This window comes from Triticum urartu, chromosome 7, assembly GCF_003073215.2.
Source record: "Triticum urartu cultivar G1812 chromosome 7, Tu2.1, whole genome shotgun sequence".
NCBI lineage: Eukaryota > Viridiplantae > Streptophyta > Magnoliopsida > Poales > Poaceae > Triticum > Triticum urartu.
Genome location: NC_053028.1, coordinates 602,819,374 through 602,890,485, shown reverse-complemented (window position 1 = coordinate 602,890,485; position 71,112 = coordinate 602,819,374). Strand labels below are relative to the sequence as shown.

At 46.1% G+C, this 71,112-nt stretch overlaps 4 protein-coding genes and 1 pseudogene across 12 annotated transcripts; 2 read left to right on the top strand and 3 right to left on the bottom strand.

The window, feature by feature from the left end:
- Positions 1-10,449: 10,449 nt before the first annotated feature.
- On the bottom strand, positions 10,450-12,133 carry LOC125522577 (putative UDP-rhamnose:rhamnosyltransferase 1). Its single transcript, XM_048687628.1, has one exon. The coding sequence runs from the start codon at positions 12,021-12,023 to the stop codon at positions 10,764-10,766; it is 1,260 nt and encodes a 419-aa protein (XP_048543585.1). The 5' UTR covers positions 12,024-12,133; the 3' UTR covers positions 10,450-10,763.
- Positions 12,134-14,862: 2,729 nt separating this feature from the next.
- LOC125520130 (peptidyl-prolyl cis-trans isomerase CYP28, chloroplastic-like) lies at positions 14,863-20,635 on the top strand. 2 transcript variants are annotated; one of them, XM_048684958.1, is made up of 4 exons: positions 14,936-15,165; positions 16,119-16,252; positions 16,898-17,710; positions 20,334-20,635. In XM_048684958.1, the coding sequence occupies exons 3-4, from the start codon at positions 16,945-16,947 to the stop codon at positions 20,543-20,545; spliced, it is 978 nt and encodes a 325-aa protein (XP_048540915.1). In that variant the 5' UTR covers positions 14,936-15,165; positions 16,119-16,252; positions 16,898-16,944; the 3' UTR covers positions 20,546-20,635. The 2 variants fall into 2 exon arrangements, with proteins under 2 accessions (XP_048540914.1, XP_048540915.1); XM_048684957.1 differs by lacking the exon at positions 16,119-16,252 and having other exon boundaries at positions 14,863-15,165.
- A 1,735-nt stretch (positions 20,636-22,370) lies between these two features.
- LOC125520131 (cadmium/zinc-transporting ATPase HMA2-like) lies at positions 22,371-26,704 on the bottom strand. Its single transcript, XM_048684959.1, has 7 exons — positions 26,568-26,704; positions 25,774-26,029; positions 25,534-25,671; positions 25,103-25,430; positions 24,805-25,007; positions 24,345-24,544; positions 22,371-24,222 (listed from the first exon to the last, which is right to left on the bottom strand). The coding sequence occupies exons 2-7, from the start codon at positions 26,015-26,017 to the stop codon at positions 22,834-22,836; spliced, it is 2,502 nt and encodes an 833-aa protein (XP_048540916.1). The 5' UTR covers positions 26,018-26,029; positions 26,568-26,704; the 3' UTR covers positions 22,371-22,833.
- Positions 26,705-33,621: 6,917 nt separating this feature from the next.
- LOC125519145 lies at positions 33,622-43,134 on the top strand (annotated as a pseudogene).
- Positions 43,135-46,109: 2,975 nt separating this feature from the next.
- On the bottom strand, positions 46,110-48,375 carry LOC125525204. Of its 8 annotated transcripts, none has more exons than XR_007291199.1 (3): positions 47,347-48,360; positions 46,781-46,836; positions 46,110-46,705 (listed from the first exon to the last, which is right to left on the bottom strand). XR_007291199.1 is itself a non-coding variant. In XM_048690214.1 (3 exons), exons 1-3 carry the CDS (start codon positions 47,985-47,987, stop codon positions 46,564-46,566), a joined length of 348 nt encoding a protein of 115 aa, XP_048546171.1. In that variant the 5' UTR covers positions 47,988-48,362; the 3' UTR covers positions 46,110-46,563. The 8 variants fall into 8 exon arrangements, 1 of the variants encoding a protein (XP_048546171.1); XR_007291200.1 differs by having other exon boundaries at positions 46,110-46,462; XR_007291203.1 differs by having other exon boundaries at positions 46,110-46,458.
- Between the last annotated feature and the right edge of the window lie 22,737 nt (positions 48,376-71,112).

The following is a 71,112-nucleotide window of genomic DNA, read 5'->3' as shown; positions in this document are numbered from 1 at the left end:
AAGTTCACCTTTGACATTAGCCATATAATCACCCAAGTGCTCAAGCATATTTGAATTGTATTTCAATTGTCTACCAGAATAAGCATTAAAATCTTCTTGCTTAGCCATAAATTTATCAAACTCATCTAAGCATGGGCTAGCAAACTTAGTAAATGGGATTTCAGCTTTATCATATCTATAGAGAGAATTTACCTTTACTACCTGTGTCGGGTTATCAAGACCATGAGTTTCTTCAATAGGTAATGGATTAGAATCATATGTTTCTTCAATAGGCGGTAAATTAAGACCATGTATTTCTTCAATAGGAGGTAAATTCTTAACATCTTCAGCTTTAATACCTTTTTCTTTCATAGATTTCTTTGCCTCTTGCATATCTTCAGGACTGAGAAATAGAATACCCCTCTTCTTCGGAGTTGGTTTAGGAATAGGCTCAGGAACTGGCTCAGGAGGTGTCCAATTATTTTCATTTGTCAATATATTATTCAATAAAATTTCAGCTTCATCCGGCGTTCTTTTCCTAAAAACAGAACCAGCACAACTATCCAGGTAATCTCTGGAAGCATCGGTTAGTCCATTATAAAAGATATCAAGTATTTCATTTTTCTTAAGAGGATGATCAGGCAAAGCATTAAGTAATTTGAGAAGCCTCCCCCAAGCTTGTGGGAGACTCTCTTCTTCAATTTGCACAAAATTATATATATCCCTTAAAGCAGCTTGTTTCTTATGAACAGGGAAATATTTAGCAGAGAAGTAATAAATCATATCTCGGGGACTACGCACACAACCAGGATCAAGAGAATTAAACCATATCTTAGCATCACCCTTTAATGAGAACAGAAATATTTTAAGGATATAAAAGTAGCGAGTTCTCTCATCATTAGTGAACAGGGTAGCTATATCATTTAATTTAGTAAGATGTGCCACAACAGTTTCAGATTCATAGCCATGAAAAGGATCGGATTCAACCAAAGTAATTACATCAGGATCAACAGAGAATTCATAATCCTTATCGGTAACACAGATAGGTGAAGTAGCAAAAGCAGGGTCAGGTTTCATTCTAGCATTTAGAGATTGCTGATTCCATTTAGCTAATAACCTCTTAAGTCCGTATCTCTTTGCAAGCTAAAAAAGCTAAAGAAGCTTCTTTATCAAAAACATAACCCTCAGGAATAACAGGCAAGTCTTCATCATCAATTTCATTAGTATTATCAGATTCAATATTTTCATTCTCTCTAGCCCTAGCAAGTTGTTCATCAAGAAATTCACCAAGTGGCATAGTGGTATCAAGCATAGAAGTAGTTTCATCATAAGTATCATGCATAGCAGAAGTGGCATCATCAATATGCGACATATCAGAACGCATAGCAGAAGCAGGTTTAGGTGTCGCAAGCTTACTCATAACAGAAAGGTGAATCAAATGCAGAGCTAGATGGCAGTTCCTTACCTCCCCTCGTAGTTGAGGGATAAATCTTGGTTTTTGGATCTCTCAAGTTCTTCATAATGATAAGCAGATATAAATCCCAAGTGACTCAAAGAATAGAGCTATGCTCCCCGGCAACAGCGCCAGAAAATAGTCTTGATAACCCACAAGTATAGGGGATCGCAACAGTTTTCGAGGATAGAGTATTCAACCCAAATTTATTGATTCGACACAAGGGGAGCCAAAGAATATTCTCAAGTATTAGCAGCTGAGTTGTCAATTCAACCACACCTGGAAACTTAATATCTGCAGCAAAGTATTTAGTAGCAAAGTAATATGATAGTAGTGGTAACAGTAGCAAAAGTAATGTTTTTGGTATTTTGTAATGATGATAGCAATAGCAATGGAAAAGTAAATAAGCGAAGAACAATATGTGGAAAGCTCGTAGGCAATGGATTGATGATGGAGAATTATGTCGGATGCGGTTCATCATGTAACAATCATAACATAGGGTGACACAGAACTAGCTCCAATTCATCAATGTAATGTAGGCATGTATTGCGAATATAGTCATACGTGCTTATGGAAAAGAACTTGCATGACATCTTTTGTCCTACCCTCCCGTGGTAGCGGGGTCCTAGCGGAAACTAAGGGATATTAAGGCCTCCTTTTAATAGAGTACCGGACCAAAGCATTAACACATAGTGAATACATGAACTCCTCAAACTACGGTCATCACCGGTAAGTATCCCGATTATTGTCACTTCAGGGTTAACGGATCATAACACATAATAGGTGACTATAGACTTGTAAGATAGGATCAAGAACTCTCATATATTGATGAAAACATAATAGGTTCAGATCTGAAATCATGGCACTCGGGCCCTAGTGACAAGCATTAAGCATAGCAAAGTCATAACAACATCAATCTTAGAACATAGTGGATACTAGGGATCAAACCCTAACAAAACTAACTCAATTACATGATAGATCTCATCCAACCCATCACCGACGAGCAAGCCTATGATGGAATTACTTGCGCATGGCGGTGAGCATCATGAAATTGGTGATGGAGGATGGTTGATGATGACGGTGGCGACGGATTCCCCTCTCCGGAGCCCCGAACGGACTCCAGATCAGCCCTCCCGAGAGGTTTTAGGGCTTGGCGGCGGCTCCGTATCGTAAAACGCGATGATTTCTTCTCTCTGATTTTTTTCTCCCCCAAACAAGATATATAGAGTTGGAGTTGGAGTCGGAGGAGCTCCAGGGGGCCCACGAGGTAGGGGGCAGGTGCGCCCCCCACCCTCGTGGACAGGTGGTGGGCCCCCTGGCCTTCATCTTTTGCAGGTATTTTTTATATTTTTCAAAAAGTTGCTCCGTGAAGTTTGAGGTGATTCCGAGAACTTTTGTTTCTGCACATAAATAACACCATGGTAATTCTGCTGAAAATAGCGTCAGTCCGGGTTAGCTCCATTCAAATCATGCAAGTTAGAGTCCAAAACAAGGGAAAAAGTGTTTGGAAAAGTAGATACGACGGGGACGTATCAACTCACTCCGTGTGGCGGCTTACGTTGAAGCTAAGAATGAGAAAGCACGTCAGGACTCACTGGACCTGTTAGATGAGGAGCGTGATTTAGCAGCAGCACATTCGGCGATTTATCAGCAAGAGCTCCGACGTTATCACAGCCGCTGGGTTAAGACCAGAACTTTTCAAGAAGGCGATCTCGTGCTCCGGCTCATCCAGGATCAGACTGATATGCACAAGTTATCCCCACCTTGGGAAGGACCTTTTGTGGTCAGCAAAAATCTGCACAACGGGTCATACTACCTCATCGATGTTCGAGAGCACAAAGACTCACGCAAATCAGAGGAGGAGACCCAGCGGCCATGGAATATAGCTCTTCTTCGGCCTTACTATACTTGAGCCACAGGCTCTTCTTATGTACATACTTATGACAATGTATATATTATATAATAAATCGGAGCCTCGGCTAAAGCGGGGTCTCTGTTCTTTTTTCCATCATGTGTGGTTCCATGGGAGCTTCTACTTACAAAGCGGAGTTCTATTAACCCGGCTTATAAAGCCACACAGATATAAAGGAAATCACTAGGGGGCTTGGTCGTATCCGAACCATAGCTACACCTCTTGATCGGTTTAAAACCAAAAAGGGAAATCACTAGGGGGCTTGGTTGTATTTACGCCATAGCCACACCTTTTGATAAGCTTAAAAGCCACAAGGAAATTATGTGGAGCCAAAGAGAGTCTGTTGCATAAAGCACAACTCAAACATAGGTCACCACTGAGCATTGCTCAAATATTACTTGGGGGCTCCTTGCTTCTGAAAGAACAAACGAGTTTGCACCCTTGTAATAGGCTATCAAGCTAGGCTTGGAAGCCAGGTGTATTCACCTAAAACCCCGGGTTATCCTGCCTCTTTAAGTAAGCCACTCCGTCCAGGTAAACTTGGTATGACCCACCGAACGTTTGACAAGTCAATCTCATAGACCTTGAACTTGTCAAAGTTAAACCGGTGATTGGTTAAAGATTGAGGTCCATCTTAAAAGGCTTTGCAAAACGGTTTAACTCAGCGGCCTGGTAGCCCATGAAAAGCCTCGACTTAGGGCCTGGCTGCCCATGAAAAGCTTTGCATATTTCTTTTGTGTTTGCTGTTTTAAAATCTTTTGATCAGGGATTTATGAATATTTTCTGATAAACCGGTGTTTATTACAACCTGGCGTGGCTTTCAACGCTCAGTTGTCAGTACATGATCAGTTCTAAACCGGCATTAAATTGCTCCGGTCTGGTTTTGGCTACATGTCACCAGCAATATACAATCCGGTGGTAATCATCAACCGGTATGGTTTTTATATGAACCAGCAAGAGGGAAAAGAGTCGTCAACCCTACAGATGGGTATTTTCACTCCTACTATACCAACAGTTGGTCAGCCAACGAAGATATATCACAGGTATCATTTATTTTATATCTGGTTAATACAAATCTTGGTTATCCATCCAAGTTATATATTTTTGGGCATCATGACCCGTCCGGTGGTAAACCACTAGGACGCTTTCAAGTTCTTATATGCAGGAACATAAATCATAATGGCTATGCATAAATAGATCCCAAAAGCAGGACACGTTTTCAGTATCAAGCAAAACAAACATGCTCAATGGCATGGCAGGTAAGGTGTTCATGCTATCCTATTACAAGGCGTTTTCAATACCCCAAAATCGAATAAGTGTTTTCAAAGAAGTGGCAGACTGGAGCTAATAAACCGGCCACCGGTTTAGGATTCCTCATCAGGACGGCTTGACGATTGAGAGTCATCTTGCGCGGTCGCATTCTCTTCATCCCTCCCCAGACGCTGGAAATCAACCGTTGACCAATCGATTTTGGTTAAGGCTTGAAAAATAGCCTCTTCATGGATAAGGTTGGAGTAGTCAATGTTAGGAGCGTAAGTATGCTTACGGATTGGCGGCACAAGATCTTCAACATTATGAATGAGCGCGGCCTATCTTTTTCCCTCAGCATCATAAACCGGTTGAAAATGAGATAGATCTGTATCCTCCGCCAGTTTGCTTGCTATCGGCCGCATCTCCTTTGTCAGCCTTCAGAAATCATCGTTATTGAAGTCTGAGCCGTCTTCTTTCACACCAGGATAGCCTTTGATGATATCTGCCGGTTCAAGATCTGAATCCACACCTTGGCCTGGATTAGCACGGTCAGCGCACCTGACCTTGCGGCTAATCTCTTCAGTTCATTGATTTGGGCAGGCAGGATGGCCAGTTTTTCGATAGTTTCCTTTATCAGCGACGGCGGAGGCTTGTTATAAGCTACAGTACAAATGGCTTGCTGGGATCCAGAGAACATCTGTTCTATCAAGGTATAGGCCGCTTTCAGCTTCATCCTCATGTCAGAGCCCAGATGAGCAATGCAGGTCCCTGTCATGGTTAAACATTAGTAAACCGGCCATTGATAAGATATTATGAATTTAGACAAACTGCATGAGAAGGTACTTACCAAACACAGCAGTAGTCATGGCGTTAATCTGCCGCTTTAAACCGGTCAGTTCTTCAACCACCGGTTTCAGGGCTGCCTCTGCATCCTCGGCCTTCTTTATTAAACCGGCCTTTTCTGTTTCCTAGTCTACACGTTCTTTGTTAAAGGTTTCTTTCAGTTTCTCCATAGCTGCTAGGGCATTGGTCAGCTCTTCTTTGGCTTTGGAAGCCTCTGCTTGCTGAGATTTAACATTCTCTTGAAGGTCCACGGTTTGAGCATCCTTTTTACTCAGCTTAGCCTACAAAGATGAGATATATCATTAAAACATGTTATGAAGTACCAAGTGTATAACAAGTTATGCACTTTGTACTTGGGGGCTAATGCCTATTTGCTCTATCATCAACATATTTTTTCACAAGTCTCAAGTACAATGCAAGCATTATCCTTAACACTTGGGGGCTAATGTACATCTGTTCAAAGTTGACGCATTGATTCAAGACCCGGTTTACTTTGGAAAGATAAACCGGCCCTTGGGGGCTACACCGATGAAAACTACAGGAATACAATGATAAAGTACCGGTTTGTTTCCAAAGATCATTTGACATATGGAGGATCAACATGTAAGGATTGAGATATTACAAAGTCCCAATTTATGATTGTTATCATAAACCGGCCCTTGGGGGCTACTTGAGTTGATATTTACAAAATTGGATTTACGAAAAGGGGAAGTGATGAAAATACCTCATAGCGCTCCTTCATCAGGTTCACCAAACCGGCTTCATAATCACTGTTTGAGTGCAGACGGCTTAGGAAACCAGAGTGGAGTTCTTGAGCACTAAGATGGGCATAGCTGGATAAATCAGTACTCCATTTGCCTTTCTCCATAGCAGCACACTCTTCCTTGGCACTATGTTTTGCCAAAATTATAGGATGGCCAGGAGAAGTGTGACCAATACTAGTAATGATAACCTCGCCTTCTTTGTCTCCAGCAGCCTTTTCTGGAGTTGATGGAGTGTCAGTGGTTCTCACTGGACTAGAAGATCTATCATCAGCCCGGATTGGATCTGCCGGTTCATCATCAGGCACAGCAGTGTCAACTTCTGGTTGTTCATCAGTATTGTGATCTTGAGGGGGTGGTTCATCAAAGGTAGCTTCAGGATTTGGACCTTCCGGTTTAGCCGTTCGCTCCGGTTCAACCGTTTGCTCCGGTTCAATGACCACCTGGTCTTCGGGCGGATTGTTCATCCGAGCCTTTTTGCTGGGTCTAGCTTTGGCTCTACAATAGAATAAGATGTGAAAGTTAAGCATAGCATATAAAGTATGAAAACATCAAAATAAGGGGTTGAAGTACTTACCCAGCTACAGTTTTGAGAGGAGGAAGTTGGGTCGCTGTTGACTCGCCAGAGGATGAAGGAGGTGTCACCTTATAATTCGAATTGGACGGATTAAGAGGTTGTCGGAAATAGCCTGCCTTGGGATAAGAAGTGTCAGAAGTGGGTGAGACCTCAGATCGGCGCTTTCGAACCGGGGTGTCTGGTAAACCAGTTGAAGTAACCTTTTGGCCGCTGTGCCGGGTTGTGCGGCGAGCCTCATGCTGCTGCTTCTTCAAAATAAATGTTGGATCCAAGTGAGCAAGAGGGTGAGAAAATCTTACTTTCCGGACCGCTTGACGGATTTTTTGTGTAGGCAGAGAGTCTGAACCGGAGAAAAGGATAATTACCTCTGCATCGTCAGCTTGGCTGTCCTCAACGTCCTCCTGATAAGTATCATTATCAATGAGATGCATGAAAAGTGAACCAAGTGAATCAAGTTCTACCTCAACTTACGGTTCGTCCGGGTCATCATCCAGTTCCATACTGATGCGTTCAGGTGCCTTCCGCTTTGAGGTTTTCTTGATGATTTTTGTTTTGGGACGGGAAGGCTTTGCCGCTTTTTCTTGAAGTTTCTTCTTCCAAAACGGATCATCGCCCTGTTTAAAAATAAGCAGAAGGGTGTTCAAAGGTTATACAGTATAAAGATATCAAGTGTAAAGCGGAAGAACAACACTTTATAGCATGAGGTTTGTTTTGTGTGTAAAATGGGAGTAAACCGGTTTGGCGACAGACAGCTTCCGATTCATTCAATATTTTCTTGACAGCCTCAGTGACTTCTTCATCCGTTAGCTGAATATTGATATGACGTTGGGAGTCTTCTACTTCACCAGTGTACTCGCACATTAAGCGAGAGCGGTGACTTAGCGGCAAGATACTCCAGGATATCCAGCAACGGACAAAGTCTACACCTGTTAAACCGTTGGCCAGGAAGGCCCTCAGCTTGGCGAGTTGAGGTGCATACGGGGCTCGTTCCTGGGCACTTAATCGTTGTGGAAGAGGATGAGTATTGGCCAGCCGGTGAGCACGGTTACCCGGCAGAGGGTTCTCATCTTCAGGGGAGGTGTCTTTACAGTAGAACCAAGTTTGATTCCACTCTTTGGGGTGACTGTGCAGCTTGGCATGAGGAAATTCAACCTCTTTTCTTTTCTGAATGGAGACGCCACCAAGTTCAGTATTGGGCTCGTCTACAAATTTAGTGCACCGGTTCAGATGGAAGAAATCCCGGAACAGCTCAACAGTTGGCTCTTCTTGTAAGTACACTTCACAGAAGACTTGGAAGTGGCATATATTGGACACCGAGTTGGGTCCAATATCTTGAGGGTGGAGTTGAAAGCTGGCAAGCACATCCCGGAAAAACTTCGATCCGGGCGGTTTGAAGCCACGGCCTATGTGATCAACAAATACCACTACTTCACATTGCTTGGGAGTAGGAGGGTTCTCCGGTCCAGGAACTCGCCATCGGATCTCATTCTTTTTGGGTAAAGTGTCAATTTTGACCATTCCATTAAGTTGCTCCTCGGTAACCCGGGAGGGAGCCCAGTTACATGAATAAAATTGCTTGGCCATTGCAAGCAAAAAGCTGAAAAGAAATGCCGGTTTACAATTCATTCATGGTAAGGCATAAGGTTCAACAGGATAAAGAAGTCCAAATATGTGAAATTGGTAAACTGGAGGATGATACAATTATGAATGACAAGGCAATAGGTGGAAAAAGAGATATACACATATTATTAAACCAGAGTATGATGACGGACACAAAGGAGTTGCCAGTTTACAAGGGGACTAATGGTATGTGATAGATTGCTTTATACAAAGGTAAACCGCCTATGTAATGAAGAAGATACAGATCTAAGGCAAGAACGACTAAGTAAGGTAAAACAGGTTTCACAAGATTACTTGGAAATTTTAGATCTACCGTAAGACAAGAGAAGCAAAAAGATTTAGACCTAAAAAGGTTGGTCCCGAAGCAATTCACAAAGGTCCAGATCAGTTTTTATGCGTATAAGGGTTTGTTGTGATAGCAAAAGATAAGGAACGCTATAGCTACTACACGAAATACATCAGGCTTGAGGGTTCTTCCATGGACTAAGGAGGAACAAGGAAGAACAGTTGCCGGAGCTTCGATGAACATTCATGAACACTGAAACCCTAAGTAGATCTATAGAGGAGGAAAGGGAAGATCTTACAGCGGCTGTTGAAGCAAGCGGAGTTACGCCGCGGCTATCTGGTGCAACCAGGTCGATGTAGCGGACGACGGAGATGCAGAGGCGGAGCTCGGCGACGGTGGCGGTGCTCGGGTGCAGAGGCGTCGCGAGGAGGGAGAAGAAGCGAAGAGACGGAGGGGAAAAAGGAAATGACCCGTTGCCCTATTTATAAGGTAAAGGGGGAGGTAACAGGCGCGAGAATCGAGGGGCCGGAATATTGGATACCTAACAGGAGCGGTTGCCTCGATCGTCGAAGGTTCATTAACTAAAGGTGAGATATATCATTTTTAAATAACAAGGTGACATCACGGCGATTTATCATGATCCTGGAGTATGACGTCACGGCGGTTTACAAGATCAAGGCGAAGATGCAAAGGAGGAATTTTTCTAAGTGTTGAAGATTGACATGAACAAGTTCAAACCAATCTGGGTCCTAATGTTGGGGATATTACTACTGGACGTAAACCGACCAGGAGTAGCCGGGTTAACTCTATGAAGATGGAAGCCATTAAGACGTGAGGATGGTGGCGTTTTACAAAGGCCCAAGGCCCAAAGGCGGGTTAAGGCCTGTAGATGTAAACCGACTCTTTCATGTCACTTGTATTGTAAGTTAGAAGGAATAGAGACCGAGCCGGACACATTTATGATCCGGCCTCGGGACTCTGTAAACCGGCAGGCGTCAACCTATGTATATAAAGGGACGACCCGGCAGCGGTTTAGGGACAACACACAACAACTCGAGAGCCAGGCAAAGCGGATTCGCTCCCTGGTCATCCAAACCCTAGCAATACCAAAACAACTAGACGTAGGCTTTTACCTTCATCGAAGGGGCCGAACTAGTATATAACCCGCGTGTCCCTTGTCCGGTTTAACCCCTTTAAGCTAACCTGTAGCGATGTCTCCACGACTAAGTCATTTCACGAGGACATCTGCCGTGACAAACCCACGACAATGACCTAAGCAAAATGCCATTTTTTTCAGCAGTGACCTACTGCAAAAAACGGAGGAATGAGATGCTCACCTGGGTTGGAGCCGAGGGTCCTCGTCGCCTACTGTCTACTCCGTCGTCGTCGCCTGTTGTCGTCTTTGTTGCCGTCGCCGAAACCCTAGTGTTGGGAATACGAATCTCACCACGTATAAAAAAAAATCCAAATGGACCATTTCACTTGACATTGAGAGGGGGGCACAGATGTGTACCTAAGGACACCAGAGATCGCCGAATTGGTTGGCGACCACCATCGGCAAAAAAAGGATCAAGAGTAGGGCGGAGACTTTGAAGGGGAATGAGTGGAGTGGGTGAGTGGGGCGAGGGGGCCGTGGCCCCTTTGGTTTTGCCCGGGAAGCGTCCGACGCAATGTTGGGCTAGGCCCAATAGGCCAGTATCGAAAAATAATAAAAAGATGAAAAAAAATAAAAGACACAAAAATCACTTTAATAACTAAATATTGACATGAATGATCAAATGAAAATCATAGGATAACGATACGGTGATACAGTACATTCTATTTCGTTGTTATATGACCCGACGATAGTACTTTTCTTGAATAGGGGCTAGTTGTTTTTGACGATTCTCCCAAAATCACCCTCCTCCTCAGCTTCTTCCAGAATCGTCATTCATATTTTTTTTATAATTCTAACTAATTAGATTTTAACTAGATAGGATTATAAAATATATATGAAGTGGCTATTCTGAGAGAAGCTGAGGAGGAGGCGATTCTGTTGGCCCTAGGCCTGTCACAAAAGAACGCGCCGGGCCATGCCGACACTATTCCTTGTAAAATCGTAGTTGCTGAAGGAAGTCATCGATGCACTGCTCATGGCTTGCAGTGTCGCCGACAACCTGTTGCAACTTCCCAGCATTGGTCGCGAAGGCACATCTACCTTCCTCCTCCACCATGACGGCCCGGACCGCCGACGCGACGCCTTCCCGGTCAAAAGACGACCCATCCTCTCCCTTCCTTGGCACCGGCAGTCCAACCTTTCTCCCCTCCATGAGCCGAGCAATCGGCCCTTGGTCCCCAAAGAATGGCAGCATGACAAGGGGACATCCATACTGCATCCCCTCGATGACCGAGCTCCACCCGCAGTGCGTCAGGAACGCGCCGACGGAGTCGTGCGCCAGCACCCTGGTCTGCTGGACCATCCCCATCGCCACGAGCCCGCGGTGCTTGGTGCGGTCCTGGAAGCCCGGAGGAAGGACGGCGTCGTCCGGGACGCCGCTGGGCTTCCTCAGGGCCCAGAGGAACGCCGTCCCGGCGAGCTCCAGGCCGATGGCCAGCTCGTGCACCAGCTCCTTGCTCAGCGGCGCTTCGCTTCCCAGCGCGACGTAGAGGACGGATTTCGGCGGCTGTCGGTCGAGCCATGAGACGAGCGCGTCGCCTTCGGTGGACCTCAGAGGCGGCGGCAGCAGGCCGAGAGGGGCGAACGGCTTGCCGAAGATGGCCGGCAGGAGAGGCACGCCGTCGGGGTCGAACTCCACGCAGCACCGCTTGGCCACCATCTTGCAGCTTTGGTGGGTTAACAAGAAGCGCTGCGCTAGCGACGCCCCTACCTCCGGGTCAACGGCCGTCGACACGCGCGGCACGCCCCATAGGGCGCTCGATGAGGAGGAGAAGATGGGGAACATCACGGACGGCACGCCCCGGCGGGCGGCGGCGGCGGCGGCTAGGTAGTGGAAGGTGTCGACGATGACCCAGTCCGGCTTCTTGCCGTCGTCTAGAAAGGCGCCGAACGGCCCGGCGAGGCCGTCGGCGGCCTTCTGCAGGAGCTCGGCCTTGCCGGGCGGGAGGTCGCTGGTGGCTTCCGCTCCCTCGGGGAGGCCGTCCACGTGGGGGAGCGGCAGGGCCACCAGGTGGACGTCCACGACGGCCGGGAGGCGGCTGATATTGCGCGGCGTTGAGACGAAGGAGACGCGGTGACCGCGGGCCGCCAGGCGCTCCGCAAGCTCGAGGAAGGGGGTCATGTGACCGAACGCAAGCCACGGGAAGAGGACGATGTGCATCGGCGACGACTCGGCGGCGTCCATCCTGGTCCTGCGTTAACGTCCACCACTGTACATCCGTGCTGCCGGCTGCGGCTAAATAAAGGGAGACGAGAGTCGATCCTGCCATCCTGGTCATCGTGGAGCCGCCTGCACCCGCGCACGGCACCTACTAAAAATGGTTTTGTTGCTGGTTGATTTTTGAGATAGCGAACCGCTCATGCTAAGCCGTTGGGTTTTGTTGGTGTATTAATCTATAAGGTCCAACGGACTGAATAGATAAATTGAAAGGGTGAGGTTAGATGACATAACATATAAAAAGAAAGAAATAAAAAAAATTATTATTTTTACATGGATCTTCATATAAGATCTGACGAATATAGCATCGACTGAGATGTTGTTAAGTCTCAGTTGACTGAGATTTAGGGGCTGTTTGGTTCCCAGCCACATATTGCCACACTTTGGCATACCTCACATTAGGCAAGTTTGCTCAAGTTAGATGGGTGTTTGGTTCTGGCCACACTAAGCCAAGATTTTTTTTATGAGCAGTGAACCTCACATGTCATAGACACAAAAAGTGTGGCAAGATTTCCTTAGGCAAGCCAAAGTGTGGCTAACAATTTAAGCAACTCAAGTTAGGCAAGTGTGGCAACATAATGCAAACATAGTCACAATCCAAACAGCCCCTTAGCAATGCTGAAACTGAAAAGTAAAGATAACGTTGAGGAGAGGGGCCGCGCACCAACATATGTTACCCTAATCTCAACTAATGCGCCCTGATTCGACGGGTGACCCTAACCAACTATGGTTTTGGTCCCCTGTCGCCAGAGCACACATATTAGATGGGGGGAAGAGCCGACACCTACGATTTAACTAGTTCATGTATGGTTTACTCATGCTTCCCACATCTCCCTAAAACCCTAACCGATCTGGTGGAGCGCTGCACGATGGGAAGATCATCTCCAAGCTCGTCCCCTGTTCCAGGATAGTATCGGTGGTGCCCAGAGGGACGTTGTTACCCGCTGCGATTGTCTACCCTGAGCCTGCATCACACCTGCATCAAGCAGGCATGACACTTTGGATTGGCTACACCTATGGCTGCTTCCATTGGTGGTACAATCATAATGTACCTCTCTGTTCATTATGTTTTAGGTGATCTAATTATTATTAGGCTTAGGATCTAATCACGTCAATTCCAATGGGTTATTTCTAACAATGGTATCTTGAGCTAATTAAGCCTAGATTAGATCCCTAAAGATTATTTGTTCAAGGTGTTGATCTTGATTATGTGCTAATGGTTAAAGTATTAAGTCTAATGGTTCATGATTATGGTTAAGTTGCCCTCTATTAAAGTAAATGTTTAATGTCTAGGGTTAAGAGGTTTCAGTAAGGTGTAAATTGCTACTGGATTAGTGCTAGTTAGAGATTTATGATCATTAACATGTTCTGTTAGTTTAACTATGCCACGTTTCCACATCAAGATATTTGTTAGTAGTTAGCATTGATTAAATCCCATTAAGCAATTAGACGGAGTGGAATATATGATTAAGTAAAACCTCCTTTTCCCCCAATTTTGGCCATAATCCAAACCCTAAAACATTTATCCCCAATTCTTTTGAAACCCTACAGAACCAAATCCCCAAATTAGTGCCCAAATGTATGAAGTTTAAGAAAAGAAGAGGATTTGGGGCTCACCTTATAACTCTGGCCTTTAGGGTCCGCTCAGACGCCGTTGTGCGTGCATGCCATGGTCGGAATGTCGCCATCCTTCGGGATGACGCGCGGAAAGATGCATCCGTCGCTGCTGCGCAGATGGACGCGACCATCGCCTTGCACGTCGCCGCCACCGCAAGTTTACGTCGGCAGACACCGGCGAAATGCCTCTCAAACGTCGCCGCCTAACAGGCCATGTGCGCGTCGCCGACAGATACTCTCAACGGAGGAGCGCGTTGGACTTGGTCCACTGCACGCTCTTCCGGTGAGGGCAACCACCGCGCCGCCATGGCCGGTGAGCCTTGAGTCGCCGCACGGCCGCCTCTCCTCTTAAGAGACCGGAAGAATCGAGGTTGAAGGGGGAAATGGCTAAGGTTTCCAGCTCGCAACTGGTTTTAATCAGCACGGGTCAAATCCGCTGTCGTTGGATTGATCCAACGGTTGGCGTTGACGCGGATCACTGACGGGCCTACGGCTGCTTTCGCGGCTGGGCTTCGACCCAGGTTGTCTCGGGAACCTCCTCATACTCCACAAATGGCCTTAAAGTCGAAGTCTTCAATGGCGAGAGGGGCCTGGATAAATCCAGTTAAAAACAATTGGGCCACAAATCAAATCAACTGGATTCGGTACAATTGAGCTTCAATTTGAGAAAGTTCCCCAGATAGGCAAGAACCCTAACTCTAATCATACCCTAAGAGATAGAGGGGAGAGGATGCTTACATTTGAATCCAACTATTGCATGGAGTCTTGATCGCTCTCGCCGTCGTTTCAAGACGCCATAGCTCCGATGGTTGGCGGCGGTGGCAGTCGTGGGAGCAGCACCAAAGGAGCGCGAGCGAGAGGGGACAACCACAAGAAGAATGAGTGGGCTGGCTTTAGCCGATTTGGTTTCGATCAACCCAAAAGGACGCCTTCGACCGAACAAGTAACGGTGTTTGCCCCGTGCCATCTTCTCTTTCGCCATGTGGGCGGGTTGCCACGTCAAAAAAAGTGGTTCAAAAAACTGTCAGTGTCTCCTTTCATTGTCATGCGTTGCATTTGGTGTAAAATTACACAAACGTGTTATGGTGGTTTTTTTTTGTTAACGGTGCATGTATTGTGACGGTTTAACGGATTTAACTCGACCGATAGAACGACCAGGGAAAGCGTCGGGCCGGAAGACGTCTCGCGAACTGACGCTCGCTCAATAGAATTTTTTTCCCCGAATAAAATTTCGAGCATACCCTTATCCTTTCCGGCCAGCGCCGGCCACAGGCCACAGCTGCTCCAACCGCCACCATGGCCGCCACCGCCACCGCCACGTCCCTAGGCCTCGCTCTCCACCGCCGAGACCACGACCCTAGCTCCCACCGCCGCCCCGTCCCCTCCTCGTGCCTGACCTCTACCTCCGCCTACCGCATCCGCAGGGCCAAGTGCTGCCGCAGGGGTGTGCCTTCACCGTCCGCCGCCGCCGCCGCCGGCGGTGATCTGGAAGGTGAGGTCCGTGCGCCGTGGCTACGCCGTTCTGTTTCCATTTCTTTGGGTGCTGTAAAAGGCAACGAGCTGATCCCTTGCTTTCCGTATTGCTGGTTGGACTGAAAGTATGAAACTATCACACTAAGTCAGCTGCGTGCCATGGACGCCAGGGAATGCTTGCTAGATGGCCAATGATTCTGGTTCAATTTATAGTAAAACTGTCAGATTTCCTCTTCATATTTTTGAGTCTTTGTCAGAAACACACAGCTCATTCATGGGTCTAGGGACCAAGAGTAGTAGTACAATAGAAATGTGACAATTCACAGTTAGTAGTAATGTATAATATCGAAGCAAGACAACAAAGAGACGAGCCAAGGGAAGGCTCTCCCCACTTGCTGGTTGACGACTGGCTGTGGTGACCGCCTGCATCCAGCTTGCACCCTCATCCTGCTTGAGCAGTATGAGGTCACAGATGCCAATCGCCACTTTTGCGGTTTGGAGTTGCCGATGGCCCAGGCAGATGGGCAGTTCTTTTGTTGAATTGCTGCCCGTCAGCTTGTTGGATATATGGACTTATTAAGAATGTGGTGATTGCCTACTGGGTTTTTGGAGGGAGAGTAGGGTAGCAGGCTGTAATGTGAAATCCATATATTTAACAAACTTTGATGCAATTGCCAGCATACTGCATACATGTGTATTGTAACTACTTGATTGCTGTTTCTTGCCTATTATAATAGCTGTACACTAGGGTCTAGGGCCATGCCCACACGTTGCTGTGGGCGTATTCACAATTAAGTAACCAAATATGTTTATGAATAGTCTTAGTAATTTCTTTCCTCATGTTTTCTCTTTAGCATGCATGTCTGTAATAGTTCAAAGATGGTTTGTTTCTGAAAAGAGGTTTTACTGTATTTTTCCAATGGTGCACACACCTTTCTTCTAACACTTCGAAACATAATTTTCAATGAGCAGTTGAGTACCAGTCTCAAGCAACTCCTCCAGGTTACCAAAAGAGAATTAAATTCTCGGGGCTGATTTTGATGTTATTCAGGAGTAACGTTGACATATCTTGATGTTGGTGTGATATCGGGAGCATTATATGCTATGTAAGACAAGATGCAGACGAGAACCTTCCAGAACCGTTCAGTATATATTTCATTTAAACATTGAACTAGTCCATTTGATACATGTGCCTCCATACCTAAATTGTCCATCGAGTATGATTTACTGCACAGATCTGTGCCAAACACAGTACACGCCGGTCTTTATATGCATGACACATCTTCTACTTCTATATATATGCATGAAGCTTTTTAATTTTATATATGAATGAAATGTTGTTTTCAAAGGACAGAATGTTTCTATTCAAATATAGCCTTTCAGGCACCAACCTTCCAATTGTTTAGCAACAGTCCTTACATTCATTGTTTGCACCACATACAATGCATGGGTGCAGTAAATAGGAAATATTAATTAATTTACTGACTGTAATTCTAGGGGTGACGTGGCTTAATTAGGTTGCTGCAGTAGGAGTCACTTTTAGAATAGAGAGAGAGAGATCTGTACACCCATGTCATATGCTCCATCCTGGGTGAGCTCCATGTGAAAAATTAGAGAGATAACCTAGAGTTCTTATATTATGAATGCCTGAGCTTTTAGTTATACCTGACAGTGCTATGCTTGTTGTCAAGAGAGCAAGCATATTACTTAAGCAAAGTTTATGCCTCATTCATCTTCTGTTGTTATTGCAGGAAATGATATTAGCACCATATTGAAGCATTCACTTAACAACGAAACGATGCCTTCATCAAGCACAAAAGCTACTTCCTCCATGGCTGACCATGTTTCTCTTAGCAGCCTCCACCACCACCCTAGCAGCCAGTCTTCCTGTTTTGCTACCTCAAAACCAAACCATGACAGTACCCATAAATACAACCACTCCCCAAAAATTCCTAGGCGGTCTCTCGCCTTACTCCCTGCCTCCTCTCTTCTCTTCTCTGCGTCCTCCTCCTTTGCCATAGACAATGCAAACGCTCCATCCTCCTCCACAATTGACACCACCATCACCGACCGCATATTCATGGACTTTAGCATCTGCCCAAGCTTCTTTAGCAATGACCGCACGTTAGGAGCTGAACTTGCTTCATGCCCTGATTCCGAGCCCCTCGGACGTGTAGTCTTTGGTCTCTATGGTCGGCTACTCCCGATCACTACTGCCAACTTCAAAACTACCTGCACTACTTCTGCATATCGAGGCACACTTGTCCACAAGGTGCTTCAAGGTCAGTTCTTTGCTGCTGGCCGACAAGGTTCTCGGCGTGATAAGGGCGTGGTCCAACCTCCCTCAAAGCTTGTGAGAAATGTTGAGACTGTTGATCCTAAAGCGTATCAACTAAGACATGCAAGGCCTGGCACCCTATCCTTGTGTCTTGAGCAGAATGACGACGACGATAGCATCAAACTCAGTCCTGATTATCACAATGTTGAATTCCTGGTGACCACAGGGCCAGGGCCCTGTCCAGAGCTTGATGATCAGAACATTGTTTTTGGAACTGTATTAGAAGGTGAGTACTTCTGTCAGAATTACTTGTATTAGATGGTTATCACAGATCTCGTGTTGAATGTCTTGCAAGAATTTGATATCGTCCCTTCAATTTTTCAATAACATGCACTTCATGAACCAGCTATGTTATGTGGAATTTGACTAATGACTGATCGACTAATGATAGGATTGTTAAGACTAAGAGCAAAATGCAGCCTTGCTAGAGTAGGATTTCTAAACATGAACCTTCCGGTGATATACTGTTACAAGCTTTGTTTACATCCCATCTGTACAGGTCATAGATTATTCAGAAAAGCATCCATGCCATTAATCAATGAATCAATGTCTACCTTAGTTCTTCCCAACAGCAAGCCATAACATCCTCATCTTTGCTGCATACATGTTAGCTTATCCTGTGATTTAATAGTTAGTTTTGTTATCTAGCTTGAGCATGCCCCATCGGTGTTATCTGCCGGTCTGGCATCGCAAGGGCCTGCAACAGGTTGATTCACTCTCCCATATGGTGTTTGTGTTGGTGATAGATACACTAAACAAGTTGTTGGCCAAGGCTGAGCTTGGGTTGCTCCGCCTCCTAGTACCCCGGAATTTGGCTGTGAGTGTCTCACTTTGAGAAGAAGGGCTGTCATCTTCTACCACCCGGATAGAGCAGAGTTGCTCATTGTTCGCAGCATACTTGCGATCTTCGGGCATGTATCGGGGCTTCACACCAATTTCGGCAAGTGCTCGGTGTCCCATTTGGATGTTCGGACGAGGAGGCCCTGGAGGCAGCATCGGTCATGGAGTGTCAGCTAGCTCCCTTTCTGATCAGATAGCTCGGGACCCCTCTCGCGCTAAGCAGGTTGTCGAATGAGCTGCTCCAGCCCTTGGTTGCAGGCCACTCCGCTCAGGAGGCTTAGATATATCGGACTTCTCCCGTGATGAACGGGAGGTGTTCGCCGCATCCACCAACATAGTGGTTGGCGACGGAGCATCTACCTTATTATGGAGGATTGCTTGTTGGATGGGCGCACTATCTCAGAGTTTGCGCCTGAGCTCTTTCTCCTGGTCTCAGGGCGCACTAGGAAAAAAAGGGCACAGTTAGGGAGGCCTTGACCGACCGTCATTGGATGTCAGCCATCCCTCTGGCAGTATATCCAGGTTAGGTGAATAGTCCACGGGGTGGTGCTTTCCACCTCACCAGATGTCCTCCAATGGTGGTGGACACCGAGCAGTCAGTACACATCCAGGACCTGGTATGACGCCCTCTTTCATGTGTCGGTCGGTTCGAGCTCTTGAAAGTTGAACTGGAAGTCTTCCCTCCCCCCGCGCTAATTCGTGTGGCTCGGCTGTCACGACCGCTGAGAGACTGTAGAGACGTGGCCTGCAGCATGCACCTAGCTGGCGTGCTCTGTGACCAGTCGGACGAGACGATGGGTCACCTCACGAGTTGCCCCTTCTGGCTCACGATGTGGCATGAGGTGTCCCTCGCTGCAGGCACTATTTTGTGGACTGGGGCAACTAACATGCCATTCCGTCCAGACTGCTGTTAGAGAGGGCACGTCCTCCGTCGTCATGTTGGTAGCATGGTATTCAAATTTTCAGATAACGGATCCTTCTAATCCAGTCTATCTGGAAGCATCGTAACGCGATCATCTTCGACAACGCTAGGCTCAGTTTAGCTGGTCTCCTTGACACTATCAAGTCGGAAGCTAGGCAAGGGCGGGCGCGAGGGGTCTTGCAGCGTTGGTACCAGCAGGGCGGTGCCTAACGTTTAGCGGTATCGTGTTGTAGTTTTGGGTGTCTCTCATCTTTGGACTTGTACAAACTCTTCTTTCTATCAATACATCGAGACGCAAAGCTTTTGCATTTTCTCGGAAAAAAAATAACATAACGGATTACATCACCCAAAAACAATTTGGTTTTTGTTGGCTAAATGAAGACATCTCTTTTTATTCAAACAATTTTGAAGACATATCTAGTTCAATAGTATTCTTAAACTTACTGCCTCCCATCTTCAAACCTCATGCCCGCCAACTCCCATGTCCGCCGCAGTTACGCAAGTGCAATGTTGTCTGCTTGCTTGAATCTTTTCTTCACCGTTCAACTTCTTATCAAAATTTAGAGGTTACATTTTCTCTAATGCACATATGTTACACGTACCTGACGAATAGTGTACATATGTTACATTTTCTCTAATGCACATATGTTACATTTTCTCTAATGCACATTTTCTCTAATGCACATATGTTACATTTTCTCAGATCTTTTTATTTCTGTAGTTAATTATAACTTCTGAAGTGCTGAAGAGACTGTTCCGGAGACGGTCCATGTCTCTTATTTGCTAGTGTATTGTATGCTTACATGCCATATTCACCGCGAAGGCACATATTTGTTTTCTTAAAAATAACTGACAATTAAGTTGGTTGGTGTATGTTACCTATCATGTGCAATTATCAATCTTTTCCTTTACTGGACATGCATTCTTTGCAATTTTGCAGAACTTCTGAAATGCCCCAGCATATTGTAGAGCACCCTCGTGCTCTTTTATGAACTGCCGGGTCCTTCTCGTTATTTACTAATAAAAAGATGGAAGCAACCAAGTTTATTTACCCTTTGTTCTGATGTTTGTTCCATTGATCATGTAGGAATGGACGTTATCACCAGCATTGCAACCATCCCTACCTACAAACCAGGTGAAAGGATCCAATTCTTCAATGATTTTGCACAGCTGATTGGCGATGAAAGAGCTCAATCTGCTAGAGCCATGTGGGATCGCCCACAGAAAACCGTGTATATCAGCGGTTGCGGGGAGCTCAAAGTGACCAAGCCATCCCTTTCCCCTCCTAGCTTGCCATGATAAGTACTGTATAGATGCAATTTTCCTGTAATTACTATTCCATGTAGCTGTATCTCTACCTATAATATGATATTCTGTATCTCATGTAAATGGCTGGTCAGTGCTGACATATCACCACTGACGGGAAGCCGAAGCGACCGGTTAGTGATGATGGGTCACCAGGGAGTGGACAAACGACTCGTCACTGGCTGGTCGGCTAGTGGCTCGTCAGTGTTTACTTACTAGAATAGCCCTCCCAGACTTGTCACTAACTGATCATGGCCGGCCCGTCAGTGGTGAACGCTACCACTGACAGGTCTCCTCGAGCCGTCAGTGTTGAAGCGATTTGTAGCAGGGAGTCAAACAACATGGTGATCAAAGGCGACCCTATTTGTCACATTTGACAGAGCCTTGCAGATAGCAGCATTATCCACCATGAACAACATATCCCCACCACGAAGAAAAACATAAAACCAAGAAAAGGCTTGCCAAAGAGGGGAAGGGCAGCAGCTGGTATCCAGAAGATCAGAACAGCTTCAACAGAACCCCAGATGAGAAGTGCATGGATGAACCCGGGTACATATGAACCCACTTTGAAAAACACATTTCTAAATTCTAAAAGAATCTGGAAAAAAATTGCACGGGTACGTCTCCATGTTCTATGTGCGTGCATAAAGTTTCACAGAAAAATAACTTTTTTTGTGGCCTGTGCAAAAAGACAAAAAATTATGTCGTGAAACACTATTTAGAAGCACTGAAATTTGTCTTTTTTGCGGAGGCAAAACAAAGACATTTTTCATAAAACTTTGTGCCGCGTACACACATTTGTGAACATGTATGCGTGATATTTTCTTTTGATTTTTTGACATTTTAAAACGCGCTTAAAATGCATTTTATGAAAAGTGGGTGCATATGCCCATGGGTTCAGATGGTGCCCTCTCAACCCCAAACCCCCTAACAACGAGGCAGGTAAAAAAAGAGATGTCTAGCAGTTTCAGTTTGTTCAAGGATCATAGAGTATTGCCAGTCCAATTCGGCTTATGCATATTCTCTCTAGTAAGCATCGGGTCTTGAGAGGCATTTTCGCACGCCAGATCCATCTATAATGAGATCCTGCAACATGTGTACATAGAAGGAGAAAAAGAACAAGAAAAAATGCTACTGATACTTGGACTTAGACAGTACTAGTGAACAGTGTCAGGTTCATCAGGAAAATTCCTGGAAGTAGAATGATAAAAAATCAATGACATTCAATTATTCCAATAGTCATCAGGAAAATTCCTGGAAGTCAAATGATCAGCAATCAATGCCATACCATTATTCCAGTAGTCACCAGGAAAATACCATTATTCCACTGGTCATCAGGAAAATTCATGGAAGCCAGATGATCAGCAATGCCATTCCATTGTTCCAATAGTCATCAGGAAAATTCCTGAATGTCAAATAAACAGTGCCATTCCACTGTTCCAGCAGTTCAGCTCCAAGGGCTTTTTTTTAGACAAGTTCAGCTTTAGGTGACGCCTGAAAGGGATGTTTGGGCTGCAATTCATGCAACCTCTAATGGTACATTTTTGTTTTTGACAAATGTCAAAGTGCACATGAATTTTTCAGAGGTATAGCCACAACCTCATCATGTCACCATTTTTCAAAGAAACTTTCCTAGCAGCAAAATCTACATCCATAAATTTAAGAAGGGATTTGAACTTATGTTTACATGTTTCCATAAGTTCTTGCCACAACTGCACAACTGCAGTATACATCCTTAAAAGATTACTGCCTTACTGTAATGCAAAACACTGACACTGCATTAAAGGGATACACCATTTCATAGCTTGACCAACAATGGTTCTATGCGACATTCCGAAACGTTTCATAATAAGCCAACTTAGTTGAAGTTTTCCCTCAACAAAAGTCAAGTATGATTACAACTCGGTACTCTGATAAGGAAACCTGATAAGAAGTTATAAACTGATCTCTACACCAGCTTCTTCCAATTATTGCTGAAGCACACTGATACTATGAACAAACCTCTCTCTTTGCACCTTCTCAAATTCTTCGAGAAGGTGCAAAATCAACAAGGAGAAAACCAGAGCAGCATATCATTTCAGAATGACACCTGCTTCATGAAAATCAAGACTTCTACACCATTTCTTCAGCAGCTAAGCAAAGCAAAACCAGATCAAATATCTATCATCAGCCATGGGAATCTAGCTATATATGCCGACCAGGCGGCTTCAGCAGTCGCTGTTTCTTTCTAGATAGTTACTCGCTTCGGTCATCTTACCAACATAACATCTATACTTTCCATTCTACTCTACTATAATCTCTGGTAGTTTCAACATGCTGTGGCTGCAGCAGCTGCGCGCCCTAGTCCTGCAACACCTGCGGATTATTCCGGTACGACCAACCGGCCAGCTTGGACAAACTTCTTTGCCTTTGCTTTCACATCCCTTGCTGCTCACCGTACTGTGACAGTTTCCCCTGCTGCAATCCGTCGGAGCCGGGACGTGATCCTTGACCTTCAGGTGATGTCCACACGCTTCCTCTTTGTGTTCTTTGATGCATTGGATTTCCTGCTCATGGTGATCAGGCAATGCGCTCTCGATAGATATCGACAGCTCTGGAACTGGATCAGCCGCACTGCCGTCATGCTTATGGTCGTGGCAGGAATGCGTATCTGCGACATGCACTGTTTGCTCTTCATCACAGCAATGATGCTCATGGTTCTGCTCATGGTCGTGGCAAGCATGCTCAGTGGCACAAAGCAAGCTGATTGGTTCTTCACAGTGCTTGTGATCATGGCAATCATGCTCATCGGCAGAATGTGAACTGTTGGGTTCTTGGTGGTGGCTATGTTCATGGTCATGGCAATCATGCTTGTTCGCAGTGGGGTGAGGGTTGCAGATGCTGTGGGTATGGCCATGCCCATGGGAAACATGCTTGCTTGTCACCATCTGGCTGCTCGGCTCTTTGCAGTGGCTATGGCCATGGCCATGATCATGGCAGCCATGCTTGTCTGTGGAATGCAGGTTGCTCGGCTCTTTATGGTGATCATGCTCATGGTGATGATCATGGCAGCCATGCTTGTCTGTGGAATGCAGGTTGCTAGGCTCTTTGTGGTGATCATGCTCATGGTGATGATCATGGCAAGAATGCTTGCCTGCAGATACATGCTCATGCTGATGACCATTGGAGCAGTGGTGGTGGGAAGTACTATGCTCATGCTTTTTTGAGTGAGAAGAAGCACAGCATTTCTTCGCCACCTTTCCACTGCCTTTCTCCCTCAGTAGCAGCATGCTGTACATGATCACCAACAAGCATGTGCCAACATCAGCAAGGACTGCTGCCCAAATAAGCGGATGCCCGGCAAACGCAAGTGCAACAATTGCAAGCTTCGTAGTCACCGAGAAGACAATGTTCACGACGATGGTCCGGTGTGTCCTCCTGACCAGCTTGATAGCCTTTGGGATCCTGCGGATGTCATTCGACATCAGAGTAATGTGACTCGTCTCCATTGCGACGGCTGAACCGGACACACCCATGGAGACTCCAACATCAGCCTTAGCCAGTGCTGGGGCATCATTCATGCCGTCGCCAATCATCAGTGTAGGGCCATCTCTTGCCTTCAGTTCATCAACAATTCTCACTTTATCTTCTGGCAGAAGTTCAGCATGAACCTCGGCTAGTATGTTCCCCAGCTGCCACAAAAAGAAAAGAAACAGCAAAATCAGAAGGTGTTGCATTTGTATCCACTAGAGAAAGGAAAATACAAAACAATAAGATCCACCTATTCTCCAGAAGAAAAAGAAGAAATCATTACCTGGTTTTGCGCATGTGTGGCAGCGGCAGTACTATCGCCAGTAAGCATCACTGACTTTATGCCCAATGATCTCAACTCCTTGATGGCCTCGGCTGACCCAGTTCGGCATGAATCCGATAGGCTGAATACCCCAATCAATTCCTTGTTGCAGGCCACGTATCCGATGGTAACTCCTTTCATGTGTTCTACTATGTCCGGAACTATAGAACAAAAAAAGTTGCACATGATCAGTTAACAGCTCAAGATTTCAACAGAAAATTGTGTTTCGATTAAACAAAATAGAAGAATGAAGAAAAATATACTGTAAAAATGACTAACTTAATGCTACTGAGCAATGCTCATTTCAGTAACTTCATGCATGGGTAGGTTTGTCTCTTATTAAACAGTAAGTCCAATTGTAAATAGCAAAAGAATGTTGTCAACATTGAATATGTAAATGCTGAGTTCACATTTCACCAACCTGTTTGACACGATGCCCTTGCCAAGATCCTTTTGTTCCCAACATATACGCCCTCTCCATCAATTTCACTGTAAATCCCCTCACCAGGATAGATTTGAAACTCAGCAACATTTTCTGATTTTGGCTCTACAGAGTTTGATTGAGCATAACCAACAAGAGCAGATGCCATTGGGTGGCTCGACCTGCTCTCGATGCTTGAAACCCTGCAACAGTCATGGAATTAAAATACTGCAAGAAGATCGAAGCACATAATGTCGTTGAAGAATTTTGAGCATTCTGATATGGACGCCACACTCACCAGTAAATAAGTTGTTGCTTCGAAACACGCTCACCAACTGTCTGAAACTCCTCGACAGAGAACTCGCCTCTAGTGATTGTACCAGTCTTGTCAAAGGCAGCAACTTTGATACTGGCCAAGGACTCAAGGACATCCCCTCCTTTGATGAGGAGCCCGGTCCTCGCGGCCCTCAGTAGCGCGCAGAAGGTTGCCACAGGTGTCGACAGCACCAGAGCACATGGACAAGCACTCACCAGGAGAACTAGGGCCAGTTCAAACCAGTGTCTTAGGTTGCGTGCTCTGACACACACAGGGATCACTGCCACTGCTGCAGACATGAAAATAACAGCTGCGAGGTGCAACCAAAGATCACAGTAAGTAAAACCATCCGATCCTACAACTGTCAATGACTGAATTTTCGCTACAGGCATAGTCTCTTCTATCTGGCTTACTGGGTGTGTAGTACTTGGCGCAAGTGTCGATCAGCCTCTGCGTACTGGATCGACTGTTTTGGGCTTCTTCGACCAGCCTTGCCATTTTGGCCACCGCAGAGTTGTCGGCCATAGCAGTTGTCCTCATAGCAATGTAACCTGACAGATCACCAATGTAGAATCAGTGCATGATCAGCGACCAGAGGTGAATTTTAGGCATCCCAGCAATGTCGATTCCAGTGACAGTGTAGTATGTATTACCATCTATGTTGAGTGTGCCAGCCCAGACCTGGGAGTCTGCCTGCTTGGACACAGGGAAGGACTCCCCGGTGAGGGTGCTCTCGTCGACCTCACTCCGTCCATCAACAACAACACCATCGATCGGCACGACTTCCCCTGCCTTCACAGCTATTACTGTATTGATCTTCACATCCTGGGTAGCAACCACTTGTCCAGTCTCTGCCAGAACAGCATTTTGTGGTGCCATGCTCATCAGTGACGACATGCCAGCAGTGGCCTGCATGTCAAAGAGTATGTAATCAGATTTTTCAGGGACAAAGTAGCACAAAAAGAAAAATTATTGCCCATGTAGACATATTTAATGATTACTGCTTCTTTTTTAGAAGACATTACTTTTAGTAGTTGCCTTCAGCTCCTCATCTTTCCAAAATTATTGGCGTGGCTTTCCCTAATCATGTCTTACACCTAGATATGAGTGTATATGCATGTCTGAGTCCACTAGATATAAAGTTCATTAGTCCCTTGGCTGATAAGTGACAGCTGAGGTATGCTAAAAAGGCAATACAATCAGCGAAACGGGCCTGGCTCTACTCCAACCTACTACGCGTAGAATGGCAGACCAAAATATGTTCACAAGTCCATCAGTGGGTCTAGTGCACATCAATATCAGCATACCCTGCCATGCCGCATCAGTACGAATATGTGCTCCTAACCATGCCACATCGGAAAAAAAGCTCCCTTTCCCGGTAAGTGGGGTCATGAGAGGACCTCACAGCTCTGATCTCTTAGGTGAAAGGAATTTGTGGACAACATACCTTGCCGCAGGCCCTGGTCTCGAGCCATTCGGCTATGGTGAAGAGGAAGACGATGAACCCGGCCTCAGAATAGTCCTTGAGAGCTATGGCCCCAGCAACTGCAAACAAAGCAAGTAAAACAAGTGAGCCATTGGCTATTCAATTGCCACCATCCATTTCCTGCCAAAATTGCCACAATTTATGGGACGGCAGAGCACCAAAAAGGAATGGGTGTAAATATGTGACGATGACAAGATACCGTTCCTCCAAGACGAGTAGATTAAGCCAACAGGTATATAGTTTTTTACAGAAAGTGGTGATTATATATACACACAGACTAGTTCCCTAGATACAACTTTCCTTTTATATTACCACTGCAAATAGAAACTCTGACACCTACTCTCATAATTGAGTCTCCATCAAAAGATCCGAGATGCTGACACATTTTTATCTGCAATCTGAACAGAAATTTTGTTTTCTAGCATAGTATTATAGAATACATAAACGAATATAAATTCTGACCAAAGTTCCTATGCTGATCCTTTCAAGAATCTGAGCAATCTTGACAGCACAAAAACCACAACGCTAGAAAGACCGATTCGAGCAAAGCATTGCTTGTTCTAAGTGGAATCCGATACCCTATCTGAGATGCGACATCGCCACATGGAGAGGAAAGGAAGCAGATTTCTGTCCATTTGGCATAAACCTTAGCATCACAGCAACCTATCGCTTTGGTGCAGTTCAAAGTGGGGGGTCCCTACAGGAAGAACAAATACCAAGGGGGAAGTTTTAGCAAGTGAGACATAAGCTTTTGGTAGTATCTTTCCAGAGCCTGTTTTCCCACTAGCTAAGCACCCACCATTCATACTGGTGCAAGGAAGCAACCTGCCTTGACCCCAGTTTCCTGGGTGACTTTTGGCTTTTTTCTCAGCGATGTTTAACACCTAGCAACATCATCAGTACTTCCAATGATTCAGTCTGTGGTTTTTCGTTAATTAACTAGGCAAGTCTCTTCTGCTTAATTAATCGACGAGGTAAAGCTTTTGCCCCCGTTTATAAAAAAGGTATTTCCAAAGAGTGCTAGCGGGTGTTGAGCGTATACGAAGCAACAGAAGATGGCGACAGAAGATTTGTTTTAGAACAAGGCCCTGATTGGCGTGGAGGTGGACTTATAAAATTACTCATGTCTTCCTCTCTTTTGAATTTTTGATGTGGTAACTAGTTCAAAGCATTTTTTTATTCAGATGTATAAACAAAATCTTACCAGAATTGGTAAGGATTCCTCTGTCAAACTAGCAGATTCCACACGAGTTAAACACATCACATTCGTAGGAAATTTTTTTTTTAGAAAATTGATGAGTTTTATCTGCAACTAGGCTATGTGGTGGTGGGGGGGGGGGCAAAGATTCATGAATTTAAGGATACTGTACACCATAACTGCATGAATCTAGAGTTCTAGACAGGAAAAAGGCAAGCCCAGTGACATGAAACATATGCTGTGTGCGTGTGCAGGCTACAGATCACATCCTGAGTTTACAGAAAGTGGTGATTATATACACACAAAATTGCTACTGCAAATAGAAAATTGGATCCCTCCTCTCATAATCGAGCCTCCATCAAAAGATTCGAGACACTGACACATTTTTATCTGCTGGTCTGAACAGACAATTTGTTTTCTAGCATAGTATCGGGTAAAAGAAGAACTCTGTTCAAGTTCCTTTCATGAAACTGAGGTATCTTGACAGCCAGACCTCTAGAGAGAACGACTCGATTCGAGCAAAGCGTTGCTCACTCAAAGTGGAATCCGATACCCTATCTGAGATGCGACATCGCCACATGGGGAGGAAAGGAAGCGGATTTCTGTCCATTTAGCATAGACAGTAGCATCACAACAACCTATCGCTTTGGCTACAGGAACACCACCACCAATCTAGATGTGCCATAGACAGACCCGATCCAGAACTCCCAGGGGGTTCTGGACGGGTTTCGGGGAAGTTTCAGCAAGCGAGACATCGCAAGCTCCGAGTATCTTTCTAGAGACTGTTTTGGTTCTGCCCTCCCACTAGCCAGTTAAGCACCCACCATGCGTGCTGGCACTGGTGCAAGGAAGCAACCTGTCTTGACCCCAGTTTCCTGGGCGACTCTTATTTTCGGCATATTGGCACCACTGCTAACAACAAGCGGCAGGTATATAACGCCGAGCGGCGCGGAGCGTGGTGCTGGAAAACGGTGCGAGCGCAGGACGGGGAGAGCGACGCGTGCTGATCGGGGCCGGGTGGGGCGGGGCGGGGCGGATGGATGGTGACGGAGGCGGCACTGGGATTCCGGGGGAGCCCACCGGCAGTGCCGAGTTCACCCAGGAGTCCAAGACGGATCGGGCGGAGGGGAGGAGGGAGAGGCGTGATGAACTGCGGTTCGGGGCCGTGCCGGAAAGCCGAGAGAGACGGCCGCTTGTGGGGGGAGGGAAGGTGTGGTTCGGAGGCCGGGTTGATTAACCGCCTCCGCGCCTGATGTAAACGCAAGCAGGCCTCCCCCGTGGTTCCATCAACCGCCTCGTTTTGGTTTCCGTTTGGGCCACGCCTGGTTAGGCCTGTCTTTCTCAGTTTTCATATGGAAGAAGTTGCAGTATCTTTTTAGTTTCCAGGGAGGACCCTCCCAATTGGTATTATTTTTTAGAAATCCCCTAAAAAAAGTTTTTTCAGAATGCCATAGTTACCTAGAAAAATGTAGTTTGAAATATTTTGAGACGTTTGGGCAGAAACGAAAACCCAGTCTCCTTTTTAACACGGTCCAATCGCAGAAGCCCTATATACACACACATACACTCATCATATGAATGCACGCGCGCATACCCTATCCATATGAGCACCTCTGAGATACTTTGAGCCGGAATCACATCTTGAGATTGACGAAGTCATCATAGACACCTCATAGTCGCCCGGTGCCAAGTCTAGGACTTGAACTTTGATGGGCGGTTTCACCATAAGAAACCTAATACATGACGATTTAATGCAATTTTAGATTGTTTACTGAGATTATGACAATGCTTAGACCAAAATTTAATATTAGTTGTGTAATTTTTTGACAAAATTTGTACTATGATGCCCCCAAGACCAAAAAACTAGGTTCACCACCGGCGGTAGACAGAAAGGATGCAATACATAGGCTCGCTGAAGGAAATTGAGGGGAGAAAGGCTTCACCCTAGTCGCCTTGCAAGAGGGGAAAGAAAGAGCCGTGTCAAAATAAATAACAGGATAACAATGATATTTTGTCTCGTGCACATAAGAGAGAAAATAATTTATAATTAGTATTCCATCCGTTCACAAATATAAGATGTTCTAATTTTTTTGAATTGGATGTATATAAACAGGTTTTAATGTATTTGTTCATTCATTTCAGCCCGTATATAATTCATATTGAAATATTCAAAATATCTTATATTTGTGAACAGAGGGAGCTGTTGTTAATTATACAACTTTAATTTCCTTGCTGGCAAACTCCGGTGCTTGATGTGCTTTGTACTTTCAGTAAACTTTAATACTCATTCCGAGTAGTAGATTTGCACACTAGTAAAAAAAGGGTCAAATGTGAAGCACATTAATGCCGGGTTGAATTTGAGCCGACACGAATGTGACCATTAGTGCCGGTTTCAACGGCTAGGCGGGCGGGCATCATTAGTACCGGTTCGTGGGCAACCTTTAGTACCGGTTCATGCCATGAACCAGTACTAATGAGGCCAGTGGTCAGGCTGGGGCCCCCACGACGACCTTTAGTACCGGTTCATGGCATGAACCGGTACTAGAGTTTCTTAGTAAGCTGATTTTTAGTCCCACCCCGCCAAGAGAGAGACAGTATAAGCGGTTTATAAGTCGTGAGTGAGAGACAATGACGAAGAGGCGCAATGCTCACCTGCACGTTGATTAGCTTCAAGCCTTTCGGAATAGCATAGATTGCACTGAGCTATGTGCAGTGCAGTCTACACTATTCCAAAAGGCTTGAAGCAAATTAACCAGCATTGCACCTCTTTTTTATTTTTAATAACTTATTTGAACTCCGAACTTCTTGTGTTCCGTATGCAACATTCAAAGCGACGTCATCAACTTCCAACATGTTCTGACATCATTTGTTGTTTTTCAATCATTTACCGAATTGTTTAAAGAGCTAAATGACCGTGAAATTGAAAATCTCTACAAAATGAACTGTGAAAATGTTGAAATTTAGCATGGTATCATCTGCATGCTTCCACTGTCCCGGGGCTTGGTATTTGAACCAGTTGAATAATTAATAGATCTCAATTTATATTGACAGCTTACTTCCAATCAAGCAAACATGTCCGGCGCTTAGTAGACAGGACCGTCCACTGTCCCGGGGTTGAACTAAACTCCGAGGAGACAAGTCATTATGTTTCATGGTTTGAGGATCTTGATGTTGTCAAGACAATTTTTTTTCCTGCACTTAGAAATGTTAGTACTCAAAACGTGCGACCAATAGTGTTCGTACTAAACTACGATCACATATATTTAGGAAAGATGGTAAGATTTCTACTATTTCTCCTTAGTGCATCTTTTGCATACATTATTTTTTAAGCTAAACTTTATTGCTAAGTATGTTACTATACGATGTTCTTCAACAAGGACTCCTGATGAATGTTGTGCCTGATTGGATCGAGACTAAAGGTATCATGAATATTGTTAGCTTACGGCCAAGATATCCTATAATGCACTTTAGTGCATTCAGGATTTCTAATAGCGAGGAATGCTTAATAGTAAAATATTGGAGCAAAATTGTGAACGATCACAGAGAAGTACCAGGGGGCAGCAATCAGAAGCGCAACCCACGATTAGGAGACAGGTTCATCTGCATGCTCCAATATGATGAATCAGCAAAGCTATACATGTTCTATACTATTTTACCTGAGAGAGAGCAGCAGGAGTGATTAATTAGCTAGTTCATGCTCTTAGTACTTGTCCTCTCATGTCCGTGTTCTTCGTCCTGAACTTAATCTCAAAGAGTGATTTGCTTTTGTGGTGTTATGAACGCTTATAATATCATTACCATGTTGAACTCGATGATATCTTTGCTTCTGGTACAAGTGAATGTTTCTTCTTTAAACTAGTGTTGGTGGTGATTAGATAGCGGTAATGACTATATGATGATTAAGTAGTGATAATGAGACGACTATTATATGATGATTTTTAGCTAGCTATGAAAACTGTTGTTGGTGATGATATATATGATGCAAGAGTTTTGATATTAATATGATGATGATGATGAGTTATTATATCATTTATGAAAGAAACTGCATATTAGTTTCAACTGGATGGATTCTAGCTAAGTAATCAAGTATATGCCATATCCACATTACCTCGATCACTTAATTAGGTGATCAAGTATATATAATATGGATATGACATATACTTGATGACTTAGCTAGGATCCACATGCATCCAGTCAAACTAATCTGCGGTACATTCACCTAATGATTTAAAAAATCATTATAATGTAAAACAATCACTAAATTAAATTAAAAACACAAAATTAAAGTAAAAATAAAAAATAAAACCAAAACACACCCAAACATTTAGTACCGGTTGGTGTTACCAACCGGTACTAATGTTCTACGCGCCCACGGAGCTGGCTCGTGCCACGTGGTTACCCTTTAGCACCGGTTCGTGCTGAACCGGTACTAAAGGGGGGGGGACCTTTAGTGCCCACAATTTAGTGCCGGTTACCGAACCGGCACTAAAGGGCCTTACGAACCGGTGCTATTGCCCGGTTCTGCACTAGTGGCATCATTTTCGTAAAAAAGAAGAAGATTCATTTACATCCACTCAAACATGGAGCAGGGATGATGTTGCAACACCGCGTTTCCCCCATTACCCCAGGTTATAGAATGATGCAGATCAATACTCCCTCCGTTCCTTTATATAAGGTGCATATGTTTATGATAAAATCCAACAATGTAAGGTGCATTTTTTCTAATATCTCGTAATCTCTCTTTTAGCCCTTCAAAATAAAGGAAATAATATCTCTTCTGATTGCATGTATCTCTTTTTCTAGAAAAAGAAAATAAAGTATCTCTCTCTTGATTGTCAGTATCTCTTCATTTCATAGCCTAACTGATTTACTTGCCACTAACCAACAAAATTATCAAGGGTATTTTTATCTTAAATTATCTATAATTTGTTGCTTCGGTCACCGTGCCTGAAACAATACACCTTAGATAAAGCAGAGGGAGTAAGTGCGATCGGACGGAGAAAGCATACGTTTTAAAATACGTAGTTTGAGCCAACCAACCTGTGATTGGATGGTTAGAGGGACTGTGGTATCCCGGCCCACCAGACTTTATAAAATTCATTCAAGATGATATGCCGTATATGAGCGCCTACGTGTGTATTGTGTTAAAAAAAGTAGTTTGAAACAAGAAGGTCAGGTGCATAAAGGAATGTGAAACCTACTAGTACGAGAGAAGATGCGTGCAACTCTGAAACCCGCATCTTTCACGAGTCTGTAGCGAGAAAACCTGGGAAAGCTTTAAGCATCCGCTTTGTACATTTTCAGTTCCAACAGAGAAGATGGGTAGATCGATCCTACGCGCGGCAATGGCGTGGATCCCACTGGCATCATATCTCCTATCCTATGATGAAGCACCGATATACGTCAAAAGCTGGCGTGTCCATGTACCGCACGTCGCCGATATGGCGATACGCACGATACGGCCGGGATACCCAGGCCGTGCGTATCATGACTTCTGATTATTATTAAAAAAGAAAAAAATGACGATACGCCGGGGACGCCCTCGGGATACGGCAGGACACGGCCATGCAGCCTCAAGCCCATTAGGGCATCTCCAACCGTTCGGCCCTCAGGAGGCATTTTTTTCGCCGCTTGTGGGGCTGCCCGCGAAATTTTTGGCTTGGGGGTGAAAAGATCTCCAGCCGTTTCCACCCTCAAGCGAGGCCGTCGAACGCGTCGCCTTCCAGCAGCTTGCGCCCGCGCCTGGCCGTGGCCGCCCTCCGCTGCTGCCGCCCGCGCGTGCACGCACGCACCAGCTCCCCCTGCTCGCTCGCGGCCATGGGGACGGCCACTGCGAGGACGAAGAAGACGAGGCCCTCCCCGCCCCGGCCATGCGCGCGCGAGCCCCTCCCCGGCTACGCGTGCTCCGCTCCGGCCACGCGAGCCCCCCGCCACAGCTGCGCGAGCGCGAGTGTTGGAAATATGCCCTAGAGGCAATAATAAATTGGTTATTATTATATTTCCTTGTTCATGATAATCGTTTATTGTCCATGCTAGAATTGTATTGACAGGAAACTCAGATACATGTGTGCATACATAGACAACACCATGTCCCTAGTAAGCCTCTAGTTGACTAGCCCGTTGATCAATAGATGGTTACGGTTTCCTGACCATGGACATTGGATGTCATTGATAACGGGATCACATCATTAGGAGAATGATGTGATGGACAAGACCCAATTCTAAGCCTAGCACAAAGATCATGTAGTTCGTATGCTAAAGCTTTTCTAATGTCAAGTATCATTTCCTTAGACCATGAGATTGTGCAACTCCCGGATACCGTAGGAGTGCTTTGGGTGTGCCAAACGTCACAATGTAACTGGGTGGCTATAAAGGTACACTACAGGTATCTCCGAAAGTGTCGTTGGGTTGGCACGAATCGAGACTGGGATTTGTCACTCCATATAAACGGAGAGGTATCTCTGGGCCCACTCGGTAGGACATCATCATAATGTGCACAATGTGATCAAGGAGTTGATCACGGGATGATGTGTTACGGAACGAGTAAAGAGACTTGCCGGTAACGAGATTGAACAAGGTATCGGGATACCGACGATCGAATCTCGGACAAGTATCGTACTGATAGGAAAAGGGAATTGTATACGGGATTGATTAAGTCCTTGACATCGTGGTTCATCTGATGAGATCATCGTGGAGCATGTGGGAGCCAACATGGGTATCCAGATCCCGCTGTTGGTTATTGACTGGAGAACGTCTCGGTCATGTCTGCATGGTTCCCGAACCCGTAGGGTCTACACACTTAAGGTTCGATGACGCTAGGGTTATAAAGGAAGTTTGTATGTGGTTACCGAATGTTGTTCGGAGTCCCGGATGAGATCCCGGACGTCACGAGGAGTTCCGGAATGGTCCGGAGGTAAAGATTTATATATAGGAAGTCCTGTTTTGGTCACTGGAAAAGTTTCGAATTTTATCGGTAACGTACCGGGACCACCGGGAGGGTCCCGGGGGTCCACTAAGTGGGGCCACAAGCCCCGGAGGGATGCATGGGCCAAGTGTGGGAGGGGACCAGCCCCAGGTGGGCTGGTGCTCCCCCCACCAAGGCCCAAGGCGCAAGGGAGTGGGAAAGGGGGGCAAACCCTAGGGCAGATGGGCCCTAAGGCCCACCCTGGTGCACCTTCCCCTCTCCCCTTCCCTTGGCCGCCCCTAGATGGGATCTAGGGGGCTGCCGCCACCCCTAGGGAGGGAACCCTAGGTGGGGCGCAGCCCCTCCCGTTTCCCTATATATACTTGAGGTTTGGGCTGCCCACAACACACGAGTTCCTCTCTATCTTGGCGCAGCTCTACCCCTCTCTTTCTCCTCATATCTCGCGGTGCTTGGCGAAGCCCTGCTGGATCACCACGCTCCACCACGCTCCTCCACCACCACTACGCCGTTGTGCTGCTGCTGGATGGAGTCTTCCTCAACCTCTCCCTCTCCCCTTGCTGGATCAAGGCGTAGGAGACGTCACCGGGCTGTACGTGTGTTGAACACGGAGGTGCCGTCCGTTCGGCACTAGGATCATCGGTGATTTGGATCACGACGAGTACGACTCCATCACCCCCGTTCTCTTGAACGCTTCCTCTTAGCGATCTACAAGGGTATGTAGATGCACTCTCCTTCCCCTCGTTGCTGGTCTCTCCATAGATAGATCTTGGTGACACGTAGGAAAATTTTGAATTTCTGCTACGTTCCCCAACAGTGGCATCATGAGCTAGGTCTATTGCGTAGATTCCATGCACGAGTAGAACACAAAGTAGTTGTGGGCGTTGATTTTGTTCAATATGCTTACCGTTACTAGTCCAATCTTGATTCGGCGGCATTGTGGGATGAAGCGGCCCGGACCAACCTTACACGTAAGCTTACGTGAGACCGGTTCCACCGACAAACATGCACTAGTTGCATAAGGTGGCTGGCGGGTGTCTATCTCTCCCACTTTAATCGGATCGGATTCGATGAAAAGGGTCCTTATTAAGGGTAAATAGCAATTGGCATATCACGTTGTGGTTTTGTGTAGGTAAGAAACGTTCTTGCTAGAAACCCATAGCAGCCACGTAAAACATGCAAACAACAATTAGAGGACGTCTAACTTGTTTTTGCAGGGTATGCTATGTGATGTGATATGGCCAAAGGATGTGATGAATGATATATGTGATGTATGAGATGATCATGTTCTTGTAATAGGAATCACGACTTGCATGTCGATGAGTATGACAACTGGCAGGAGCCATAGGAGTTGTCTTAATTTATTTATGACCTACGTGTCAACATAAACGTCATGTAATTACTTTACTTTATTGCTAACCGTTAGCTGTAGTAGTAGAAGTAATAGTTGGCGAGACAACTTCATGAAGACACGATGATGGAGATCATGGTGTCATGCCGGTGACGATGATGATCATGGAGCCCCGAAGATGGAGATCAAAAAGAGCAAAGTGATGATGGCCATATCATGTCACTATTTGATTGCATGTGATGTTTATCATGTGTTTGCATCTTATTTGCTTAGAACGACGGTAGTAAATAAGATGATCCCTCATTAAAATTTCAAGAAAGTGTTTCCCCTAACTGTGAACCGTTGCGAAAGTTCGTCGTTTCGAAGCACCACGTGATGATCGGGTGTGATAAATTCTTACGTTCGAATACAACGGGTGTTGACGAGCCTAGCATGTACAGACATGGTCTCGGAACACATGCAAAACACTTAGGTTGACTTGACGAGCCTAGCATGTACAGACATGGCCTCGGAACACAAGAGACCGAAAGGTCGAGCATGAGTCATATGATAGATACGATCAACATGAAGATGTTCACCGATGTTGACTAGTCCGTCTCACGTGATGATCGTACACGGCCTAGTTGACTCGGATCATGTAATCACTTAGATGACTAGAGGGATGTCTATCTGAGTGGGAGTTCATAAGATGAACTTAATTATCCTGAACATAGTCAAAAGGTCTTCGCAAATTATGTCGTAGCTCGTGCTTTAGTTCTACTGTTTAGACATGTTCCTAGAGAAAATTTAGTTGAAAGTTGATAGTAGCAATCATGCGGACTAGGTCCGTAAACTGAGGATTGTCCTCATTGCTTCATAGAAGGCTTATGTCCTTAATGCACCGCTCAGTGTGCTGAACCTCGAACGTCGTTTGTGGATGTTGCGAACATCTGACATACACATTTTGATAACTACGTATAGTTCAGTTAAACGGTTTAGAGTTGAGGCACCGAAGACGTTTTAAAACGTCACGAAACATATGAGATGTTTCAAGGGCTGAAATTGGGATTTCAGGCTCGTGCCCACGTCAAGAGGTATAAGACCTCCGACGATTTTCTTAGCCTGCAAACTAAGGGAGAAAAGCTCAATTGTTGAACTTGTGCTCAGATTGTCTGAGTACAACAATCATTTGAATCGAGTGGGAGTTGATCTTCCAGATGAAACAGTAATGTTTCTCCGAAGTCATTGCCACCAAGCTGCTAGAGCTTCGTGATGAACTATGACATATCAGGGATAGATATGATCCTTGAGCTATTCGCGACACCGCGAAAGTAGAAATCAAAAGGGAGCATCAATCGTTGATGGTTAGTAAAACCACTAGTTTCAAGAAGGCAAGGGCAAGAAAGGGATACTTCATGGAACAACAAATCAGTTGCTGTTCTAAGTGAAGAAACCCAAAGTTGAACCCAAGCCCGAGACTAAGTGCTTCTGTAATAAGGGGAACAGTCACTGGAGCAGAAACCCTAGATACTTGGTAGATTAGAAGGCTGGCAAGGTCGATAGAAGTATATTGGATATACATTGTGTTGATGTGTACTTTACTAGTACTCCTAGTAGCACCAGGGTATTAGATACCGTTCGGCTAAGTGTTAGTAACTCGAAATAAAAGCACGGAATAAACGGAGGACTAGCTAAAGGTGAGCTGACGATATGTGTTGGAAGTGTTTCCAATGTTGATATGATCAAGCATCGCACGCTCCCTCTACCATCGAGATTGGTGTTTGCGTTGAGCATAGACATGATTGGATTATGTCTATCGCAATACGGTTATTCATTTAAGGAGAATAATGGTTACTCTGTTATTTATAATACCTTCAATGGTCTTGCACCTAAAATGAATGGTTTATTGAATCTCGATCGTAGTGATACACATGTTCATGGTTCATGCCAAAAGATATAAGATAGTAATTATAGTACCACCTACTTGTGGCACTGCCACGTAAGTCATATCGGTATAAAACACATGAAGAAGCTCCATGTTGATGGATCTTTGGGCTCACTCGTTTTGAAAAGTTTGAGACATGCGAACTATGTCTATTGGTGTATATGCATGAAGAAACTCCATGCAAATGGACCGTTTGGACTCACTTGATTTTGAATCACTTGAGACATGCAAATCATACCACATGGGCAAGATGATTGAAAGCCTCGTTTTCAGTAAAATGGAACTAGAAAGCAACTTGTTGGAAGTAATACATTTTGATGTGTGCAGTCCAATGAGTGCTGAGGCGTGTAGTAGATACCGTTATGTTCTTACTTCACAGATGATTTGAGTAGATGTTGAGTGTATTTACTTGATGAATCACGTGTCTGAATTATTGAAAGGTTCAAGTAATTTCAGGGTGAAGTTGAAAGATCGCCGTGACAAGAGGATAAAATATCTATGATATGATCATAGAGATGAATATCTGAATTACGAGTTTGGCACAAAATTAAGACATTGTGGAAATTGTTTCACAACTAATACAGTCTGGAACACCACAGTGTGATGGTGTGCCCGAACATCATAACTGCACCCTATTGGATATGATGCATACCATGATGTCTCTTATCGAATTACCACGATAGTTTATGGGTTAGGCATTAGAGACAACCACATTCACTTTAAATTGGGCATCACGTAATTCCGATGAGATGACACCGTATGAACTATGGTTTAGAGAAACCTAAGCAGTCATTTCTTAAAAGTTTGGGGCTGCAACGCTTATGTGAAAAAGTTTCAGGCTGATAAGCTCGAACCCAAAGCGGATAAATGCATCTTCATAAGACACCCAAACAGTTGGGTATACCTCCTGTCTCAGATTCGAAAGCAATAAGGGATTGTTTCTAGAATCGGGTCCTTTCTCGAGGAAAATTTTCTCTCGAAAGAATTGAGTGGGAGGATGGTGGAGACTTGATAAGGTTATTAAACCGCCTCTTCAACTAGTGTGTGGCAGGGCACAGGGAGTTGTTCCTGTGGCACCTACACCAATTGAAGTGGAAGCTTATGATAGTGATCATAAAACTTCAGATCAAGTCACTACCAAACCTCGTGGAATGACAAGGATGCGTACTACTTCAGAGTGGTACGTAATCCTGTCTTGGAAGTCATGTTGCTAGACAACAATGAACCTACGAGCTATGGAGAAGCGATGGTGGGCCTGGATTCCAAAATGGCTCGAGGCCATATAATCCGAGAGAGGATCCATATATGAAAACAAAGTGTAGACTTTGGAAGAACTACTTGATGGTCGTAAGGCTGTTAGGTACATATGGATTTTAAAAGAAAGACGGACAATGATGATAAGTATCACCATTAAGAAAGTTCGACTTGTCGTTAAGATGTTTTCCGACAAGTTCAAGGAGTTGACTACGATGAGACTTTCTCACTCGTAGCGATGCTAAGAGTCTGTTGGAATTATATTAGCGATTACTGCATTATTTATGAAATCATGCAGATAGGATGTCAAAACATTGTTTCCTCGACGATTTTCTTGAGGAAAGGTTGTATGTGATACAAACCGGAAGGTTTTGTCAATCCTGAAAGATGCTAACAAGTATGCAAAGCTCCAGCAATCCTTCTAAGGACTGGAGTAAGCATCTCGGAGTTGGAATGTATGCTTTGATAAGATGATAAAAGTTTTGGGTGTATACAAATTTTATGAGAAACTTGTATTTCCAAAGAAGTGAGTGGGAGCACTATAGAATTTCTGATAAATATATGTTGTTGACATATTGTTGATCAGAAATGACGTAGAATTTCTGGAAAGCATATAGGGTTATTTGGAAAGTGTTTTTCAATGGAAAGCCTGAATTAAGCTACTTGAACATTGAGCATCAAGATCTATAAGGATAGATCAAAATGCTTAATGGTATTTTCAAATGAGCACATACCTTGACATGATCTTGAAGGTGTTCAAGATGGATCAGTCAAATAAGGAGTTCTTTCCTGAGTTGTAAGGTATGAAGTTAAGACTTAAAGCTCGACCACGGCAGAAGAAAGAGGAAGGACGAAAGTCGTCCCCTATGCTTTTGTCATAGGCTCTCTACAGTATGCTATGCTGTGTACCGCACCTGAAGTGTGCCTTGCCATAAGTCAGTCAAGGGGTACAAGAGTGATCCAAGAATGGATCACAGGACAGCGGTCAAAGTTATCCTTAGTAACTAGTGGACTAAGGAATTTTCTCGATTATGGAGGTGGTAAAAGAGTTCGTCGTAAAGGGTTACGCCGATGCAAACTTTGACACTAATCCAGATTATTCTGAGTAGTAAACTGGATTCGTGTAGTAGAATAGTTATTTGGAATAGCTCCAATTAGAACGTAGTAGCTGCATCTAGGAGATGACATAGAGATTTATAAAGCACACACGGATCTAAAAGGTTCAGATCCGTTGACTATAACATCTCTCACAAGCATAACATGATCAAACCCAGAACTCATGAGTGTTAATCACATGATAATGTGAACTAGATTATTGATTCTAGTAGACTCTTTGGGTGTTAGTCACATGGGGATGTGACCTTGAGTGTTAATCACATATCGATGTGAACTGGATTATTGACTCTAGTGCAAGTGGGAGACTGTTGGAAATATGCCCTAGAGGCAATAATAAATTGGTTATTATTATATTTCCTTGTTCATGATAATCGTTTATTGTCCATGCTAGAATTGTATTGACAGGAAACTCAGATACATGTGTGGATACATAGACAACACCATGTCCCTAGTAAGCCTCTAGTTGACTAGCTCGTTGATCAATAGATGGTTACGGTTTCCTGACCATGGACATTAAATGTCATTGATAATGGGATCACATCATTAGGAGAATGATGTGATGGACAAGACCCAATCCTAAGCCTAGCATAAAGATCATGTAGTTCGCATGCTAAAGCTTTTCTAATGCCAAGTATCATTTCCTTAGACCGTGAGATTGTGCAACTCCCGGATACCGTAGGAGTGCTTTGGGTGTGCCAAACGTCACAACGTAACTGGGTGGCTATAAAGGTACACTACAGGTATCTCCGAAAGTGTCTGTTGGGTTGGCACGAATCGAGACTGGGATTTGCACTCCGTATGAACGGAGAGGTATCTCTAGGCCCACTCGGTAGGACATCATCATAATGTGCACAATGTGATCAAGGAGTTGATCACGGGATGATGTGTTACAGAACGAGTAAAGAGACTTGCCGGTAACGAGATTGAACAAGGTATCGGGATACCGACGATCGAATCTCAGACAAGTATCGTACCGATAGACAAAGGGAATTGTATACGGGATTGATTAAGTCCTTGACATCGTGGTTCATCTGATGAGATCATCGTGGAGCATGTGGGAGCCAACATGGGTATCCAGATCCCGCTGTTGGTTATTGACTGGAGAACGTCTCGGTCATGTCTGCATGGTTCCCGAACCCGTAGGGTCTGCACACTTAAGGTTCGATGACGCTAGGGTTATAAAGGAAGTTTGTATGTGGTTACCGAATGTTGTTCGTAGTCCCGGATGAGATCCCGGACGTCACGAGGAGTTTCGAAATGGTCCGGAGGTAAAGATTTATATATAGGAAGTCCTGTTTTGGTCACCGAAAAAGTTTCGGGTTTTATCGGTAACGTACCGGGACCATCGGGAGGGTCCCGGGGGTTCACTAAGTGGGGCCACAAGCCCCGGAGGGATGCATGGGCCATGTTTGGGAGGGGACCAGCCCCAGGTGGGCTGATGCGCCCCCACCAAGGCCCAAGGCGCAAGGGAGTGGGAAAGGGGGGCAAACCCTAGGGCAGATGGGCCCTAAGGCCCACCCTGGTGCGCCTCCCCCTCTCCCCTCCCCTTGGCCGCCCCTAGATGGGATCTAGGGGGCTGCCGTCACCCCTAGGGAGGGAACCCTAGGTGGGGGCACAGCCCCTCCCCTTCCCCTATATATACTTGAGGTTTGGGCTGCCCACAACACACGAGTTCCTCTCTATCTTGGCGCAGCCCTACCCCTGTCTTTCTCCTGATATCTCGCGGTGCTTGGCGAAGCCCTACTGGATCACCACGCTCCTCCACCACCACCACGCCGTTGTGCTGCTGCTGGATGGAGTCTTCCTCAACCTCTCCCTCTCCCCTTGCTGGATCAAGGCGTAGGAGACGTCACCGGGCTGTACGTGTGTTGAACACGGAGGTGCCGTCCGTTCGGCACTAGGATCATCGATGATTTGGATCACGATGAGTACGACTCCATCAACCCCGTTCTCTTAAACGCTTCCGCTTAGCGATCTACAAGGGTATGTAGATGCACTCTCCTTCCCCTCGTAGCTGGTCTCTCCATAGATAGATCTTGGTGACACGTAGAAAAATTTGAATTTCTGCTACGTTCCCCAACAGCGAGCCCCCGCCCCGGCCATGCACCGTGGAGTGCGCGGGCGGGGGCACCGACGCGCACGTCGACGCGGTGAGGATCCTGGCCACCATGGAGCCGGAGATGGTGCCCTACCTGACCCGGGACGACACGGAGAAGCATGGACGGGTCAAGATGGCCGTGGAGGCCATGGCTGCCGTCTTGTCTGAGGGCGGAGTCAGCGAATATGCCAAGAAACCGATCTGGTGAGGATCCTCAAGGAGGCCACATCACCGGCAGCCATCCTGTGCATGGCCGCGGCTGTGCAGGTACGCGCGCGGCCTGCCCGAGCGTCGATGGTCCGATCCGACGCAGTGCCCGCGCTCGCGCTCGCCGTGGCGGCCGCGCCCACAGCCGCGGCGGAGTCCACGCTGATGCTGTAGTAGAGGCGGCCCACTGCAGCCGCGTCGGCGGCCGTGATGGGCAAATGGGGCGCGAGGCCGTGGTGGCGTTGTTGTGGCTGTCCTGCTGCGCGGGAGGCGGGGAGCGGAAGATGAGGGAGGCGCTGGCAGCCGTGCCGGAAGCGGTGGGGAAGCTGTTGGTGGTGATGCAAGGGGACTGCTCGCCGGCGACATCGAAGATGGCCGGCGAGCGCGAGCCCCGCTCCGCGCCGGGCACGAGCCCCTCCGCGGCCATGCGTGCTCCGCTTCGGCTGTGTGTGTGGTAGGTGGCAGATGAAAAAGAAGAGGAGAGAAGAGAAAAAAAAGAGAAAGGAAAGGAGAGAGGAGAGACAGGGAAGAAAGAGGGGCTGGCAAGTGGGCCTGTGCATGCAAAAAAGACATGTCGACGTCCCCAGCTGCCTCCCAGGGGCCTGGGATTGGGGTGGGTGTGTCGGCGCTAACTTTCGTCAAATCCGGCGAAAAACAGCTTTCTGGGGGCCCGAGTGGGGCGCTTTTTACCCGCCGGCGTCTAAAAAGTGGCCTGGGGGGCGTCTTGGGGGGCCGGCTGGAGATGCCCTTAGAGGCCCACGTATACGCCTCTCCCACTCCCTCCCTCCCTCTTTGACTTTCACGATTGGATCGAGGGCGACGAGCACGGCAGCATGCTGCCGCGGCCTGTCTCACTGTCGCTCGTCGCCGCCGCACTGTCAACTCGCCATGCAGACGTCTCGAGCGACCTTTTCTCCGCCGCCATGGCAAGAGTGAGGTAATTGACCCAATACAAGACAAATACGCCCTATGGTAACGTTTTCGTACACTATGTCAAATTTGCAACTTGAAAAAGTTTGGCTTGATGCAAAACAAGTAAGCCTTGTAAATCCAAATGGAGGGACTATATGGTAGCTGATTTAAATGGCATTTAATCCCTTTTGACATTTTATAACAATATTTGCATGCGAGCGCTACTACTAATTCTTTTATTCTCAAAATATTTTTTTTTATAGAAAATCATCAAGAAATCACTAGTATGCTACAAATAGCATGCAATCAATTTAACTTTATTGTTCACTTGGGTTTAACAACTTGTTTGGGACTGAAAGATTTTATTGCAGCTCGGGTTTACCCTTTAAATATAGAGTAAACAAAACACACAAGATAGGTTTGTTCCAATCAATCCAGAACATCCAAAAAAAAACATAATGGATGAAAAATTTATCTTTATTACGAATTACTCTCATAACTTTCCCTAAATAACTGCCTTATGTGCATGTTATTGGTTTGCCATGTTCCATTGTTGTATCTTTCTTCTATTTGCTGCATTCTTTCCTCGCAAGTCAAGACGCTCCATAGCCTCTTCTCTCAATTGCATATGTCAGTTTCAGTTTATATTTTCGATCTATACCACCCCTCCTTCTTGGTTATATATTTTGACATGATTGATGTGATCTATAGTATAAATTATATGTTATACATACACCAGTGCGCCTGTGTATTTTCGTCCAGAAAGTCAGTTACCATGAACATAGGTCGTGTATTGTACATCCACTTATATGCATTTTTCTTTTGACAAACAAATCAAATACTTTGACAAATTATCACAGAGTCATATGCATTAATCTACATATTTGCTTCATTGTTGCTCAGCCGTTCAAAAATTGTAAGGCATATAGATTTTTTTAAGTCAAACATTTTTAGGTTTAACCGAGTTCATAAAAATTCACCAGCATCTTTATGATACGAACACATACTTTATGATGGATCCACTTATTTTATTATTGGTATTGCATATGTAAATATATTTTTTATGTACTTACACACACATTAAAAGTTTGATTTAAGACACGATTTATAGACCTTATATTTTGCACGAGTAGTGTGATCCAAAATGTGTTCATTTATCATCAAAATATGTTTGTTTATCATGTACCAACAAGACGAAACGCCGAGCATGCACGATGAATGAAGGTTCATCACACATCCGGCATTCATATATTTAGCAAGTCCCCGCACGCAAGACCAAACCGCCGGCCAACAAATCTAGAGACAATTTTCTTATCACCACACAGGTGGATCCAAAACCAAGTTATTAGTTGAATTAATTCTTAGTGGAGAAGGATTGCAAATTGATCACCATCTCAACAACTTGTGTGCGGTTCTTTAGAGAGACATGTGAAGTTGCCACCTTCTATACTACAGTGCTTCACTGTAATTGATTCTATGTATCCTCAAGCTTCTGACGTAGTAGAGCATATGTCTACTATATACAACCTATATTAGAAATTAACTGAATTTAGTTTTTCCCTAGGTCAAAATTCTGTAACTTTGACCAAGTCTACATAAAGATGTGCTAATATGTGCAACATCTACCAAGGATAATTTCATCACTGCCTCACAACGGTACGATAATCAAACGTGATTTATGTAGTCGTGGGAACACGTTACCCCAGGTCATCAGGGACAATTAAGACACAATTTACCAAAGCTCCCCCTCCCCCGTCCCCTAGCCATGGGTAATAGCCCTAGCCCGTCTTGATTGATACTAGCGGGTAGTGCGCGGCGGCACGCCGCGCCACATGAATTGATAAGCTATTTGTTATCTTTGTAATTTCTGGTAAGTTCTCGCAAAACTCTGATTCGTTGCAAAGTAGTTCATATAAGGAAATGGTAGGCGACATGCCGTGCCTCGCCTATCCCTCAAGAAAAATGGCCATATTGAATGGCAATTCTGGCTTGCTTGGTGGAATATTTTTGGTGTTTTTCTTGTTCACACTGATCTGCAATACTACATAGATGAATAGTCAATTAGCCTAGTAGTTCAAAAGTGGCGAAAAAAACTATATGGTTGGTTCTAGTGCCGCAGAGTATACACTGACCAGTTACTTGGTATAAATAGTTAGAATCTCAAACTATAATCATGTTTCATTATTTTTTATACTTCCAACATTTTTGCACTGAAGTACACACAACACTATTTTACAACTCCATTTATTTTGTATATTCTAAAAGGCACACCTATGTGAATCTTAAAAACAAACTGGGTGTTGTTTACCTTGTCGTTGGCATTGCAATTGTCTTGTTCTAGACAACAAGAAAGTAGCCTCGTGCACTTTCAATTTAGGGTATCGATGTCCAGCAGATTTTTTGATCTCTCACCAATCCACCAATGGTCACACACATCCACTACTGCCCATAGCTGCTCGGAAAACCAAGCCTAAGAAATGTAATTTCCTGATGAAGAGACCAGAGTCAACAGCATCACCGGTATTCACAAGTCCAATTTTGAATCACTTCATACAGGTAGAAGTAGAACTTTTAACAAAATGTCTGTTTCAAAAGCTGATCCGTACTACTAAAATACACACTACACAGATTGGAAGTTCTACCCTCTTAGATAAGCTCTACCATCTTAGAGCAGCATATGTTGATTATCTGACCCTTGTTAGCTCAATAGTTGTAGCAAGCTCCAACATTCAAATGGCAAAGTTTTTTGGTTGGGGTGTTACCCCTATCAGTGTACTCTGCGAAGTAGATTCGATTGTATGAGAGGTTCCTCAGAAAATACAGTTGTATTGCTGAACTCTGCCTTCCCATTGTCCTCTAGGAAATTCCATCTTTCTAGCATACATTAAATAAATAAGAAGGATATAATCAGATCTTCTAAAAGGCAATTGCAGTACTAATCATAAATTGGGAGCTTCCTAACATAGGTAGTACAATTATATGACCAAACTAAGATGAATACAGAAGTTCACATGTCCAAGAGATTGCAAGTATTCTTTCACAAAAGTATCAAGTATCATTCCAATATCTAGCATAGCAGCAAATCTGTTGATCAAATACAGAGGTGATTGTGCAGATCTGCAAGCTTATAGAAACAACCGTGAGCAACAGTATAAGAAAATTGCAGTTTATACTAACATATAAATAACCTACCGGTACATATTCCACTTCCCAGTTTGCAACTTCCCAAGAAGAACAAAGCTGTAACCCTGCATTGAAGAAGCTATGTAAATTGAATTAACAATAACAATTTATTCCTAATAAGCGATTTCCCAAAATATAAATTATGTGCCAGTGTCCAAGCAAAATGCTAACTGGAATCATAACATGTACAGTTGAAACTGAGAAATGATAAGTTGTGTTCCGATGTACTCATCGAATCATCACTGACAGTTTGTTTCAAAATAAGACACTTCCCAGAGAAAGAAAAAAAACACATGCACTGTCGCCCTAGGGTACCTGCCATTTAAAGTCAAGTATGTAAAGCTCCACATGAGGACCAAAGTGAGTAGGTGAATATAATTCATTCTGCTCCAATCATGTGATTATGAACATAACAAAGCCATTTTAGTAGAAATGGAAGATGAAGCACTCGACCAAGGCTTTGGACCAAGGCCAAACACTTGAACCAGAAATGCACCAGTACCAACAACATGTCCTTGTACTTTATCAGAACCTTCATGGCAACAAAAAGCAAGGTAAGAAGAAAAGTAGTTTACCAAAGGGAGTGCGCAGTGGAGCACCAGTTGCTTCAAGGCTCACTGACGTTCATAGCAATATGGCACAATTACAGGCTCAAATGGAGAATCGTTAGGAAAATTTAGAGTTCCAAGGCAAATATTGAGTGTGATTGATAACTGATATACAATGGCCTCATATAGAACTGAACAAAATCTACTGCTGGGAAATTTGTCTAATTGAAAGTATATTTTTCTCACTCCAAGGTAAAAAATCAACTGTCCAGAACAGTGGCCTGATAAGCATTGGGGAAAATTTCTCGCTTCAAGCAAGACCATGTATGGATAACTCCAAGGCGATCCAACAGTCTAGAACAATGGCCGAATGCCCTAATCCTTATGCATTAGGTGCACGAGTGTCGAGTGCAGGGATAACTGAGACATCCAGATTTTCAAAACTCTAACGCGTAACAAACACGTAACAAAATAAGACGTGCTCACATGCATAAAGTATGGTTTGAGGATGAAAAAACCTGCCCTATGTCTCTCCGGGCGCGCTCCTTGCTGGCCTCTCCGCATCCACTTCGTTCGTTCTCCAATTCTGCTCCTCGTGGGCGAGACAGCCGAGGTGGAAGTGGATGGACGCAACCAGGTAGAGGAAGAATAGACGGAACCCACATCATTGGGGCTGGCCGACAGCCGGTTGCAGGTCGAGACGTCGAGTTCCAGGACCGGCAGGCGGCTGGTGCTGCTGGGAGATTGTTGGGGAGCCGCCGCTCTCTCTCAACCTCGTCGAGTGATGGGGAGCCCAGCCGCCGTGGGACTGCCGCCAAGCCGTCCGTCGGCTCCTCAGCGGACGGAGACAAGGAGATTAGCGGCGGGCGACGTGACACGGGGAGTGGTGCTCTCCGTCCACGCCATCCTCTTGATGGCGGGTTCCCTGGCTGCAAAGCTAGGAGGTACGGCTGTGGCGATTTCTTCGGAGAGATCGCAAACAATAGAGAGATAGGGGGTGGGCGACGAGAGGACCAGGAGGCCAAGCATTTATAGGCGGCCCAAAAGAAACGTACAAACGGCTTCGACTGGAAAAGCCCAGAAGAACACTGCGTGTCAATCGGAAGAATTTGTAGTCAACGGCGGGGGTCGGACGTGGCTACATGCATGGCCCGTGAGGGGCGCGTGGAGCGGGAACGAACCCACGCGAAGCTGGAGGCGCCACGTAAAGTTGAACGTGTAGACCAGTACAAAAATAAGGAACTCTCTGGTAGAACGTGCAGCGGGAGACAAGAACTGGCAACCACAACGTCAAATCGAACTGTTTAAAAGACCCAACCAGAGAAAAAAAATCACGCCCAAAGAACTACAACGTACACGCGTCACGCTTCAAACAGCGGTAAAATTTTTTCCAAAAAAACCAGGTAAATGAATCCCTTACGGGCTTAGTCTTCTTAATATATTATGGAAAAGATTACGATCAGGGTTGCAAAGAGTGGATCCACAAGTTGGTAGGCAACTTGGCAGGCTATCATGGACAATCTAGGCGAGATGCCCCAAATCACTAGGCACTAGTAGAAAAAGGGCCTTTAGTCCCAGTTCATAAGGGTCTTTTCCGGTTTTGGAACCGGGACTAAAGGGTCGGTACTAAAGCCTCCCTCTTTAGTCCCGGTTCTTACTGAAATCGGGGTGGCCGCTGCCTGAAGGTCCACCTTTAGTCCTGGTTGGTAACACCAACTGGTACTAAAGGAATTTTTATGAAATTTTTTGAATTTTTTTAAGATTTTTTTTCGAATTTCAAATTTCTAAATTATTTTAACCTCTAATCTCTAATCACCCCTCATCACTGCTCAATTTAACCTTTAGTCTCTAATCACCACTCATCATTCTAAATCATCTAACTTCCCAAACGGTCACCCATCCTCTCACTATTCCAGCCTGAGCACGCTTAACTTCCGGGTTCTATTCTCCCTCGTTTCCAAATCTGCACTTGCTGTTTTCCTGACAATAGTAAGATGTCAATCCTATTAACCCTCAGGAATTTAGCTTGAGCATGAAGTTACACATTTCACTGTTTGAGTTTGAAACTATTGTTCTAAAAATCAATAATTATTTAGTAAAACTAATATTTCTTGAATAAGTAGTTTGACCACAGTTTGACCAGATTTGACCAAAATTCAAAAAACTAAAATAATTATTTAGTAACACTAATATTTCTTGAATAAGTAGTTTGATCACAGTTTGACCATAGTTGACCAAAATTCAAAAAAACTAAAATAATTATTTAGTAACACTAATATTCTTGAATAATTATTTAGTAACACTAATACTTCTTGAATAAGTAGTTTGACCATAGTTTGACCAGATTTAACAAAAATTCAAAAAAAACATAACTTTTTTCCTTTTAGAATTTGAGGATTCTAAAAAATTGCAAACATGCCGTAGGCTGTCTCCATCGGATGCGCATTTTCGTGCTGAATTTTTTGATGCATTATACATTTTTTTCCGACATCGTATGCAAAAGTTATAGCCGTTTTACATTTTCCCTACACTTTTTGCAAAACATGTCCAAATTTAAGTTTCTAATTTTCCTAACTACTAGATGTAGTAATATAACTACCTCTCGAAGGATTTTATTTTTTGAAGTTTTTATCATTTTCTTTTAATTTTTTCAAAACATAAAAGGCGATCAGGGGGAGGGGGGGTAGAGTTTGAAAATGGGACCTTTAGTCCCGGTTTGAGACACAAACCAGGACTAAAGGGCATCGCACCCTTTAGTCTCGGTTAGTGTCCCAAACCGGGACTAAAGGGCTCAGGTGAACCGGGACTAATGCTTTAGCCGCACGAACCGGGACTTTGAACCGGGACTAATGTGAATATTGCCCCGTGACCAAAGCCCTGTTTTCTACTAGTGAGGGTTTCTAACTATTAGGTGATAGCTTGTGTAGATCTTGGTTGTCTTGCATGGGCCAATTGCCCACTTTATATTGGGGTGTAGGAGGTGGGGTAGACTCAAAAGTCCTCCCCGAACGCGTCTCTCTTCCTCCTCCTCCTCCTCTTCTATTGGGCAGTATTAGCAGGCTCTTCAGTTAATTTGGAATGATTAGACCACGCGAGTATACATTTTTTCACAGAGGAGGCTGCTATTGGGCAGTATTAGCAGGCTCTTCAATTAATTTGGAATGATTGATTTCCCCGCAAAAAAAAACTGGAATGATTAGACCAAGTGGGTATACATTTTTTCTACAGAGGAGGCGGCTATTGGGCAGTATTAGCAGGCTCTTCAATTAATTTGAAAAGATTAGACCATGTGAGTATACGTTAAACAGAGGAGGCGGCTATTGGGCAGTATTAGCAGGCTCTTCAATCAATTTAGAATGATTAGATTGTGTATGTGTCCGTTTTCTGGGGGTGTATGATGGTATTTTTCTGATTTCTAAGGGACAAAAGGTGCAGAAGCGACATATTCATGTCTGGTCAAATCATAGCGGACACATACACGCACGTGGATGTGGTCAACGAGCCTGCTAATACCGCCTACAGCTACGCACGTACAGCTAGCTTAACCTGATGCTCACCACCCATACAGTTCGATTTCTTGTTGACATGCTAATTAATCTAACCCTAAGAAAAAAATGGAGCTTTGAGAGTTCCAGACAGATGCAGGCAACTAATTAAGAAGGTAGCGTAAAAAAGGATGTAGCGTGCCGCCGTAGACGGTGCTGAATGACACGTTCATTTTGTGCGTGCACGCTCACCTGCGAGGCAACATCGTTTGTTGAACGTACATCCATAATTTTTTTCAGATCAAACTTGATTGTCTTCATTCAGCCTAGCTGGTGAGCATAAAGGAAGGTCTAGAATCAGTCCAACTCTAAGTGACCATCAGCGAGCAATCATGCATACTAAGCACAAAGATGGACCGATACATTGGCTAATTTATTTACATGTTGAATGTCAAAATCAAAATAAGAGAAAAGCGGAAGATAGCTCGCGCGATCCACATCGACCGACCGTATCCGCTGAAGACAAGAGCACGGGCAGCGTGTCGTTGCCTCTGCTGCTGTTATTTTTCGCTGAATTTCTCTTCTGTAACTTATGAACACAATCGACGCCGGCCCGGGCATGCAGCGCGTCGCCTCCGGCGATCACGACACGTATGCCGTACCGCTAGCGAATGGCACTTCGCCCGTGTGATTAATAAAAGGTTTAATTAATCAAAGTTCCAGCACTAACTCACGTCTGCATCGACGTATCATCAGCGGCGTGGGCTGCCGTCAGAGTCATGCATAGCTTTTTCTTTGCGCAGGTGCATCTCCTTGTGTGTAGCCTGAGTGACCGCGCGCACGCGTTTGTGCTGCACACTGAAAAATTGTGGAGTGCGACACAGAAAACGATAATAATATTCTAGTGCTCCCTTGGTCCGAGTTCGTTAGGCTCTTTCGTATTTTGGATTATTTTTTTATAATTTTTTTGAACAACTTTTTTATAATTCAAATGATTAATAAAATATGAGGTAAACGTTACAGAAAATATACTATTGGATTTGCTTTCGAAAGAGGTTTATAACGGTACAATTTCTGTGCCACATATTTATATTTCATCAATTAAATTTTGCCCAAAAACATGAGGATACTCAATAAGTCTGAAAGAAAGTTACCATTTGTATTAGGTTCAATCATCTATACCATTTGTGTTAGGTTAAATCATCTGTAAACGTCGATAACTACCCTTATCTGAATCTTTGTGACAAATATAATGTTAGTTCGCCAATTGAAATATTCGTACGATTGTTCGATCACTACACGTTTCTTCTTCGAGCAAGTCTTCCGGGCTTCGATCCTCCTCAAGTTTGTCTGTCGGGACGTATTAGATGCAGCTCCGGCGTAGACTCCCGCTAGTCCTGGGGGGAGGGTGGTGGTGGTGGTGGTGGGGGTGGGGGGGAGGTAGGTTAAGGCGATGATTGACCCTTCGGGTGCTTGTTCTTAGGGCACATGCACGGAGACTTCCTTGTTGTAATTGTTGAGATCGGTCTGGCTCCAGCATGGGAACGGCGACAACGATGCTTGTACGGCTAGTTCTTGCAACAACAGTGGCCGTTTAGTGTCCCATTGACCTCAATGCAATTTTTATTATGTTTAGGGCTTTATATTTTTTATGAACTTTTATAATAGAAATAAGTCATTTTCACAAGAAAAAAAAACAGACCTACGTTATTGCAATATAACTAGGTGCCTTTGCTCTTCGAGAAAGGCTTGAGGTTCTTTTAGCTATAACTTTGTTTGTTCACCATGAAAAGTCGCTAACATCTATGATTCTTTTTGTGATTATAATCTTCTATACAAAAACTTGAGCATGCTTGAATTATTTTTAAGGATATCAATTAGGCCATAATAACCTATTTGCTCGTAAATCCGTGACTGAAACAATTTGTGCTAACTCTGAATGTCAGACTAGCTTTGTGTGTGTGTGTGTGTGTGTGTGTGTGTGTGTGTGTGTGTGTGTGTGTGTGTGTGTGCGCAGAACGCCCCTGCCCATATTTTTTCCAAGTGTGCAGGTTGTATCATGCATGGTAAACAACCTTCAACTTTTAAATATTCTATGGATTCTTGCTTTCTTAGAGTGGACGACCTTCGAAGACAAGAAAATACACACCGACAGGTTTCCAAAATCCAAAATGTCCGCTTTTGACAGTTAATGTTTGTGCAGCACTCAACAGTCAACAGCGGCTCTCCCCCATAGTTTTTCCTTTTCATTTTGTTTTTTGTAGATCTCCTCCATCGATCTGTTTGTGGGTTGAAACTGAAGCAGGAATGCATCCAGCAGTGCAGTGCATGCTGAGGAAGCAGGCAATACAAACTGCCACGTACGTTTGCCGCGTGCAAATGAAATAAGATTAGACAACATGCATCGATCGTGTGCACCAGCTAGGCACGGTACGTACTATATCGCATCAGCGATCAATAAACCACTATCTTTTGAAACGACATATATATTATTCCGCTTGGCGACACATTGCACATGGATCTAATTCCAGTTGGGTTCTTGCCCTTGCGGCAGACATGCGTGCATGTAACATTTTCCTAGCTACTGCTGTCGCTATCCTTGATTAAAACTGCCTAAGAATATAAGCAAGGGGATTGCTAAAAGTGATCACACATTTGCCAAGTCTTAGTCATTCTTTACTTTAATTTTTTTTAGTTTAGCTTTCAATCTATTTGTTGGGGTTGCCCTATTTTCGTGCAAATGTACTTTTAATGGTGGGATCGATCCAAGACAAGAGTGACGCCAACTTTTGAACTTTTTAGTCACCTCCGCCCTGGACCTTTTCATCCTACGATGATTATATATTTACGTGTGTAGTAAATTCTCACCTCAGCTAATGTTTGTCGAAATCCGCATGCAGCAGCGTGTTGGACTGGGCTCTACCTCTCTCTACCTATGAGTGCATGCCGGCCGGCCTATTCTCTTGTCTGTTAATTCTTTCCTAGAACACTTCATTATTTATTCTGACGATCAAGTGTCATTCATCACATCGGCCAGCTCGAAAATTCAAACAAGGAAATTTAAAATGCGCGTGGTCTCTTTCTCATACTAAAGTTATAGCTTTGCAGAAAATATGTAAAACCCTTAGGCCTCCTTTGGTTTGGAAGAATGGGAGTACCTAGAACTCATCTAGATGAGACGTAATTTGGTCTCATTCACCTGAAAAATAAGAACGGATACAACCCACATCAGCACACACGCATCTTATAGCATCACATCCAATGGTTATAAAAGGTGAATGAGACCAAATTAAATCTCATCTAGATGAGTTCTAGCAAAACTGTGGAAGAATTTCATAGAAATTTTAGAGGATATAATTCTTATAGGATTTTTTTTCCTTTAGAGCCCTTTGGTTCGTAGGAATAGATTCCTATTCCTACATAGGATTGGTTCCTATCCTCCACATTTCATAGGAAAATAAAAATGAGCCTAGACTCAATGAAAAATTTCCTTTGGTGTCAACCAAATGACATCTCGTTTCCTATTCCTACTCATAGGATTTGAGATACATGCCATCTCATTTCCTACAAAATTCTTATTTCTATAATAATCCTATCTTATGAACCAAAAGAGGCCTTAAAGTTGACGAACTTGCATGAGGAAGGTCTGCAAAAGAAAAGAAGTCGGCCGAAAGGTGCTTTGCATGATTTGTCTGAAAGCTGAGCTCTGTGCTTGGGCTTTGGACTTTGGACGACGCGTAGATGCGCCGCCAATGGGTGTCAGAAAGTTGGTGTACATGTGTGTAACTTTACTTGTTGAGACCTTCTGGATCCTTTATATATGTTCACACCACTAACAGGTTTACAATATTTGTGCCCATGCTCCTCCGCTGCCACTATCTTCGTCTGATGTGCCCGGTGACCGATCTAGCTTAATTTCGGTGTTGAATATATCGTCAACAAAGAAATATTACCTTGCTATATATTAAAAATATAAATGTTTTTGCTAATTGTCAAATGATTGTTTTATGTTGTTGTAATCCTAATCAAGATTTTAAACCTGAAACCCCTTGTTCTTGCACGTCTGAGCAGAGTGCATGTGAAGTGTCTTGCATATGCAACTTTCTGTGCCAACTGATTCTAGCTTACATTACATGGTCAGGTTCCTAACACCGGCAAAAAAGGTTCTTTGTGGTGTAATCAACCCCCACAAATTCAAGTCTTAGATTTGGCATGGGTGCTTGTATTTCTCTTAGTTTATTTTAGGCTGTTCAACACTGTGCGTTCATTAGGAGATGTCATTTGCTGAGATAAACTATCCCTTTATTTTTATTTTATGTTTTCGAGCAGGGTAATTAGATAAAATCCAATGATTTTATCTTCTTTGTAACATAGTTGAAGTTTTTTTAATCGCTTTTTTGTGAGTTGTATCGCATATATTCACGAGAAATTTCTAGTTAACGTAAGAAAAAAAATACCTTCTGGCACATGCACCGATGTATTGCTCTACAAAAATTCAACTTATTCAAAACATTTTTTCAAGCGACTTACATATAGCCGGTCCCATTCAACTATACATAATCAAATACTACAATTTTTTCAATTTAGCTCATAGATTGTTAATTCAAATATTCATGATACAACCAAATCTTACTGAAATATATTGCAGCATTCCTACAACAATGCAGGGTATCATTTAGTTTTTGAAAAGACAACTCTAGTGATAGGACACATCTTCACTTTGATAGCTAAATAATAATTTCGTCCTGCACAACAGATATGACATGGTATTGAAGGTCATAATGGCATAGTACTATGAACACGTTAGGTACTCCCGACAACTTTTTGTTCATAGAATGTGTAATGTGCTCCTTGGTATTTCCCAGAAGAAATAATTCATTTCAGCAAATAAAAACGCAACAACAGAATGGACATGTTTCCAGCAAGCCATCAACCGAACAAAGCAGGTCGAACAAGACAAGGCAGTGAGCATGCACAATTAATGAAAGCTGATCACGCATATGGGCACTAGCTTTCTCAGCAAGCACTCGCGCCCACACAAGACCAAACGGCCGGCCAACAGCCATGCATGTCCGTATGTCCTGTGCATATCGAAATATCTAGAAACAAACCCACAAGGGTTGCATGCACATGGACATGGATGCATCCTGCTAAGTGTTTAGGTGGTAGCTAGCTGTTATGCGTACCATTGGTAAAATCAGAGAAGCTAGCTAGCCTCCATGAGTTGAGTTCAATCACCTTTTATGCTACTAGCTAGCTAGGCTGTGCATGAGTGCATGTGTGCGTGTCTTTCGCTGTACGCTATTCTTCTTGACATTCTGCACTACTCCTCTGTGGTCAAATCGGAGCGGAACACATGCATGTGGTCGGTCAATCATCTTGCTATAGCTATTGGTAGCTTCAACTGATCATCTGGGTACGCATGTCTGCGATCGAGTTGTACGTGTGTTCCTAAAAAGATATACACCACGCAAAGTAATAACTCAAGAACAAAAAGTTGCATCTTTATGTGCACGCGTGCTCTCTCTCCGGATCACCAAGAGTATATAATTTGACATCATAGTGAGCTATGAGAAAGGGAATCCGCGGACGGTGCCGGTGCAGGCCGGACTACACTACATGTAAGATGGTGCACCGGTCGAGCGAAAAGTTTGTGCACATGACTTTCTTGCATGCATGAGGCGACGACGTACGTACGTGCCGTGTAGATTTGCACGACGGCCACGGCGAAAAACGGTTAGCTAGCTGGATATGTACACGAACAGGAATTAGTTGATGCATGTGCTGATGTGGATGAGCCATCCCGCAGTCCGTTCGTGTGCCAGCTGCATGCCATGCATGCTCGAGCGGTCCGCGTCGTTTCTTCTTTTTTATTTTGAGAAAGAAACGATCAGCATCGTTTAGACAAGCACGAGCGGACAAGGACAGGCCGACCCCGCGAGGAGACGGTTGAGATCGGTCGGTTCACTGGCGATCCACAGCACACCGTACGAGGAATGGGTGATGTCGTTCAGCTGCCTAACCAGCCGGCTGGAATCTTCATACTGTTTTGATAATGGAGATTAAGCACTTGATTATTCGATCGTCGTTTTCCGTAATTTCATGGACACGCCAACGACAAATTAACCCGAATATATCTTTGTTTGAGCATGCGGCACGCAGCACGCACGGAACGGCACGGACCAGGGAAAGAGAAAGCATCGAATCTCCCATGCATCTTTGCCCTAATTTCCCGTAGAATATGGACGGCGGTGGATCGACGCATAATACGCCTGAGTGCCGGCCGGCGCACCGTCTCCGCCGGGACGTCGTAGGCTCGTAGCGTCGCCGCTAAGCTACGCGCGGACTACTCGAACGGTACCATCTGAGCTGTGTTGAAGGAATCTCAACAAAAATTGCATGCACGCACCCGATCGAGGTATATATACTGTGTTACATAAGCTTGTGGTTGTTCGTCCAAAATGACACGACACACACTTAGCAAAATGCACTACGACGACCCCCTGATTAGTTTTTCTTGCCGTACATACCCGATGCTACTGATTTCTCCGTCCACGAGAACAGGGAACGGGATCATCTGCCATGAATATGACGCGTCACTAAAGTCAAGATAAGCTTAGCTAGGTGTGTGTAGGGTGTTTACAGGAGCGTTTTACATGTAGCAAATTCACTTAAGCTAAGCAGCTAGCATAGGATCGACCTGCAAAGTACTGCTCTCTCAAGTGATCTAAAACGTCTTAACAACACTTTGCATGCATGGCAGCTGGCAGCGTATCTGCGAACATATGTGTTGGACTGGACTATCTCCATGCTCGTGGTGATCGACCTGCCTAACCTCTCTTCCTTTTTTCCATCTCTCGCTCTTCGCTTTCTTATCTTGTGATCACTAGACTGCCTATAGCTGGCGTGCCTGTCTTATCCAGGATATTCAAGTCACCTAATTAGGGTAGACAAGTCACAATTGATGCCTTTGGCCTTATTGTTTTGCATCACCTTTAATAAAAATGACTATGTGCATCAATACAAAGGCAGGAGCTTTCAACCTACTTTTCGGGAAAAAGTCACTAGACTAGTAAGGCCGAGTAGATCCCTAGAAAATTTATTCATACGACAAGTCGCAGCAAAGATATATCTAAAAAAACTGAAAAAGATATATCTGGAAAAGTACTTAAAAACCTAAAGGTGAGATGATCAAATGTGTATCTTCTTTTGCAAATAAAAAAAGTATGAGATGACAAACTCTGTGCTGGGGCTCCGGGGCGATATGAGGGGGGGTCTGAAAATGAGTGAACCGTTAGGTGTACGGACTGGCGACTGCGCTGGCGACCGCGTGCCCTCGCCGGTGAGGCCTGCGGGCAGGGCTGCCCCGGCGGGGTGGACCTTGGTGAGCCGCAGGGTGGGGTCCCCCAGGTGCGCTCGCCGGCGGCGCGTGCTGGGGCGTCGCCGGCGGGGGTTGAGACCTGCCACAACCGTTTTTGGGCGCTGTCGGCGGAGTCTTCTGAAGATGACGAAGACGGGGACGAGCTCGCGGAGCAGATGCGCGTGGTGCCGGCGGGCCCGTCAATTGGGGACTTCGTGGCCTTCGCGGCGGACGTGCGAGGCCTGGGCGCCGAACGCAGGCGGCGATTTGCGCCGGGAGGGCACGGACCCAGGTCCACGGCGCTGCGCATTTGGCAACCCACGTCGGCTCGGTGTGTGGCCGCCGGCGAGGGGGATGCGACCGACGCGGCTCGTCTCATCAGATCCATGGCGGCGGAGAGCTTGGTGGTGGACAAGGCGGTGCCGTCTAGGGAGGACTGGCCGTGCCTACCTGCCCCTTCGTCCCCGGCGGCGGTGGGTCGGGCGAGACCGCGGTCCCCGCCGTTGCCTAGGGTTGGTGCGGGTGGGCCGTGCGCTGTTGGGCCTGGGCCGGTGGGCGCGACTGACAGTGGGTCGGGCGTGTCTGCCGGGTCGGGACAGGAGTTGGACCCAATTCTGTCTCCGCATGGGCCCCCAAGGCCCGTTGCGTCGTGGCCTACCTTGCGCCCGGTCTCTGGCTATATTTGGCTGAGACGCGGCTGCCTGGACCCTCATTTAGGGTTTCCAGCCACTGCAAGTGAGGTGCGGCGCCTCGCTCACTCCGCCCGCACACTCCAGATCTCACTCCCCCCTCCCGCTCTCCACAGATCCTTCGCGGCGGTGGTGATGGGAGATTGGCGCGCGGATAAGCGCCCCATGGAGATCTCGGATCCGAAGGCGGAGTGGCGTCGTGAGCGCGAGCTGCGAGACAAGGCTAAGCGGGCGATGCGGAGCGGTCGGATGGTCGGGAGGCCAGGGCCGAGCGCGGCGGATCCCGCGACCAGGGCGGGCGCGAGGGGGATTGGGGTCCTCCTCCCCCGTGGTGGATTCAGCAGCAGGAAAGACGGAAGAAGAAGAAGGTCAGTCAACGACGGCGAGAGCTCGAGAAGAAGCCGGAGGCGCACCCTTTCTGTGGTGGGGGCCATGGAGACCCGCTGGCTCAGAAGCAGCGGGCGGCTGCAGATCCACTGGCAGTTACCTTCCCCTCCTCCTCCAAGGGCACGGCGGAGGAACCCATTCCGGTGGAGGAAGTGCCCGATGTGGAGTGCTTCAAATGCGGCCGCCTCGGGCACTATCAGTCCAAGTGCAAGTTCCCTCCCCTCTGTGTGCTGTGCAAGGAGGAGGGACATGCGTCTACGCACTGCCCGACGAGGGGTCGGCAGCTGCAATTGCAGATCATGGGGAGCGCTATCACCGGTGAGGGTTTCTTCTGCTTGGAGTTCGACGAGGAGGCCGAGGGTGAGCTGCCAGTGGATGCACGGATCGAGAATGCGGCCATCTTATCGGCTGAGCCAGGGCGGCTCAATCTCCGCATCCTCAAGCAGGAACTACAACACATGGTGACCGGATCTTGGGATTGGCAAGTGACACAGGTGGGCGACAATGATTTCTTGGTGGTTTTCCCTTCTGCAGATCTTCTTCACATGGCAAAGACGAGTGGGAAACTCTTTCTGTCAATCAATGACATCACGGCATCGGTTCGGGATATGCTCCACGAGGAGGTGCAGCCAATGGCCATGCCAGAGACTTGGGTCCGGTTGCACGGCATTCCAAAGAAACACAGGCGTGAGGACCGCATCAGGGAAGGGTTTCGGATGCTTGGCCGCCCGATAGTGGTGGATGAATTGTCCCTTATCAGGTTGGGGCCTGTGAGGATGAAGTTAGCTTGCAAGGCTCCGGAGAAACTGAATGGATTTGTGGAAGTGTGGTTCAATCATGAAGGGTACCAGATCAAAGTGGAGCGTGAGGTTCTGCCCAAGCGTGGGGGAGAACGTGTGATGAATGGTTCTGAACCTCCCAACCCCCCGCCAAAAGACTCTGCTGGTCACGGTGGAGCTCGGCCATCGGGTAGCGCTCCACCTAAAGGGGCCGCCCCTGGTAAGGAACCTCAGCGAGAGGACCCGGCGCTCGCCAAGGCCCCTGATGGCGACACCAAGATGCAGGAGGCGGGCGAAGAAGGGGATGACAGCTAACAGGACTACTCTATTGACACGGAGACTTGGGACAAGCTGGGAGCGGCGTCCACTGATTTGGGAGCCTTGTGTTCGGCGACCCAGGACACGGCGGTGAGTGTGCCACCCCTGGCCAGATCCCTGACGCTTTCCTTTGACGAGTATGGATCGAACATCCCGGCCCTGGCAAGGGCACAGACGAAAACTCAAGAGGTGGCTGGGGCCATTGTGGTTGCGGACCCGTTGTCTTCCCTTCCTGTGGAGCCGGGGACCAACATTGACGTGACCCCTGCCAACAAGCGGGGTTCCAACAGTGCGGGACGACAGGCTAAGAAGACGGCGGGGCGGAAGCCGGCCCCCAAGACAGTGTCGACGGTGGCGGTGGCGACGCTGGGTGGCGAGCTGGGGGAGGCGTTGGGCAAGGCAGACGTGGGAAGCAAGGCAAGACGCTCCAAGGCAACTCCGGTGACACCGCGGGCCCCCAGCGCCCGCGCCAAGGCCAAGCTGGGAGAATTGACGTCGTTGGAAAGTGCAAAACTGCGGCTCGCCGACAAGAACCTGGAGGTTACAGGTAATCCCCTACCATCTTACCGTATCTTGAATGCTTTTACGGATGAACAACTTGCTAGCATTCTGGATGATAGTGGCGTGGCGATTAGTGACCCTTGTAGCGAGATCATCTCTATGGTTCGTGCTCGAGAAGAAGCGCAGGCCATGCTGGCGGCTGCGGCTGCTCGTGGGGACGAACAGATCCAGCGCGCCAGCGTGCCGGGTGCGGACGGCAGCGAGGTAGTGCCCGAGGAGGAGACAGAGGCTAGGGAGGTCTCTGATTTTCCTTCTTCCAGTCGGATGCCGGCTAGGAAGCGCGTGGCGAAAGCGGTGACATCCAGGGGGGTGCGCCTGCGCAATCGTATCATTCAAAATGCGTTATCTTTTTTGGAACATTTGGGGTTGTGGCCACGGGGGCGGCGTACACAACTCAAGGACTACATTGCCAGAGAGAGGATTGACGTCGTAGCCCCTCAGGAAACGATCAAAGCTAACTTCTCGTTCCGTGATCTTCTGGCTTTCGATCCCTTACAGCGTTTCTCTTGGCACTGGTTGCCCTCTGCGGGCCACTCGGGTGGTATCTTAATGGGATGTAATAATGATATCTGTAATGTATTGCAATGGGATGTTGGTGAATTTTTTCTTTCTGCTACTATTAGTCACCGCGTCTTGGGCCTTTCGTGGGTAGTGGTGTGCGTTTATGGGCCGGCAGATCACTCACGCTCGGCTATTTTCCTTCAGGAACTGACTAACTTGGTAGGGACCAAGCGAGCTAGCAATTTGCCCCTGGTGGTTGGTGGGGACTTCAATCTTATTCGCTCGGGTGCGGACAAGAACAACGCCAACATTGACTGGACTCGGGTGTCCATGTTCAATGCGGCCATAGCGGCATCGGCGTTGCGTGAGGCCGCTCGGACCGGTGCGAGATACACTTGGACTAACAAGCAGTTGTGCCCGGTCCGGAGCGTGTTGGATAGGGTATTTTTTACCCCCGAATGGGAGGTTCTATTTCCCTTATGCAACCTGGTGGCTGAAACTAGAATCGGCTCGGACCATGTTCCGTTGATATTCTCTTCAGGGGAGGAATATATTAGGCGAAGCCCCCGATTCTATTTCGAAACGGCTTGGTTTGAGTCCGAGGGGTTTGCTCAGATGGTGTTGGATCGTTGGGACACGATCTGCCACCAGCTTGGGCCGCAACGGGGACCGGCAGAGCGCTGGAACTTGGCAGCAAGCAAACTCAGGGCTTTCCTGCATGGTTGGGGGGCTAACCACAGCAGCGAATCCAAGCGAGAGCGGGCCCAAATTGTTGAGGCAATTGCCGCGTTAGACTTGGAGGCTGACCGGCGGCCCTTCTCGGAGAGTGAATGGGCTGCTCGTTACGACTTGGAACGCCAAGTCCTTGCCATACTCCGGGCCGAAGAGGAGTACTGGCGCCGCAGGGGCGGGATCAAGTGGGTCACCATTTTTGACGCTAATACCGGCTATTTCCATGCTTACGCTAACGGTAGAAAACGTAAAAGTACGATCCTTAGACTTCAATCCGATCAAGGGCTCTTACTCTCCAACGAGCTCATCGTAGCTCACATCTATGAGTACTTCATCGGGCTGCTGGGAACGGCCGAGGAGAAAACTCTATGCTTCCGGGATGACCTTTGGGACCCTGCTGATCGGGTCTCTCAGGAGGAGAACGATGGGCTCGTCCTCTCTTTCCTTTCGGAGGAAATAGACCGTGCTGTGCATGATATGAAAACGGGCACGGCACCCGGTCCGGATGGGTGGTCGGTGGAATTCTTCAAGAAGTTCTGGACTAAGCTCAAAGATCTTTTCTACGACTTAGTGAATGGCTTTGTGCTAGGTACCGTTGACCTATCTCGTCTCAACTACGGGGCTATTAGTCTGAATCCTAAGGTTAAAGGGGCCGATGACATTAAGTAGTTCCGGCCTATCACTCTGATTAATGTCCCTTTCAAGATTTGTGCAAAAGCCTACGCCTCCCGCTTGGCGCCTGTCGCTCAACGAGTGATTAGTCCTAGCCAATCGGGTTTCCTCAAACAGCGTAATATTCTTGAAGGGCCGTTAGCGCTTCTCGAAATCGTTCATGAGCTCAAACGTACCAAGTCTAGAGGTGTTCTCCTTAAGTTAGATTTCGAAAAAGCGTACGATCGCGTGAACTGGGAGTTCGTGCGACAGGTCCTCATCAAAAAGGGTTTTGATGTGGGCTTTGTCCACCGTATCATGCACCTGGTTAGTAGTGGTCACACGGCCGTGACCATCAATGGTGTAATGGGAAAATTCTTTCACAACAAACGCGGCCTTAGCCAGGGAGACCCTAGTTCTCCTTTGATCTTCAACTTCGTTGCGGACGCTTTGGCGGCCTTGATCAGCAAAGCCAGGGCTGTGGGGCACATCAAAGGGTTGATCTCCCACCTCATCCCCGGCGGCGTGACCCATCTGCAATATGCGGATGACACGATGCTGCTTTTCGAGCCAGACGACCATAGCATAGCAACAAGTAAGTTGCTTTTGATTGCTTTTGAGATTCTTTCGGTTCTAAAGATTAATTTTCTCAAAAGCGAAGTGATCACCATAGGGATGGATGATCGCGAAGGTCGGAGAATCGCAAACTTGCTCAATTGTAGGATTGGGAATTTTCCGATCAAATACTTGGGACTACCGATAAACCACAAAAACTTGACGATTGCCGACTGGGCACCACTTTACGGCAAAGTGGTGAACCGGGTTAGTCCTTGGAGAGGTCGGTTCATGTCCTCTGCTGCTAGGCTGATTTTGACAATTCTAGCTTATCCTCCTTGCCTATATTTACGATGGGTATGTTCCTCCTAGCAGATGGAGTGCATGCCAAGCTTGACACGCCTCGCGCCCGGTTCTTTTGGGAAGGAACTGGGACAAAGCGCAAATACCATCTGGTTAAATGGGCTGCGGTCTGTCGCCCTAAGAAGTTCGGTGGTCTGGGGATCACGAATTCAAAGCTGATGAACGTTGCTCTCCTTACCAAATGGTGGTGGCGCCTTGCCCAAAACGAGAAGGGTCTCTGGGCTGATATTCTCTGGGCCAAGTATTTCCCGGATGGCAACCTCTTTAAGGCCAAACCCAAAGGATCGCCCTTTTGGAATGGCATTCAAGCGGTTAGGCCAGCGTTTGCGGTTGGGGCCCAGTTTATAGTTAACAATGGCAAGTCCACGCGGTTTTGGTTGGATTGCTGGAAGGGTCAAACGCCGCTGTGGCAGTCCTATACACAGCTGTACCAGCTTGCCACAGACACACACATTACGGTCGCTGACGCTCTCAGAGTGCACCCCCCGACGATCTCCTTCTTCAGACCTCTGGAAGCGGGAGAGGCGGCGGCTTGGGAGGCTTTGGTGGCTGAGCTCGAGGGATGGAGTCTCAGCCACGATCAAGATCAGATTGATTGGAAGCTTTCGGCTTCTCGTAAATTCTCGGTTAAATCCTTATACGAGAAGCTTACAGAGGGGACTGGGCTTGATATGACCAGGGGGCTGCGGAAGGTTGGCATTCCACTCAAAATCAAGATCTTTTTGTGGCAAATGTTTCGCAACCGTCTGCCAACATCGGACAATGTGGCCAAACGCAACGGGCCGGCGAACGGGACATGCGCCATCTACGGGCTTGGGGAGGACGCTAACCATGTCTTCTTCAAGTGCTGCCTTCAAGGTTGTCAGAGTCGCGATTTTGGATCAGATCGGAGCTCCAATGGTAGGATCGCAAATTGTAGAATCTTCACTATCAGGATCGTAGAAACGTAGATTCTATGAACTGAAGTCGTAGAATCATAGGAGTTAGTTTGGATCGTAAAGTCGTAGAATCGTATAACAGAATCGCGATTCTGACAACCTTGGCTGCCTTGCTAGATTGGCGTGGAGCGCGGTTAGGGACACATTTAAACAAAATTGGAACCCGCAAAATAGCTCAGACCTTCTTTCTTTATTAACCGCACAGAGGGGTGCGAACGCGTGTGTGGTATGGCGCTGCGTTGGGGCGCTGTTTTGGTCCATTTGGACTGTGAGGAACAAAATTACTATCGAACATAAATTCCCTGCTCACCCAGCTGAGAATTTTTTCAAATGCCATATTTTCCTACAGGCTTGGGCGCCATTGGGGAAGCAGCGTGATGAGGGGCGCATGAACAAGATCATGGTGCAGATCAAAGCATGCACGGCAAGAGCAAGACTTCAAGATCCGCCAGACTGAGCTTTTGCGTTTATTATCTTTATGGTTATGTGCTTTTAGCGTCCTCTTGAACTTTAGTATCTTACTTTGCCAGGACTGCGAGCCCGCTGAACCTAAATGTTATGTGGTTGTGGAGTTTCGACCCGGTTGGATGCTGCCTAGTGGCTTTATTAATTTAAAGTCGGACGCTTCGTGCGTCTACGTTCCAACAAACTCTGTGCTTGTTGGCTACTGGAGTAACTAAAAGGGTGTCCATCACCCTTCTGATCCTCTAAGAACCGTCATTTTGAACAAGGTTGCAGCTATTTATAAAAGTTTGACAAATAATATACTTAGACAGCTATTTATAAAAGTTTAACAAATAATATACTTAAAATACTAAAAATTGTGGGAGTCAGTTGCATGAACATGTCTGGAAAAGTACTTACCCATTTGTTCTTACATTTTGTAGAAAATGTTGTAAGAGAAACTGATTGTCAAAAATAGGAGTACATATTTTTAAGACCGTGGCACTATGGACCAAAACGGCAAATTTCACGTGACCGGAGGCTGTTCACACGAATCAACTCGACGAATTGGTTTTGAGTTATAACTTGTCGCAAATTTTCAGGACAAAAGAGGCAAATGAGAGGGACGCGTTAAACGCAAATAGGCGTAATCTTAGTCTTTGGCAGCAGTGCGGCGTTAGATCTTTATAAAGCCCCTTCGGGGATCCGCCTGGAGAATAGGCTAGCGTTTAGTGCCCAGGGCACCCTGTTCTTCTTCGTTCCTTTTTCTTTTCTCCTTGATCTTCGGATCGCCGCCTTTGTACCCTTTTCCACTGCTCTCTGCTTAAATCAATGAAACACCAGCCAATGCTGGTCCTTTAAAAAAACTTGTCGCAAATTAGTGAGTATAGAGTTTCTGAACCTGCTTGGCTAATAGACACAAGACTGATAAGCCCACGTCGATCAAACACACATGTTACAAATTTCTCAGTTTGTAAATAGATGTCAGATAAGTTCCTGTATAAAAATTCATATTTCTCTGTTTCAAATTGTAGCCGACATAGATTATTGTTATTTTTAAATGGATATACTTGTATAGTTTTGGATAAGTTTGGGATATTAGAGTGCTTCTTGACAGTGTTAATTATGTTGTTATGCTCATGTCTAGATTTTTTCCCTGTCTTGAAAATGGCAGAGTTCATGTCGCGGCAGTTGCAGCGACTACACTTCAATAGAGACGCTCTGATATAGTATTGCTGGTTTACTACTACTTCACATATTAATTATATTACCATGCAGCCGGCTGCAGCTTCGATCAAGTGGATGAGAATATTTATGACGAAATATAAATTGGAACGGAGGGAGTATAATCTAAGTCACTCTTAATTAGCCTGCAGCGGGTTGCCTCTTCCATCAAGTGGACGGGTATAATTATGTTACGTGATGAATGGCGAAAATAAAATGAGGATGGCATGCATAGACGTCTACATTTACAACTTCTAATTTGCTGGCTCTCCAGGGAAAATAATATATTCGTGCACGCCTTTACAATCGTTGCTAATCAAACAATCATCACAAGCTGATATAACTAATCTGGTCAATGACATCTCTATCCATGGCTATATATGAATAGCCGAAGAATGCTGGGGAGGAAGAGCACGCTGGGGATGAAGAAGACGACGGAAGCCCGGCGCGTACGCCCACGGCGGTGCCTCTGAGGCCACATCAGCTGCTGCCTCCAATGGCCCCCTCTTCACTCGGATGTGTGTCTTTCGGACCCAAGTCGGCTGTTGATTCCTTGAGGGAGGGTCTGGCCTTCACTCCGGCCCCTTCCATCCTGGGTCCTCGACCAGCGACCTCTGCCCCGGCAAGACGCAGGAAGCCGCTACCTCCAGGGTTCTCGCCACGCAGGAGCGCCAGAATCAGCAAGATGAATGATGGCAAGAACATCGGTCCGGTGCAACGTGCTCAAACGGTGCTGCTCCGCCGCATGGGTGTGATCAAGCCGGAAGAGCATCTGTCACAGGATGCACTCGAGGCGTATCTGAAGCTGTTCGACAAGCCACTAGCCCCCCACCACATTAGAGCTGTAACTGCCCTCTTCGATCCCGAATGAGCTGATTTTGACGAGCCTGCAATGGAGGGGTTTGCGGGTCTCGCGATACCGGAGTCCGTCGAGCCGTGTGGCGCCTAGTGGGGGGTCTGCTGCTGTTTTCGGGTCTCTACAATTTGCATCATGTCTTTAGGCATCTTGGTATGGAATGTGAGGGGACTTAATAATCCCGCCCGACGAGCGTCCATTAGGATGTTCATGCAATCCTGCAATGTTTCGCTTGTTTGTTTGCAAGAATCTAAATTGGAAGTGGTGGATATGTCGGTGGTTGGCCAGACCTTAGGGCCGGGCTTCGATGGCTTTGAGTATCTGCCAGCCGTGGGCACCAGGGGGGCATTCTTGTGGCATGGAAATCGGATTTGCTGCGGGTTTCGGTGATAAACAAAGGAGAATTCTCAATCACAAGCAACATCACTTCTCTTTAGAATGGCAAGGAATGGGTGTGCACCTCTATGTATGGGCCGCAAACTTTGGAGGACAAGGTGAGGTTCCTGCAGGAAATCGAGCTTATTGGGCAACAAATTCACCTCCCCTGGATAGTCAATGGGGACTTCAACCTTGTCAAAAATGTGGAGGAACGCAGCACAGGAAGAGGGAGCCGTCGGATCATTAATAAGTTTAGGCATACTATTAACAGTCTGGGCCTGCATGATATGCCGTTAGTGGGTCGGAAATACACGTGGAGCAACAAGCAAGAGCACTCGGTCATGGCTAGGCTCGATTGGGTGCTCTTCAACAACGCATGGGAGGAGGTCTACCCAATCAGTGATCTCCTGCCATTGAGCTCTAATGTGTCTGACCACTGTTCGCTTCTTCTAACTTGTGCGGAGGGCCGGCCAAGAGCGCACCGGTTCCGTTTTGAGAACTTTTGGTGCAAGCTGCCTGGATTTCATGACACGGTGAGGCAGGCGTGGGAGGAAGAAGTGGCCAGTTCGGATCCTGCTAAGATTTTCGGTATCAAGCTGCAGAGGACATCCAAAGCACTCTGTAGTTGGGGCCAGAAGAAGCAGAGCGCGATGGTGATCCAGTTTCAGATTGCCAATGAGGTGATTCTGCGCCTCGACACGGCACAAGAGCCGAGGGCCCTGTCGGCAGAGGAAAGAAGACTAAAGGGGTTCTTGAAAGGGAAGTGTCTTGCTTTAGCATCTCTGGAACGGGTCAGATTACGCCAACATGCTCATGTCAGAGACTTAAAGGAGGGGGATGCTAATTCCACATATTTCCACATGAAGGCCAATGGGCGGAGGAGGAGGCGTCTTATCCCGTTTCTGAAAGATGGGGAGCGCACTGTCACCAGTATGGAGGAGAAGTTGAGCCTGGCGCTGGAGTTCTTCAGGACCAGAATGGGCTGCTCCTCTTCTCCGGGTTGTTCACTCCGATGGGATGAGATGAACTTGTGTCCGTTATCTCCGGAGTGGGTGCACGGGCTGGAGGTACCGTTCACTGAAGATGAGATCAAGAAGGTTATCCAGGTCATGCCAGCAGACCGTGCTCCGGGACCAGATGGGTTCTCCGGCCTGTTTTTTCAAAGCTGTTGGCAGATTATTGTGAAAGACATCATGGTACTGATGCAAGCTCTCTACGAAGGCCGGTTTTACTCGTTCGGGGCCCTTAACTCTTCCATAGTTACTTTGCTTCCCAAGAATGAGGACCCGATGTAGCTTGGCGACTTCAGGCCGATCAACTTGATACATGGAACTGCGAAAATCTTTGCCAAGGCCTTGGCTACCAGGCTGCCCCCCTACTGCCTTCCTTAATATCCCAAGCACAAAGCGCTTTTGTCTGAAAATGGAGTATACATGAGAATTTTAAATTCATGCGGAACACGACAAGGGCTCTTCACACGAAGAAGCAACAGGCGGTCCTCATGAAGATTGATATTTCCAAAGCCTTTGATACTCTGTCCTGAGGTTTTTTGCTGGAGACCCTCAAAGCCAGGGGTTTTGGGGATAGGTGGTGTTCATGGATCTGTGGCCTGCTGAGCTCCTCATCTTCTTCCGTGATTATCAATGGGGAACTCAGCGATCCTTTCACCCTGGGTCAAGGTGTTCGTCAAGGCGATTCGCTGTCTCCAGCGCTGTTTATCCTGGCCATGGATGCTCTTCACGGGATGCTTCAATGGGCAGTCCAGAAAGGATTGCTTTCTGACTTGGGGCTGGACAGTGGCATCCCAAGGGTGTCCATATTTGCTGACGATGCAGTCATCTTCTTCAAGCCACAAATCACGGATCTGCGGGTGATTTCGGAAATTCTTCAACTTTTTGGCAAAGCCTCAGGGTTGCATATCAACCTGCAGAAGAGCTGGACTACATGCATTCGATGTGAGGAGGAAGTGAGCTCCATGGTGGCCGAGTTCTTCCAGTGCCAACGGAAACCTTTCCCAATCACATACCTCGGGCTGCCGCTCTCTGTCTTCAGGTTGAGGAAACAGGACATCATGCCACTTGTGGACAAGTTTTCCAGCAAGATGAAGGGCTGGAAGCCGAAGTTACTGCCAGCTGCGGGTAGACTTACACTGGTTAACTCGGTGCTAATGGCTCTCCCGATCCATTTCATGACAGTTCTGCCTCTCCCAGTCTGGTCCATCAAAATAATCAATAGGAGATGTCGTGGTTTCATTTGGAAGGGAGAGGAGGCTATTAGTGGAGGACACTGCTTGCTGTCGTGGGCTCAGGTGTGTGCACCCAAGGACTGTGGGGGGCTGGGGGTACTTAATCTCAGGTGGTTCGGTTGGGCTCTGCGATGCAGGTGGCCATGGATGAAATGGGACGAAAATCCCAGGCCGTGGCATTCTCTGTCTGACACCACGGAGAAAGCAGTTTCAACAATGTTCAATGCAGCCTCTGCGATCTTACTCGGTGATGGGGCGTCTGCAAGGTTCTGGACCGATAACTGGCTCCCGGGAGGTAGTTCTATTGCAGCAACAACACCAGCGTTGTTCTCTTTTGTCAAATACTCAGGCTGCTCTGTTCGGGAGGCTCTTCATAATCAATCTTGGATCAGGGATATCTCGGGCGGAATCTCGATGCAAGCCCTAGCGCAGTATCTATCAGTTTGGGATCTAACCTCCGCTTCAAGTCTAGCGCCAGGTGCGAGGGATCAGGCTCGCTGGAAGCTTACTAAGGGGCAAGAGTTCTCGGTCGGCAGTGCGTACAAGATGATGTTCATGCCCAACATTCGTTTTTCTTGCAACAAACCAATCTAGAGATCCAAAGCACCACCACGATGCAAATTCTTTATGTGGTTGGTCATCCATGGCAAGTGTCTGACGGCCGATAATCTGGAACGAAGAGGTTGGCCTGCAAACACATCTTGCCCCCTCTGCCTGTCAGCGCCGGAGGACTGTACACACCTATTCGTTCACTGCCGTTTCACCCAGCACCTCTGGTGTCTGTTCAGGTCTTCGATTGGGGCACATTTTACTATACCGGATGACTCTGACGGCTGCACGGAGGACTGGTGGCTGTGTGCGAGAGCAGGCATTCCCAAGCCAATGCGCAGAAACTTCGACACTATTATAATTCTGTTGCACTGGAGGCTGTGGAAAGAGAGGAACTCCAGAGTTTTTGACCAAGTGGCGAGCAGTGCTGATAGAGTACTGGACTTGATACGGGAAGACATAGCAGTATGGCGCTCAGCAGGCTGCATAGCGGACCTTGGTTCCTAGTGAGCCATTGGCATTTGTACCGTGTTGTAATCGTTGTATTGTGGGGTTTGTCAGACTCTGGTTTTCAGATCTAGTTCGCCTAGACTGCTAACTGCGCTGTACTTCTTCTTTCTTTCTAATAAAGATCAGCCAAGGGCCCTTCGAGAAGAATGTATATTCTAAAAAAAGTGTATCATTATCCAACTAGCTCGATGGGATAGCTTGACGTTGTAGGTTTGAACTAATATGATGATTCTTCATGATTAATATTTAATTGAATCTACCACAACAA

Coding starts and splice junctions, on each gene's coding strand:
- LOC125522577 (XM_048687628.1), bottom strand. CDS start 12,023: ATGGACGCCGCCGAGTCGTCGCCGATGCACATCGTCCTCTTCCCGTGG.
- LOC125520130 (XM_048684957.1), top strand. CDS start 14,970: ATGGCCGCCACCGCCACCGCCACGTCCCTAGGCCTCGCTCTCCACCGC. Junction 15,166..16,897: donor CGCCGGCGGTGATCTGGAAG/GTGAGGTCCGTG, acceptor TTGTTATTGCAG/GAAATGATATTAGCACCATA. Junction 17,711..20,333: donor TTTTGGAACTGTATTAGAAG/GTGAGTACTTCT, acceptor TTGATCATGTAG/GAATGGACGTTATCACCAGC.
- LOC125520131 (XM_048684959.1), bottom strand. CDS start 26,017: ATGTCGTCACTGATGAGCATGGCACCACAAAATGCTGTTCTGGCAGAG. Junction 24,545..24,804: donor AAGGGCATCGTGTCAAACAG/GTTGGTGAAATG, acceptor TTTGTTCTATAG/TTCCGGACATAGTAGAACAC. Junction 24,223..24,344: donor CCACACATGCGCAAAACCAG/GTAATGATTTCT, acceptor TTTTTGTGGCAG/CTGGGGAACATACTAGCCGA.
- LOC125525204 (XM_048690214.1), bottom strand. CDS start 47,987: ATGATGTGGGTTCCGTCTATTCTTCCTCTACCTGGTTGCGTCCATCCA. Junction 46,837..47,837: donor CCCGGAGAGACATAGGGCAG/GTTTTTTCATCC, acceptor TCTTCAATGCAG/GGTTACAGCTTTGTTCTTCT. Junction 46,706..46,780: donor GGGAAGTGGAATATGTACCG/GTAGGTTATTTA, acceptor ATAAGCTTGCAG/ATCTGCACAATCACCTCTGT.